This window comes from Canis lupus, chromosome 24 (genome assembly GCF_003254725.2).
Source record: "Canis lupus dingo isolate Sandy chromosome 24, ASM325472v2, whole genome shotgun sequence".
Classification (NCBI taxonomy): Eukaryota; Metazoa; Chordata; class Mammalia; order Carnivora; family Canidae; genus Canis; species Canis lupus.
In genome coordinates this window covers 47,071,911-47,130,154 of record NC_064266.1, presented here as the reverse complement: position 1 = coordinate 47,130,154, position 58,244 = coordinate 47,071,911, and the positions used below count along the sequence as shown (strand labels likewise).

The 58,244-nt window shown below is 69.1% G+C and overlaps 3 protein-coding genes across 13 annotated transcripts; 1 reads left to right on the top strand and 2 right to left on the bottom strand.

Annotated features, from left to right (window-relative positions):
• The first annotated feature begins 5,623 nt into the window (after positions 1-5,623).
• CHRNA4 (cholinergic receptor nicotinic alpha 4 subunit) lies at positions 5,624-17,167 on the top strand. 2 transcript variants are annotated; one of them, XM_035705614.2, is made up of 6 exons: positions 5,624-5,889; positions 7,154-7,305; positions 9,550-9,594; positions 9,690-9,799; positions 13,427-14,771; positions 16,798-17,167. In XM_035705614.2, exons 1-6 carry the CDS (start codon positions 5,811-5,813, stop codon positions 16,921-16,923), a joined length of 1,857 nt encoding a protein of 618 aa, XP_035561507.1. In that variant the 5' UTR covers positions 5,624-5,810; the 3' UTR covers positions 16,924-17,167. The 2 variants fall into 2 exon arrangements, with proteins under 2 accessions (XP_035561507.1, XP_035561515.1); XM_035705622.1 differs by lacking the exons at positions 5,624-5,889; positions 7,154-7,305; positions 9,550-9,594 and having other exon boundaries at positions 13,563-14,771.
• A 6,886-nt stretch (positions 17,168-24,053) lies between these two features.
• COL20A1 (collagen type XX alpha 1 chain) lies at positions 24,054-41,623 on the bottom strand. Its single transcript, XM_049100389.1, has 36 exons — positions 41,467-41,623; positions 41,164-41,295; positions 40,488-40,631; positions 40,231-40,395; positions 39,027-39,185; positions 38,674-38,793; positions 38,167-38,331; positions 37,364-37,522; positions 36,982-37,151; positions 36,616-36,745; positions 35,828-35,973; positions 35,617-35,740; positions 35,389-35,528; positions 34,848-34,977; positions 34,381-34,517; positions 34,166-34,298; positions 33,733-33,875; positions 33,410-33,539; positions 32,354-32,392; positions 31,857-31,995; positions 30,693-30,835; positions 30,486-30,595; positions 29,928-30,086; positions 29,772-29,849; positions 29,183-29,269; positions 28,757-28,810; positions 27,635-27,730; positions 27,512-27,565; positions 27,323-27,376; positions 27,044-27,097; positions 26,368-26,439; positions 25,913-25,948; positions 25,764-25,830; positions 25,435-25,554; positions 24,673-24,750; positions 24,054-24,204 (listed from the first exon to the last, which is right to left on the bottom strand). Exons 1-36 carry the CDS (start codon positions 41,621-41,623, stop codon positions 24,179-24,181), a joined length of 4,050 nt encoding a protein of 1,349 aa, XP_048956346.1. The 3' UTR covers positions 24,054-24,178.
• A 4,772-nt stretch (positions 41,624-46,395) lies between these two features.
• On the bottom strand, positions 46,396-58,041 carry ARFGAP1 (ADP ribosylation factor GTPase activating protein 1). 10 transcript variants are annotated; one of them, XM_025470666.3, is made up of 14 exons: positions 57,883-58,041; positions 55,057-55,120; positions 54,747-54,856; positions 54,336-54,507; positions 53,832-53,932; positions 52,932-53,018; positions 52,406-52,502; positions 51,867-51,923; positions 50,620-50,652; positions 49,745-49,774; positions 48,870-48,926; positions 48,336-48,395; positions 47,672-47,748; positions 46,396-47,054 (listed from the first exon to the last, which is right to left on the bottom strand). In XM_025470666.3, exons 2-14 carry the CDS (start codon positions 55,114-55,116, stop codon positions 46,712-46,714), a joined length of 1,284 nt encoding a protein of 427 aa, XP_025326451.1. In that variant the 5' UTR covers positions 55,117-55,120; positions 57,883-58,041; the 3' UTR covers positions 46,396-46,711. The 10 variants fall into 10 exon arrangements, with proteins under 10 accessions (XP_025326451.1, XP_035561505.1, XP_048956334.1 ...); XM_035705612.2 differs by lacking the exon at positions 54,747-54,856 and having other exon boundaries at positions 57,883-58,039; XM_049100377.1 differs by lacking the exons at positions 48,336-48,395; positions 57,883-58,041.
• Between the last annotated feature and the right edge of the window lie 203 nt (positions 58,042-58,244).

The window sequence follows — 58,244 nt, the reverse complement described above, 5'->3', positions numbered from 1 at the left end:
ATCAGGATGCAATTCTTCACACGGTGCTGGACTCGCTCCTTGTCCCAAAGTCTGCTCCGGGTCTGCAGCCAGAGGGCTCGGTGTGTCTGCCAGCACGAGGGGCGGGCGTGCGTCCAGGGGCCTGTTGTCTGGTGTCGTCTGGTCCTGGGTTAGGCCCCTGGACAGAGCCCTGGTGGGGTCCTCGGCCCCTGCGTTGGGCGCGAAGCTGCTGGGTGGCTCTGCAGCCCCTGGGGCTGGGGGCAGGGGGCAGGGCCCACAGGGCTAAGGTGCAGCTCTGGGTCGTGCTGCTCGCGGCCTGGCCCGAGAGCTCCGTGGTTGGGCTCTGAAGGCCCTTGGGGTGCGACCCCATGTGCTGCCCCTCGGCGGCCGACACAGAGATCCTCCTCCTGAGAAAGAAGAGCCATTTAGCGGCCATTCCGTGGTGGCCCAATTCAGCAGCTGCTGCACCCTAAGCCGGGTCCCAAGTGGCCAGCTGGCCCCGGTCTCCATCCTCGCACTGAGCCGCGGGGTTGGGGACTGTTCCTGTTCCCAGTGAGCAGCTGGGGAGACAGGCCCCGGGAGGCATCGGCTGCGGCCCGCCCGGGAGCCCAGGGTCACCGCCGGCCGCACAACCCCAGTCCCCTGGCTCTGCGCCTCTCGCTGGAGCTGGAGCCTCCTCGGGGTGTGTCATAGACAATCGGCGGCTTAGCAGAGCGGCAGGCGGCGCTGGGGCGGGGGTGGGGGGGGTGGGGGGGTGGGGGGGTGGGGGGGCGGGGCGGGGCGGCCACCCGGGAGGCCAGCCAGCCGCAGATCAATTCTCCGTCTAAGCAGACCCCGCAGAGGGGGGCGAGCCCGGGTGCAGGCGGCGGGCTCGGGCGCTCCTGAAGGTCGGGCGCGGGCTGGTCCGGGAGGGCCCGGCCCGCCTTCCTCTGGCACCGCCCCCTCCTCTCCCCGGGGAGCATCCGGGGGTCTTTCAACAGCGACCCCCTCCCCCTCCCCTCCCCTCCCCTCCCCCTCCGCCCGGCTGCGTGGCCTTCAGGGACCCGCGAGGAGCTCTCCGCAAGGGGTGGGGGGCGTGGCCGGGAGGGGGCGTGGCCGGGAGGGGGCGTGGCCGGAGGGGGCGTGGCCACGGGGCGGGGCGGGGCGGGGAGCTGTCCGCGGTGCTGAGAGCCGGGAGCACGCGGCCGGCGGGGAGGTGGGCGGGGGAGCCTCCCGGCCCAGAGGACTCGGCTCCGCGGGTGGTGGGCGTGGCGGGGGTGGACACGGCTCCCCTCAAGGCCTCGCTGGCGGTGTGCGCTGGGCCAGGGCTCCTGCTGAGGGGCTCCAGCTCAAGGCCCCAGGGGGAGGGCAGCCAGCGCCAGCCGGGGCCCTGGTGGGGCCGCTCCACGATGCATCACCGGGAGGGGCCGGCTGGGAGGAGAGCTTCAAGGGCAGCCAGGGGGCAGGCACGACCCCCGACCTGAGGGCGGGGGGCCTTGCCAGGCCCAGTGAGAGCCACTAAATCCTGATTCACTCCTGTCCCCCTCCTGATGGATGACAGGGAATCAATGAGGTGAAAGGGGTCCCCCATTCCCAGCGTCCTTGCTCCTGCCTGACCACTCCTCCCTCCAGGCAGATGTCACCTGCCCGTGAGCCCAGGACCAACCCCAAACACCTAAATCCTCTCAGCCTGAGTGTATAGGGGCCAGGCCACAGTGGGGTCGATGGGAGGCGCAACTGGGGCCCACTCTGGGCCTGGCTTTCCTTATGCCTTTTGATAGGTATCCATCCACCCATCCACCACCCATCCTCCACCCTCCACCCACCTACCATCCACCCCCCACCATCCACTCTCCACCCACCCTCCACCATCCACCCATCCATTCATCCTTGCATTTAACATGTTTACCCAGACTGTACTAAAAGCCAGACACTGTACAAAGCCTACAACCTTCCCTCTGAACTTACTTTATTGGCAGAGGTGCAGGGTCGGGGGAGACCCTGGTGGTGACCACCATCTGGTGGTGAGGAGTCCTAGGGAGAGAAACAAAGCCTAGCTTTGGGGTAGATTGTGGGGGAGCAAGGGAAAACACCTCCGAAATGTTCCTTCACAGTGGAGCACTGACTGTACTTTTTGTGTGCCCCCTTCCTCAGGGGTATTTGGGTTTTGAAGGATCTGCTGACCCTAGAAAGAACGGAGAGACATCAGGCACAGTGTCGCCTGGGGTGTGATGGAGGATGTGGTTCGTGAAAGGTTGGAGGTCTCCTAGGGTCGTGGGGGTACATGCTGGACCCCCACATTCAGGCTGAGCTTGCCAGCGCTGCCCCCTTCTCACTGGGGTCCCCTGGAGCCCCCTAGGTCCTGCTCCTGATGGACCCGTCCCAGCCCCCATCAAGGTGGGGCCTGGATGCCTCTTTCTCCGTGCTGCTGGGACTGGGCGCCCCGCTGAATCTCCCACCTTTAATTCAAATCCCTGTTTCTGCCACCAACTGGTTACCATGGAGATGTCCTTGGGACAGGGTGGAGAGTGGAGAGGGCCACGGGAAGGAGGGGGCCAGGCTGCTCCTGCAGAGATGACCTTCCACTTTTGCCGGTAGCAGTCCTTGGTGTTGGCCGACACTGGCTGGGGGTGAGTCTGGGGAGGGGTCTTGGAGGACCCAGCCCCACATCCTTCCTCCCCTTGGCCCCCACCGGGGATCACCCTCGAGGACACAGGGCTCCTGCCACAAAGGCTGTGTGACACAGGGCTGGTCTCATTTGTTTGTCAATTGGGGCTTTTCCTTTCCACTGAGACAGCAGTCTGAAGAGCAGCTGGAGGGCTGGGCCTGGAGTAAGTCTAATTCCGCTACGATGATGATTTCTAGGCTCCCGCAAGGAGGGCTTTCCAGCGGGTGCAGGTGGGGAGGGAGGGCCTGGCAAATTAATGAGTTAGACCCGATTAATCTTGCTGCATTAGCAAATCTGCAGGGAAAGCCAAATGAGGTTGGACAGATGTGCGTGAGCGTGCGCACGCCAGCCACGGGGCCCAGTCCGCCAGAGCCTGGCCCCGGGCACCAGGGAGACGGGCCTGCTGGCCTCCGCTGGGCCCCTGCCTGGATTCGCCCATAGGAATGGCCATCAAGAGCCACCCTCCTGGCCGCTGGAGCTGGTCGAGATGAAGGGAAAGGAGGTAGAGCTGACTTGGCCTGCGAACTGCTGCAGGCCCCTGCCCAGAGCCAAGGGATCTCTCCCTGCGCCCGCCCCGAAGCCATTCTGGCACCTGCTGCGGGCCAGGAGACAAGGCTGACTCCAAACCGTTGCCCGGGGCTGGGGGCCTGGCTGAAGCCTCCTCAGGAGTCTTTGAAACTACATTCCTGTGTGCTCCTTCTTCCAGGAAGCCTTCACAGATTGGCCCAGCCCCCTATGCCCAACCTTTCTCATCTGACCCCAGCCTGACAACTGCAAGAGCCCCAACTTTACCAAGTCCTGAGGAATAATTGCTTCTCATCCCCAGAGGTGTCATGTTTGCTACGGTGGGACAATGGGACAAAGCAAAGGTCACTTCATCAGCTGGTGACAAGCCCGTGTATGGCTCCCCTTCCTAGGTCGACAAACGAGTGTCATGTGACCTCTCCTTCACAGGGATGCTGAGATGGTTGGAAGAGGCTCCCGGAAGGACCCTGAGTACGGGCGACCTTGTTACTATCCAAGGAATATGGAATTGGCTCTAGGACGGCCAAGCAGGGCCATTCTGGGGCAGCACAGGGGACTTCGCTAGCCCGGACGTGAAAACGGGCTACGGCTACGTACGGCTTCTCCCAACTGCTGCACTTGTCCCCTCCCTGGTCCCCTCTCTGAGTGGGAGCCTCTGGCAGGTTCTGAGCCTCCTGTGGCCTGTCTCCTGGGGAGGAGGAGGAGGCCTTTGCCTGCTCCAGGTGAGGCATGGGCCCAGCTGTGCACCACCCCTGGGTCGATCCAACTCTGATCAGCTTCGGTGAACCTTCTCATGATGAGCGTGGAGCTGGCTTGTGGAGATTCTGGAGGAATCCAGGGTCTGGCACTGCTGGGGGGCTGCTGGGGGCTGCTGGCTGTGAAAAGGAAGAGGGAGGTGTGAGGGGTCCTACCTGCAGGAACAGGACACCAACCAGACCAGGCCCGGGGTCCGTGGGGGTCTCTGAGGGAGAGCCATGTGCTGGGCAAGGCAGTCCAGGCTTCCCTTGGCCCCAGGAAATGACAGACTGTGGGGTGCTACCAGGAGGACATCTCAGGAAGGGCCACAGGCCAGTCCTGGGACACGCTCTGCCCAAGGACTGAAGGTCCTGAAGCCAGGTGGGCTGGGTTGGAAACCCTGTACCTGTTGCGTGACCTTGGGCATGTGGCCTAACCTCTCTGTGCATCTACCTCCTCATCCCCATGCAGGGAGAATAGGAGCCCATGGAATAGGGTAACTGCCTATCACTGCTGAGGCCGGCCCTGGAGGTCTCAGAGCAGGTGTGTTAGGTGTGAAGAGCTCAACCTGGAGTGCAGGTGGGCTGGGGGGTTAGGGGGGCAGGAGAGATGGGGAGGGGAGGGGCAGGGGGTGATGGGGTGGGGCAGGAGAGTGGGGAGGGAAAAGGGGGGGAGGGGAAGGAGACATGGGGAGGCGAGGGGGTCGGGGAGGGGCAGGAGATTGGGGGAGGGAGGCCAGCTGGGAGGGGTCTGCGGAGATGGAGGGGGGAGGAGCCCCTGGGATTGCTGCCTGTGACCCCGAGCGCCCCCGCGTGTGCGCCGCGTGGGGAGGGAGGCAGGGGTTCCTGGCAGACATGGTGCCCCTTCAAGGGCGGGCGCGGACGTCTGCAGCCTCGGCTCTGCGCGCATCGCTGACCCGGGTGCCCGGGGTGTCCGAGTGGGGGCTCTGGGCCCCGGCGCAGCGGTGGCCGCGGGTGTTTCTGCCGATCGGCGCCCTCTCCTCGCCGCAGACCCGGGCTGCGCGCACAAAGCGGCCACTCCCCGCCGGCCTCGGGCACCTGGCGCGGCCGGCGGCCACCTGCACCCACCTGGGCAGAGCCCCCACCAGGGCAGCGCGGGCTCAGCGGGCGCCCCGCAGCCGCCGAGACCCTGCCCCTCCGCCTCTCAGCGTGTCCACAGCGCGGGGCCGGGCGGATCGGGGCTGCGGAGCCGCTTCGCCCTCCCCCCGGGGGTGCCCAGGACGCCTGGGCTCCCCACCGGCCGCTTTCCCGTCCGCGGGGGCCAGGCCGACCGCCGTGGTCCTCCCCGCCTCGCCGGGGACGCAGACGAGGGGCTTGTGGTTTCCAACCTGCGACGCGGGCGGGGGCGATGGGGTTAACCCGGCGCCTGTGGGGCGCCCGGGCCGGGGTGCGCGTGCCCACCCGGCGGGCGGCGGGGGGCGCGGGGCTGGGCGGGGCGCGGAGGTCGGAGTGCCGGGTCCGAGCCGGCGCGCCAGGACGGCCCCGGGCGCTCGCAGTGACAGCCGCCCGCCGCGGCCCGCTCCTCCCCGGCCCCGGACCCGGAAACTTTGCGGGCCGAGCGGCCTCCGCCCCCTCCAGGCGGGTGGTCTGCCCCGCCCTCGCCCCCGCGTCCCGCCCGCTTCCCCTCCCCCTCCCCGCTCCCCTCCTCCCTCCCCCTCCCCTCCCCCCTCCCCCTCCCCCTCCTCGGCGGCTGGAGGCGGGCAGGGCCGGGCGGGGCCGCGCGCTGAGCCCACAGCCCGGTGCTCCCGGCCGGGTCGCCGCCGCCGCGCCCCGCGGGAGGAGCGCGGACGGACGGACGGACGGAGCGGCCGGCGCGGGGGCATGAAGTTGGGCGCGCGCGGGGCTGGGAGCGGGGCCGCGGCGGAGCCGGGAGCCGCCCGCGTCTAGAGCCCGCTCGGTGCGCCATGGAGCTCGGGGGCCCCGGGGCGCCGCCGCCGCCGCTGCCGGCGCTGCTGCTGCTGCTGGGGGCCGGCTTCCTGCCCGGTGAGTTCCGGGGCGCCGGGCGGGCCCCGTTTCCCCGTCAGGGCGGCCTCGGACCTCGGCCCAAGTGGGGGAGGCCCGGGCTGCGGTCCCGAGCCGCGGGTGCGCGCAGCCGGTTGGCCGCGGAGCCCCCCGCCCCCAGACGCGGAGGCTGTCCTGCGGGGCAGCCGGGCCAGGAGGGAGTTAACGGGCCGGGCCGGAGCCGGAGCCGGGAGAGGGGCTGGTGGGGGCGGGGGCGGCCCTTTGGGGAGCTGGACCCGGCAGCTCCAAGTTGGGCGGAGAGAGGCGGGCCGTCGCTCCCGTCTTCATCCGTCAGGCAGATTTCCCTGCAGACACCCCAGCCGCCTCCCGGTTTGGGGGAGCAGAGGGGGCTTCCAACCCTGGCGGCACCCCCCGCCCCTGCTCTGTGCCCCCAGGCTCCCGGGACAGCTGCAGCCCCAGCTCCCCCAGCCCCCCACCCGCGCCCCCATCCCTGGGCTGGTCGTGGGCGATGGAGGGAATCTGGGCGCTCCGCCTCCCCAGGGAGGAGTGGTCCCCGACCGGAAGAATAAGGTTGGGGGCGGAGTGAAGGGTGGGGGGACTAACAATGACCTAGGGCACTTGTGCACCCCCCTTAGCACCCCGTGCGGGACTCACGGTGAGCAGGGCCGCTCCAGGGGCAGGCACCTGGACCCTGTTCTCCTCCCCAAATCCCTTCCTGATGTAGCAACCCGGGGACAGGGGTCCAGGGGGCTGGCCTGGACCAGAGCGGCCCCTCCCCAGGAAGCAGAGTGCGTGGGGTCACCCCTGACGCATGGCAGGCTGTCAGAGAACAGGGGGTCCTGGGTGATCAGTCAGGGCTGCTGCAGCCCCAGGAAGCAGGCTCTCACCCCCACCCAGTCTGGGCCCCCTCTCCCCGCCTCCCCCCCACCCGGGGCTGCCCCCACTCCGGGAGTCCTGCGGTTACCCTCACCTTGGGCGTCCAGGCAAGGTTTTCAGAAGTCAGCTAGTAGCTGCAGATTCAGCCCCTCCTTCCCGAAGGCCCGTCTGGTGAGAGTGAGCCGCGTCAGCACTCAGCAGCTCCGTTGTCTGTATCTGGGGTGCGGTGCGGGCGGCTGAGGGGTCTGGAAGGGCTTCCCTGAGGAGGTTACGCTTCCACCCAGAGGACAGGAGGGAAACGGAGGCCAGGGCTGGGGCAGGATGTGCAAATGTCCTGAAGTGGGTGGAACTGGAAGGAAGCCAGGGCTGGTCGTCCCGCCTGGACACCTGCCACCCTCTGTCCCCACAGTGAGCAGCCACGTGGAGACCCGGGCCCACGCGGAGGAACGGCTGCTGAAGACGCTTTTCTCTGGCTACAACAAGTGGTCCCGGCCCGTGGCCAACATCTCCGACGTGGTCCTTGTCCACTTCGGGCTGTCCATCGCGCAGCTCATTGACGTGGTAGGTGCGGGGGGCAGAGCGGGCTGCTCGGAGCCTCGGCGTCCCCGCAGCAGCAGAGGCTCGCCCTGGGGAGCACCCCCGCGTGAGGGGAGGCGGGCCTGGCGCCCAACCACCCAGGCGCCCCCGTGGAGGAGCCCGAGGAGGGGGCGGCCGGCAGGCCCTGATGGCACTCGGGCACCGCCGTGGTACCGGGTGTGCCCCGGGCTCCTCACCTGTGAGCTTCGCTGAACCGCATCTGGGGGGCCCCCGGGAGCAGGCTCACGGCCCCCTGCATGGACAGCAGGGCCGTATGTGGCCCTGTGAGGGGACACCGGTCGCTCTGTCCTCAGTGGTGTCCCGACTGGCACCTTCAGGCCTCCTGGACCTGGGCGTCGAGGGGGCCCTGCCCTGTGCTCCTGGCGCCTGGGGTGCAGCGCTCCGAACCCGCTGGGCTTTGCAGACGTGGCCGGAAGCGGCGGCGGGACTGTGCCCCCGGAGCTCTTGCGGCTGCAGCGACTGGCCTTCCCCTGGGCCCCTCGGGGCTGGTCCCCTTCCCGCGCCGCCTCATGCAGGCCGTGTGCATGGAGCGGGGGCAGGCCGTGCCCGGGCCGCGTGTGCCAGCTGCTGAGCGGCCTCCACACGTCCTGGGCGGTGGCCCGAGGCCCGTGGCACGTCTGTGGGTGGTCAGGGTGGTGCACGCCGTCCGTTTGCAGGGCCTGTGTCCAGGCGGGGCGAGCGCATGGCCTCAGGGAGCCGGGAATCCGGGTGCTTCTGGGCCTGGGAAGCGGGCCGGGCCCTGCCCCTCGGAGCTGGGCCCGCGGAGCTGGGGTGGGGCACGTGCTCAGGCCGCTGGGTGGCCCACCCTGGGTGCTCAGGGGAGGCAGGGTCAAGGGCAGGGCCTGGTGTGGCAAGAGGCCTCGTTCCCCCCTCCCTGAACTGGCCGACCGGGAGCTTGTCCTCGTCCCCTGGGGGAAGTGGGAGGGCAGGGCCCAGACCTGCGCCTTTGGGGCACAAGACCCCCCGGTCCCCCCGGCCCGTGTAGGCCCTGGACGCCGATCCCGTTCGATGGCCCCCTGGATTTCTTTGGCTTCGGTGGTCTTGCCCGGTGGCCTGCGTTCCTGGTCCTGGGCCGTGAAGGGGAAAGCTTGGGCCGTGATGGGCACGACCCCCACCCCTGTGCAGCCCCCTCCCCGTGGGGCAGAGCCGCGGGCAGCTGCTCTCTGGAGGAGGCCTCTGTGGGTGGCAGGCGCTCCTCTCCCCCAAGGGCCAGCCCCTCTCCAGTGGGTGCCCGGGGGGCTGGGGTGTGGCTGTGGCTCCCAGAGGCTGGCGTTCAGCCCCCACGGATGCCATGGAGGGGGTGTGAAGACCCCGAGGCTCCCGTCCCTTCAGGCCCCGTGTCCCTGCGTGGTCTCGTGTCCTCCCAAAGGCCTCAGCACGTGCTGGGCTCTCACCGCCTGGGGGACGGCCTGTCGTGCTCCCCCGCAGACACTGTCAGATGCCCCACTAACCAGCGGGAGTCGGGGGTCAGTGGGGACACTGGCTGGTCGGGACTTCCCAGCGCGTGTGGTCCACCTCCCCACATGGATGGGTGACCCCACGGTGGCTGAGATGGAGCCAGTGGGTCTCCTGCTTCCACCTCCCCGTTCCAGCCCCTTACTCATCCACCTCAGGGTCCCAAGGCCCTGGCCCCCCCCCCCCCCCGTCCTAAAGGCCCTAAAAGGGCCGCTGTCTCCGGCTGAGCGGGTGGGACCTTGTGCATCCCAAGGTCATGTTCCTGGCAGCAGGAGGGGCAGGTACTTGCTCCCCTAGGAGCCTGCAGACCAGCTGGGGGGGCGACCCAGGAGGGCAGGGGTCCAGGAGGGAGGCGCTCCCCCAGCGGCTTGGGGGCCATCTGTGCACCCCACTCATCTGACCGTAGCTGGGGGAGGGCCAGGCCCCGGGCCACCTGCGAAGTCAGACAAGCCGTGTCCCCACTGTCCTTCTGGAAAGTTTCAGGGTCCTTCTTCTTGCCTCTGCGTCCCCTCAGGCTGACCATCTGCGCTTGGTTGCCTCCAGGATGAGGGACTCACTCCTTCCTGGGGTCACCTGTTCCCCATGTTCAACTGAGGCCTGTCTTTGTGGGCGAAGAAACTCAGGGCTGGGAGAAAGAGAGAGAGAGAGAGAGAGATGGGGAAGGAGAGGAAGAGGGAGAGGGAGGGAGAAAGAGAAAGGGAGGGGGAGAGACACACCCGGGGGTCACAGCTGCCCTTGACCTTTGTGTCCTAGGATGAGAAGAACCAAATGATGACCACCAACGTGTGGGTGAAGCAGGTGAGTGAGCAGGGATGGGGGGCCTCCACCCCTGGTTCCTCCCCGCACCCCCCCCCGCCCTCCCCTCACCGCGGCCTCCCCCTGCCCTGGCCCAGGAGTGGCACGACTATAAGCTGCGCTGGGACCCTGCCGATTACGAGAACGTCACCTCCATCCGCATCCCCTCTGAGCTCATCTGGCGGCCGGACATCGTCCTCTACAACAAGTGAGCCCCGGGAGGTCAGCGGGGGGAGGTCAGCGGTTGGGGCAGCAGGCACCTGTGTCCACGTGCGGTGACGCAGGGGATCCAGGCGTGAGCAGGAGGCGGGGTTGTGTGGGCTCGCCCGCCCTCCTCCTCCCCTCCCCCTCCCCCTCCCCCTTCCACCCTCGGGAGCCAGTGCTGAAGCCTCTGGAAGGGAGAGGAGGGAGCAGGGAGGGGCGGAGGGGGCGGAGGGGGCGGAGGGTCTAGGGGGCGGCAGGGGCCGGGCCCTGGTGCAGCGTGGGCCGGGTCTTGGGGTCCGTCCCCGCCAGTGAGGGGGGGGCACCATCCTCCCCACAGGAAGCTCCCAGACTCACCCCCCCGCCCCCCCCACCGGCCTTGGGGACCTCTCCCCGGCCCAGGCCCCTCCCCGGCCCCTTCGGTCACGCTCGGCTCCGAGCGCGCAGCCTCCGGGGGCCGCGGCGGCTTCTGAATCCGCTCACGTCCGCGGCTTATTCTGTGCCGGGAAGCCCGCGTTTGGCGGGGCGGGGCCGAGGCCGAGGGGCTGCGGTTGTCCTTCCCCCGACCCCTGCTGGGGGCTCCCGGGCCCTCCTGTGTCCCCGCGTCCCACGAGTCCCTGCCCGGCCAGCAGCGCCCGGGGCTCAGAGATCAAGCAGATGGAAGCACTCAGGTCCCTGGCCCCCCCCCCCGCCCCCCAGGCCCCGGGCGCTGGGCCTGACCTATAAAGCGCTGCTATTTGATTAACAACCACTGGGCTCCTCTCCCAACGGAACTGATTCCAGGAATGGCCGCGGGGAGAGCTTGATGGTTTTCGGACCCGCGTGGGGGGGTCCGCTCCGTGAGCTGCTCTTCCCTCAGGGCAGGCTCCCTGCTCTCTGCAACCAGCCCCCCAAACGCCAGCCTGGGGGCCCCCGCTGCCCCAGCCTTCCTGGGCTCCACGGCCCCCGCCCCCCGCCCCAGCACCCGTTTCCCGGAGGGGCTGATTCAGAGACCCCGTAGTGGCGTCATGGTCCTGGGACGCCGGGAGCATCGTGCTGCGGCGCGAGCTCTTCCCCCCCTGGGCACACGGTGCCGGCTGAGAAGCAGCCTGGGACCCGGACGGACCCCGGGACCGCGGCCCAGAGAGCGGGGTAGCTGCCTCACAAGCCCCCGTGGGTCGGGGTCGGCATAGATGCTGTCTGGGGACGGTCCCGAGCGGGGGCCGACGCTGGCCGGGCCACAGCCACCAGCGGGCCCGTGTCCAGGGGCAGCAGGGAGCTGCTGACCAGGCCGCCGTGGGCTTGAGGGGGGTCAGGCGGTCAGCCCGGCTGCTGGCTTATCCAATGGCTGCGGGGACCCCGGTTGGAGGCTGTGCATGCGCGGCCCTGCTGTCCACTTGGGGCCGAGGGTCTCGCGAGGCCTCCCACAGCCCCGCGGACGGGGCTTCCCGGGGCCAGGAAGGCTCCTCTGCTCTGCTGGGGCCGCAGCTCCAGGGCCGAGGCCGGATGTGCTCGAGGTGCGCCCCTTCGTCCCAGCACCTTCTCCCCTGCCCCGCGCCTCAGCCCGCCCGGCTGGGGCCTCGAACCCAGGCCCCGGGTGAGATCGGCCGCTCAGCTGCCTTCCGAGAGCAAGTGGGAGGTGGACGCGAGATGCTGCGTCACGGGGAGCGTCTGCCCGCAGGTCCAGACCTCAAGTCCCGGGGCGGACGCCCTCCTGAGAGGCGTCTTGGGGATCTGGGCCAGGTCCAGGCTGGGGGCACGGGGCAGGGGCCACGGCCATGGGCCACGGCGGGCTGTGCACCAGGAGAAAACTCTCGTCCTGTCTGTGGCATTGAACCCCTGAGACCCAGGCACAGATTCCCAGTCCTGGGGCTGCTTTTAGTGAACTTCTGGAACATTCCCTGCCTTTCCTGGGGCATCTGGGCTACCTGGGCTCGCGCCGCTGACTGGAGCCTCTCATCTCCCTGCAGAATGTTTGCTGAGCCATGTTTGCTCGTCTGCTTTGTGCCTCAGAGGGCAAGGCTGTGGGTTTGGAGCGATGTTGCTAGGGGGACGGTCCTGCACCCCCCTGAGAGCCTCAGTCTCACGCTCAGTCCAGCTGTGGGTCCCGAGTGGACAGCCCCTGCCGCTCCTCCGTGGATGCATTTGCAGGTCTCCGCCTGCCGCCGACCTAGACGTCAGCGCAGAAGGGCTCGTGGAGGTCATAGGACCGGATAGGCACGGAAGCCATGGGGGGCCTCTGAGCTGGATGTCAGGCGTGGGGAGGTGGCCCCTGGGCTGGGGGCTTCTAGGCTGTGGTGGGTGTGGGAGGCAGGGGTGCGGGCAGCTCGGAAGGCCAGGTTCTGAGGCCGTGGTGGGGCACCTGACTCACATCCAGGGGAGCAGTTGGCAGCCAGGGTGGACTGGGGCCCGGCCGGGCAGCTTCCCTGGCTCAGCGGCGGTGCCCCTGGGTTGTGCCAAGGCGGCGTGGGGCACGTGGGTGCTGTCCTTGGGGCTCGTGAGGCCGTGGGGAGGTTCCCCAGCAGTGCTTTAGAGCCGAGCCATGGGACCAGCGACCACCTCCGCCGTGGGCCCCACCCATGGGCAACGGACAGCTCAGCTTACACCTGCTGGGGACCCCGACTGGCACCAGGGGCTTCTGGCTGCGCAGCAGGGCCGGGCCGACTCTCGGAGCCCTTGAGGGGTGAGGGGTGAGGGCTCGGGGTGGTGGCTGCTAGCAGGGGTCCCTGGGCTCCCATGTGCCGGCCGTGCGTGTCCTTGTGGGGGCACCGAGGGAAGCCCGGGGCCAGGGCCGGCAGCCCTGCAGCCTGCCACCCACCTGGCCCCGGACGGCACCAACACCCCAAGGCTGAGGGCGGGTGGCCGGAGGGGCCCTGTCCTTCCTGCTCAGGTGGCCTGGGGTCTCCCCCGAGCTCGAGCCGCACGCCGGGGGGATAATGCAGAGAGAGCACTGAAGGTGCTTGGAGGTGTTGGCACGCTAGGTCTGTGGCGGGACGCGGGGCTGCTCGGCCCCCAGGGTGGCCCGCAGGGCATTCGGCTCTGTCCCGGGGGACCTGGCAAAGTTCCGCGGCGTGCTGCCCGGCAGCCACTGTCATGCCCGTGTCCTCACGTCTGCATGGCATGAGCGTCCAGGCGGGCTGTGCTGGGTCCCAGGAGGGGCTGCTCGGCCCCCAGCCCACCGGGACAGGACATGGGGATGTGGTGGGCGCCGAGCCCCTCTGAGGAGCCATCCCCCTGCCTTCCGCCCTGGGCCGAGGGGCAGGAGAGCGTGGGGCTCCGTCTGCAGAGTCGCGCCGAGGACAGGAGCCCCTCGACCTCAGGCCCTTCCAGGCTGCCCGCTGGTTCCCAGCTCCCGGACAGGAAGGGACCAGGCGCCTCCTCCCTTGGTGCTGGTAGGTGCACGGCCCCGGTCCCTGCCCGACCCGCCGAGCAACCACCATGGTCACCAACAAGCGGCTGTGTCAGGGGCGGCGTGGGCCGTGAGGGCAGCGCGATGAGCGGGGGCGATGGGTGACGCGCCCGGGACCACCCGCCAGCCCCCGGGCCCCGTCTCTGGCCGGTGGCCTGCCTTTCTTTGCTCCCCTGTGAAGCGAGAATGTGCGAGAGAGCTGGGCGGCGGTGCGGGTGGGTCTCACGCCCCTCTCTTCCTGCGCAGCGCGGACGGGGACTTTGCGGTCACCCACCTGACCAAGGCCCACCTCTTCTACGACGGGCGGGTCCAGTGGACACCCCCCGCCATCTACAAGAGCTCGTGCAGCATCGACGTCACCTTCTTCCCGTTCGACCAGCAGAACTGCACCATGAAGTTCGGGTCCTGGACGTACGACAAGGCCAAGATAGACCTGGTGAGCATGCACAGCCGCGTGGACCAGCTGGACCTGTGGGAGAGCGGCGAGTGGGTCATCGTGGACGCCGTGGGCACCTACAACACCAGGAAGTACGAGTGCTGCGCCGAGGTCTACCCGGACATCACCTACGCCTTCGTCATCCGGCGCCTGCCGCTCTTCTACACCATCAACCTCATCATCCCCTGCCTGCTCATCTCCTGCCTCACCGTGCTCGTCTTCTACCTGCCGTCGGAGTGCGGCGAGAAGATCACGCTGTGCATCTCCGTGCTGCTCTCGCTCACCGTCTTCCTGCTGCTCATCACCGAGATCATCCCCTCCACCTCGCTGGTCATCCCGCTCATCGGCGAGTACCTGCTCTTCACCATGATCTTCGTCACGCTGTCCATCGTCATCACGGTCTTCGTGCTCAACGTGCACCACCGCTCGCCGCGCACGCACACCATGCCCGCCTGGGTCCGCCGGGTCTTCCTGGACGTCGTGCCCCGCCTGCTCTTCATGAAGCGGCCGTCCGTGGTCAAGGACAACTGCAGGCGGCTCATCGAATCCATGCACAAGATGGCCAGCGCCCCAGGCTTCTGGCCCGAGCCCGAGGGGGAGCCCGGCGTCCCGAGCGGAACCCAGAGCCGGGGCCCCTCGCGCACCCCGTCCTTCTGCGGCCCCGTGGACGAGCTGGCCAAGCCCCCGCCGGCCTGCAAGTCGCCCTCGGGCCAGGCCCCTGCTCTGCGGCCCTCAGAGGCGGAGGAAGCGAGCCCCCGCCCCTCGCCTGACTCCTGCCGCCCCCTCACCAAAGCCCGGTCCCTGAGTGTCCAGCACGTGTCCGGCCCTCCCGAAGGGGCGGAGGACGGCGTCCGCTGCCGGTCCCGGAGCATCCAGTACGGCGGTCCCCAGGACGCCGCCGCCTCTGAAGCTGGGGGCCCCGTGGCCGGCTCCCCGGCCTTGCTCAAGGCCAGCTCGGCCGAGCTCCCGGCCCCGGAGCAGCCCTCTCCCTGCAAATGCAGGTGCAAGAAGGAGCCGTCCCCGAGCGCCGTGCCCAAAGCCCGGGGCACCAAAGCGCCCCCCCGGCACCTGCCCCTGTCTCCGGCCCTGACGCGGGCGGTGGAGGGCGTCCAGTACATCGCGGACCACCTGAAGGCGGAGGACACAGACTTCTCGGTAAGTGTCCACCTGTGGCTCAGTCCGGAGGCGTCCCTGGCGCTGTCCCTGGGGGGACGCTGCTTCCTTTCCTCTCGGGAGGAGGGTGTGGCCCCCGACACCCAGCGCCAGGCCCCGGAGCCCCCCCACCCGTCCTTTCCCTCCTTCCTGAGCATCCAATACCTGCGGTGGCCCCTGGGGCCCCGTGTGACTGGTGCGGGCAGGGGCGTCCTGTGTCACCAGGGCGGGGAGCCGGCAGGCACAGGGAGGCCTGGCCTGGGAAGTCGCTGGCCACCGGAGTGCCTCTGGGGAGGCATGGGGGGGCTGCACCCCGGGGCAGGGGCGGGAGAGGGGGAGGGCAGGGGCTGTGTCTGGGGCACAGCCCGGCCTCGTGGGCCAGCACCCCGCATGTCAAGCTGGGGAGAAGGGGCGGTAATGCGGCCGAGCTGCAGGACCTGTGCCCCAGGGACCCCGGGCAGCAGGAGGGACATGGGGTGTCTGCAAAGGTCCAGGCTGGGGGGCAGCCCTCAGGTCAGGGGGTGGGCAGAGGGAGGGAGAGCAGGCTGCCCTGGGCCCAGCCCCTGCCCCGCGGCGTCCCCCGGGTCCTCGTCAGCCGTGTCCTGCCATGACGTGGACGCTGCTCCTCCTTGTCCCTGCGTCCACCGCGGTCAATGCCCTGGACCTCCCAGGGGGCCCTGCGAGTGGCTGAGCGGCTTCCCCAGACGCCCGGCCGGACCTCAGGAGGCAGGGGAGCCATTCTGGAGGTTTCTGGAAGGTCTGCCTGGGAGAAGCTGCTTCTCGACCTCATTTTGCTGCAGCTCTTGAGCAGCGGGCAGCGGCCCTGAGCCGCTCGGGGTGTGACCCGGACCCCGGGGAGCCCGGCGGGCGGGCGGTGCTCGGAGGTGGGGGCCCAGCCCCTCGTTTGTGTGCGGGGCACGTGCGGCCGCCGCGACCTGGTTCCAGCTTCGGGTGGCGGAGGCCCCGGGGAGCGAAGTGCGGCCGGGGACGGGCCGCGGAGGCTCGGGCGGCTTTGTCCTGAGGCTTTCATCCTCGGGGTGGGGGACGCACGCAGGGGACCAGAGACAAAGCGGAGGCCGCTGCAGCTTGGCCGCCCAGGAACGGACGGTCCTGCACGGACTTTTTATTTATAAGTGACCTTGCCTGCTCTCCGGTGTCGGCTTGGTTTTAAACCATCGGGGAGTCTCGGATTCCATGAAAAAACAGCAGAAGGTGGCAGCGGAGAGCGCTCTGCACCCTGCCACCCCTTCCGGAGCCCCGGGCTGTGTCCTTTCCCGTCCCCGGGGGCTCGGGGAGGCTGAGGCGGGGGCTCGGGAGCCAGGCCCGAGGAGCGGCCGGCCTGGTTGGGGCCTGGGGTGTGTGACCGCGGCCCGCCCCAGCCCCCCTGCGCCGCGGGGTCCCCAGGTGCACGTGGGCAGCACCACGGCCTTTCCCCAGGTGGGTGGCCCAGGGCCCCTGCTCAGTGGGCGGCATGTGACCTCCCCGCCTGCCCTCTGGCCTTGGCGTGCAGGACCCACCTCAGGCTGGGCCTCTCCCTCAGCTCCTGGCAGCTCTGCCCCACGCGGGGCCTGCCCGCTGTGCCTGCCCCCCCGCCTTCTGCTCGTGTCCCCCACCCTGGAGGGGCTTTAGGGCCAGAGCTAGGAGACCCGCCGACCCAGGAGGGCCAGGGTGTGTGGGCGTCCCCCGTCTGGGCCTCGCTGTGCTCAGCTGCTAACTGGGGGTCGCAGCGAGAGCGGATTCCACCGTGAGGCAGCCTGGACCCCGGGGCCCGGGCAGGTGAGGTCAGGTGGGCCCAGCTCCGACCCCCGGCCGGGGTGGCGGCGGACCCCGCGAGGGCGGGCCTCGGCTGGGCAGGCCACGTCCCTGAGCCCCTCCGCCGGCCACCTCAGGGCAGGGGGTCGCCGCGTGGGGTTGGCCCGTGTCAAGGAGGGGACACGGAACCCGCCTCAGGGTCGTCAGGCTCTAGGAGGCACCCGTGGCAGGAGGCCGGCGGCGGCGGGCGGGCGGTGACCCGTGTGTCTGTTTGCAGGTGAAGGAGGACTGGAAGTACGTGGCCATGGTCATCGACCGAATCTTCCTCTGGGTGTTCATCATCGTCTGCCTGCTGGGGACCGCGGGCCTCTTCCTGCCCCCCTGGCTGGCTGGCATGATCTAGCGGGGCGGGGCGGGCACCCGCAGGCCCGGCGGCGGCTTGGGGAGCTCGCCGGGGGTCTGGGCCCGGCCGTCCGGGGACTGCTGTGTTCTGTGGGGCCCCGCCATCTGCCAAATTGTCCCCCAGTTTCTGCGTCCTGCAGGGGGGCCTTGGCAAGGGCCACTGTCCCCGGGGGACCCTGCTGGCCTCTTGCCTGGACGGCCGAGTCCCGCCCACGTCTTATTAAAGTTCATCCGGAGCATGGTGACGGTGGCTTCCTGCCCAGGGTGCGCGTCTGCCCGGCGGTCCCGGGGTGCACTACTCCCAGCCCCCCAGCCCCGGATGCCCCTCGTCCCCGTGGGACCCTGGAGGCCCGGGCTCTGACCCTGGCCTGGCACCCTCCCTTGGACAACCCCAGGGCCTGGAGGCAGACCCTCACATCTCATCCCGGGGGCCCGGGGGGAGCAGGGATGTTTTGTGTTATTCTGGGTAAATTAGGAACCAGGTGAGTGTTGTGCTGAGGGTTGAGTCCTTGGGCCTGGGCCGGCCTGAGGGGTCGCGGGACGTCTGCCATCCTGGGTCCTGGGAAGTCCTGGGCCGGGGTTGGCGGCCAGAGTCCCAGGGGCTCCAGGGCGTGTGTCTGAGCCCCCCAGGCTCCCTCTGTGCACAGCCCCCCAGACGCCCGCCCTGAAGCACAGAGGTGGCAGTGTGGTGAGGGGTCGCTGGGGACGGCTGACCTGGCTGACCCTGGGACCCTCGGCAGTGTGGGCGCCTGAGAAATGTCATGGGGCTGGGGGGGCCCACGGCGGTCAGCACAGCCGAGGAAGCCCAGGGGCCCCCAGCCTGGGGCCCTGGTGCCGTCTCCCCACGACCCTGGGGCGATGTGGGGTGGGCTCTCCCGGGTTCTTCAGAGGCCTTAGGCCCGGAGTACCAGGGAGAGGGGTGAGGACGTTCACGGGGGACAAGGCCCAGGAGGCTGAGGAGTCTGGGCCCCCCGTTGATGCTCAAACCCCACCTCCCCAGACCCCCTTACTTCAGGGGTGCAGGTGGGAATTGGCCCCGCAGCCCTCTCCCTGCCCAGAGGTGCCCGGGTCAGGAGAGCGGAGCGGATACCGACGTTCAGAGCCCAGCGCAGACTGAGCATCCGATGGACCTGGCTGCTGCGGGACTGGGTGCAGGTCGGCTGGGGGCAGCCACACCCTCGCCCCCCCGGGCACCTGCGCAGCATGGACCCCAGCTGGGGCCCGGAAGGTCCTGGAGCCCAGGGGCGGGGCAGGGAGCCCAGGATCCTAATCCCGCGAGGTTGCCTCCCAGCCCCAGGGCATGTGGGTCCCGAGGGGGCCGTGACCTGCCCCTGCCCCTGCCCCTGGGCGGCTGGTCCCCCGGAAGCACCTCCCTCCGTCCACGCGTGCGGGGGCTGCAGGGAGGGGCCCGGGCGCTCGGCCGCCCATGTGCTTTCCTGGGCGGGAGGAGAGCACGGCGCTGCTGCAGGCGTCTCTCTCCTTGTTTTCGTTGTTTGGTTCTGATTTTTTGAGACTCAAAAATTGACGTCCGAGAATCCCCCCGAGAACTCCACGCAGGTTCCCATCGTGCCCGATGAGCCGCAGCCACTATCCTGCGTGTTTGCCTGCAGGGCTCTTCTCTCCATTGAGGCAGACTTCCCAGGTGGCCGAGCGCCTGCTCTCCAGCCCTCCCGTCAGTGAGTCTCCCACTCAGTGCGACACGGAGGCCTCCGGGCCCGGGACACAAGGGACGCTGACGCCGCCGTGGCCGGGAAGGCGCAGCCCTGCGGTGACCCAGCGTCCGTCCTGTCTGCCCTGAACTCGTACCAGAAGCTGCGGGGCGGCGTCCCCCATGTGCGTCCCCGTGTGCGTCCCCGTGTGCGTCCCCCGCTCCGGGTGTCGCGGCTCAGCGGCGTGAGCAGGTTCTCCTCTCCCTGCCTGTTAACCACGTGTGGATATGGGGATCGGGTGTCACAAGGACATCCGGGGCCTTAGGGGCCGGGAGAGGGACGGCCCGGGGTCGCGGTCCCCAGGAGCGGCACTGGCATGTTGGCGGTGGCCGGGCCCCACCCCTCCCCGAGCCACTGTCGCCTGCCCACCGCGCCGGGGCCGGGTCCAGGTGACGAGGGGCAGCCCGTGACCGAGGGCCCTGCGCTGCCCAAAGCAGCCGGTCCCAGCCGCCCCCCGGCCGCCCCGGCTGGGGCGCTGGGGCCGCCCTCACACAAGGCTGCACGCGGCTTCGCTTGGTCGCCCGCACGGCTGAGGGGGACACGCCCGTGGGCACAGCTGTTGCGCTGCTCGGTCACGGGTGCGGGTGACCGTGTGCCTCTGCTTTCCCGGCCCAAGTGTCTTCAGGTCCGCTTGTCCCCGCCCTGGACGGCTCCGGGGCCAGCAGGGCTCGCCGGCCTCGGCACGCGGAGCTCAGGGCGTCAGCGCCTCCGGGAGACCTCATGGTCCCCGCGGTGGAAGCTGCTCCCGCCAGAACCCTCAGGGTCGTGTCCCCGGGTGCGCCTCTGCAGCGCTCACCGCTGACCCTTCTACGGCCTGGGCTCTGGTCCTTTCGAGTCTAGAATTTTCCCTTCCTCTCTGAATAAAAACGGGAACTCGGGGGCGGGTTTCCTGACCTGCGCTCGGCAGCACCGCACGGCAGCGGCGTGGCGTGGCTCAGCAGGTGACGCTGGGTCGCCGCAGCCTGGGTCCCGGGCGCACCGCCCAACGCCGCAGCTTGACGGCTCTCCCTCACCGGCCGACCGGGCGCCCTCCCCGTCCTGCCTGCTGTTGACCTTCGCGCAGCCACGCTCAGTGGGTCCCCGGTCCCTCGGGCTCTGTGCAGCCACACCGCCCCCCCCCCCCCCCGCCCTGTGGCCCTGCCGAGAGCACGGGCTGCTGCGTCTGCATCGTGCTGGTCGCACCGCGGGTCGCGGGTGGCGGGTGGCCCCGCGCAGGGAAGGGCGTGCACCCGCCGAGCGGGCTGTGGTCGGTGGCTCGCCCGTCCGTCACTGTGTCCCGTTGCCTGCCCGCCCCCACCCCCCGCGGCTTCTGGCCTGGGGGACGCGGCTCGCCGCGCGGTCACCTGCATTCCTGCGGCTCCGCCGTGAGGCCGTGTGTCACCGGCTCTGCTACGTGTTCTTGAGCTGGGCCAGCTTCCCGGCGTCCCGTGCGGCCTTCTGCCGCAATCCCACTCTAGACCGTTCGCTTCTACATTCGTGACACTTGTTTGGGGCCCAGTGCGTGCTTGACAGGGGGGTGTGGCTTGCCGCAGGGAAGGTTCCAGAAATGCCAGCCAGGTGGGTCGGGGAGGGGTCTGCTGTGGGCTCTGCAGACCCGTCTCGGGTCTACTTTCCCTCCCGACTCCTGAGCGGGTGCCGGTGTTGCAGGGTCGCTCCGCGGTGGCCGCGTCCTCTCCGCCCATTGCTTGGTCACACGGAGGGGGGCTGTCCTCCCTGCGAACGTCCCCCTTCGAGTCTGGCGCTGCCTGTGTTCTGAGTCCACCTCTTCTGACGATGACGGCGCCGTTCGGCTTCCTCTGGGGTGAGTTTCCACGTGTCACGGCCAACCTGGCTCAGGTCCGTGGACCCGCGGACGCCGCGTGGCTACCACTCGAGCCGACAGACGGGCATCTCCGTCCCCAGGAAGCCCCGCCCCTCCCCGGGATTCCGCGGCCCGGCCGCCGTCACTCTAGAGGCTCGCATGTTCTAGAACCTGGTGGACGATCCTCCTTTGCGGGTGGCCCTTCGGCCCGGCGTGTTGGGGCCGGTCCCCCGCAGCTGTGTGTGCGATCGCTCGAGTCCCCGCACACGCCGCCATTTGTTCATCCGCTGGTGGACACGCGGCTGGTCTCGTGTGCGGCGCTGTGGTGGCTCATGCTGCCTCGCACACTCACACACGCGTCTTTGCGTGGACGTGTTTGTGTGTCTGGGCCGCACGCCTGGTAGAATTTCGGGGCCGTGGGAGCCTGGTGCTTCGGTCTTGGCGAGAAGCTGAGAACCCCGCGAGCGCCCCCGTGGCCACCCTGACCCCCACCCCTGGGCCAGTGTCGCGGCTGCGGCCCGGGGCACCGCGTGCTTCCCTCGCGCCTCCCTGGGGCCCGGAGCGTTGAGCGCCGAGCGCGGCTCGCTGGCCAGTGGGGTGTGCAGGGCGCCCTCTTCGTGGGTTGTGGATACTCCGTCCTCATCTGCGACTGCATTTTTCATTCTCTTCATGGCGTCTTGGAGAAAAGCTTTTAATTTCGATGAGGCGCATTTTAGGACTGTTCCCTGCTCTGGTTACCGCCTTCGTCTCCTAAGAAATCTGCTCATCCCGAGGCGGCGTGCCCTTGTGTGTTTCCTTCCAGAAAGTTCCGTTAGCTCTCGTGTGTCAGTTTACGGCGTGTTTGGAGTTAGTTTCCGTGCGTGGTGTGAGGTGAGCGGGGGTCGGTGCTGCTGACTCCGGGCCCAGTTGTCCCCGCAGTGCCTCCGAACGCCAACGGCCGCCCCGTCCAGCCCCTGGCCTTGGGGGCGGGCGTCCGTCCGGTCCTGGCCGCTCCGTCCTGCGAGACGCAGAAGCTGGCTCTTGCCTCTCGAGGCAGTTTGGAGAGCTCACGTCTTGATGAGTCGAACTCACTCATATTTATTGTGATTTCCGCGACGCTGGGACAGGTTGAAGCCGTTTCTGTTTTCTGTTCACACGTTCTATCCCGTCCCGTGAGAGAAAACTTGACCCCGTCGGCTAACCTCGAGGGCTGTCCGCTCTGTTTTTCCCTCCTGGTGGCTGCTCCCAAATGTCCTAAGAGTAACAGGTCGATCCCACACCGCCCATCGCCAGGGGAGCCAGCGCTTTGGTTGCTTTCGGGGTCCTGGCCGCCCACACCAGCCACGCGGAAGGACCTAGAACCGTGGTGACCTGTGCGTGTGGAGAGCTTCGTTGTTCACCTGGTAGCGAATCCCATCACGTGTTCCAGTGCCTGTGGGGTCTGCTACGTATTGGGTCTGATTCTTGGTTATTCGGCCCTTTTTGCAGAAGCCCCCCAAGCGGGCTGCCGAGGAGGATCTCGTTTCCCCTGGGGCTCCGTGCACTCACGCCATGTCCTCACAGTCTTTTCATTTCGGTGATGATTCCAGTGGATCTGAAATCGGAGTCTTGTTTCCTCACACTCTGGGTCATTATGCTCCCGGGACATCGAGCTGACTCATTCTTCTGCAGAAAGACGTCTAAGGAGTATTTCCATGATCTTTGTCGTGTTTTGCATTAGAGAATCCAAGGGTGGTTTTTTGGGGGGCGGGGGTCAGAGGGAGAGAATCTCATGCAAACGCCCTGCTGAGCGTGGAGCCCGACCCTGAGACCGGGACCTGCGCTGAAACCAAGAGTCAGATGCTTCACCGACTGAGCCACGAGACGCTCCTAAATATTTTAAGTCACGTCCTCGCTCAGCGTGGGACTTGAACTCGCGGCCCAAGTTCGGGTCCCAGGCTCCACCTACCTACTGCGCCAGCCGGGCTCTCTCTAAGGGTGGATTTTAGGAATTGACCCATTTGGCTCTCGGAGCCTTTGTGAAGTCTCCGATCTTCTCCAATCCTCCGGTTTTTAAAAATCACGTATTTCAACATTCCCAGTCCTCATTCACTCGCCGCCCCTTTCCTCTCGCCACATAGATGCTGACACATTCTCCCTTTTTCAACTTTTTTTGAACCTCGGGGAGACGTCTTCCAGCTGACTTGCCGCTCAGGTTCCCGGGCGGCCGTCACCGCCCCGCTGGCTCATTGCTGGTAACTCTGGCTTCGCGTCATTACCGCCCATCCTTCCCTCTTTGAAGGTGTGATGTCCAGGTCCGCGGGCGGAAGGGGACGTGTCCCTGCCACTTCGTCTCCTGGACCTGACAGTGGTGCTGCCTGTGAACACGTGTGGGGCAGTACATTCGGGCACACGTGTGCGTGCGTGTGCGTGTGTGCAGGGCTTGGGGTGCTGCAGCGGCCCACGTGACACGTGCAGTCAGCCCACGGGGGTGGAGGAGGGCGGGAGGGCAGGCGGCAGGGGTGCTGCGTCCCCAGCCCAGCAGCACGTCGGGGCGGGCAGGGCGGGGAGTCAGTTCCTGCTCGGGCTGGGCTCTCTGCTGGACGCCAGCTCCCGGAAGGGGCGCCTGACTCCGCTCCTCGGCCCCCCGACAGCGCCCTTCCCGGGGGCACCCACAGCCAGCCCGAGGATCCCATCCCTGTGAGATGGCGGCCCCCACGCTTCTGTCCCCACGAGCCCCGGACTCCCACCCCTTCTGCACGTGGCCCCCGGGGGGCACCCACAAGCTGCTCTCCCGCCCAGACGGCTCTAGGCCGCTCCCGCCCCCCAGGGCTCGGCCCCCTGCCGCCCTCCCCAGCCAAGCCAGCAGCCCACCCCCACCTCCATCTCAGGGGACGACGGACGAGGTCCCGGAGGTCTGACCCACGGGTCACGTAGAACACACACCAGGTGCCATCGGGTCCCTGCTGAGTCCAGGCCCCACCCCCCAGCGGCCCCCATCGGGAGCTGACCCTGCCCCTGGCCGTGGGCTCAACCTTCTCTGTCCCCGAGCCACCTGCCGTTTCTGGGCATGCTGTGGTCCAGGCCTCCCGGTGCCCCGCTCCCGTCCCCGCTCCCCTGTTTCTGCCTCTGCTCCACCGTCACCTCGGATGCCCACGTTGGCCTCCGCAGCTAACGGACGCCCCTCCCAAGTTCTTCCGTGTGTGTAGGGAAAGACGTGGTGGTAATAGGCCCACTGCAGGTGGGGGGGAGGTGTGGCCCTGGGTGCTTCGGCACCAGCTGTGATGTCCAGGCTGCGGGGTGGGGAGTGGGGGGGTGGGAGGGACGAGGCACGGGGCCAGCAGGCCGGGGTCCCCATGGGGCCAAGTCCTTGGGAGGTGAGCTGGACGTTGTGACGGCTGCTAGGGAGGTGGGGAGCCCCCGAGGCCTGGCTGGGCCCAGGAGGTGACGTCAGCAGGTGTTTGAGGGAGGGCTGGGTGCCGTGCTCGACGCCCCCACCCGGGGGGTCAAAGTGCAGATGAGAAACCGTGTCCGGGCTGGGCCTGGGGCCGCACCACCAGGACACGGGGGCTCAAGGGAGACTGGGGGGAGCCTTGGACTCCACTTGGCAGGGCCGAACTCTGGGCCCTGGGACACCCCTCCCTGCAGTGAGCAGCCCCGTGGTGACAAGCATGCGGCGGTTTATCTGAGTGCGGAAAGCGTACAGAGGAAGGGCTCCCCACCGCCCTCCTTTCGCTCCAGGTCGTCCCGGGACGTCTTGGTGCTGGAGGCTGGGGAGGGGTGCAGGCTCACTGTGGGGAGCACGGGGGCCGTCCTGGCAGGAGACAAGGGAGGGCAGGGCTGAGGGAGGTGCCAGGCAGCTGGCCCCCAGCCCACCCGGCGCCACAGATCCGAGCTCCCGGGTCTCCGTGGGTCCAGGTGGGCCAGGAGCCCACAGCATGAATCTGCTCCTCAGGGCGCTGCTCCCATGGGCCCCCGCCCCCGGGTCAGGGTCAGGTGTTCCGCGTGCCCCCCCGGGTCAGGTGCTCCCATGTGCCCCCCCTCCGGTCAGGCGCCCACTGTGGTGCACACCCAGTCTACCCTCCTGATGCGCTAACAACCACCATGGGCCCTCCTGGCTCCCCCACATCTGCCCACGGGCTTGCAAGTCTCCCCCAAGGTCCCTGAACCCCCCTGTGCCCAGCCAGCCAGAGGCCCTGCTTCTCGGCAGCTGCGTGTTTATCCGTGCTGCACCCCCACCCTGCAGCCCCCCCAGTCTCCCCTCCCCTGGGTGGGTGCTCACCCGTTCCTGTCAGGGGTCTTGGAGGCTCGCTCCCTTTCGGCCGAGGGCTGCCCATGGGACCGAGGGTTCTGGGCTCGCCTGAACAGAAGGGGGGTGCACTAGAGCCAGGCCTAGTTCTGGGGCGGTGCCTGAGCCCCAACAGACACCAGTGGTTGGCTCAGTGGCCCAGGCTGACTGTGGGGGGCCGGGTGGAGGGCCCGGTGGGGGTTCTCACCTAGCACTTGCCAGCCTCTGGGAACTATGAAGGGCCGTGGAGGGCAGGGGGTCCCCCAGCCCAATGGCTAGCCCGAGGGGGGGGCCCTCCTTGCCCGCAGCGCCCCAGCGGCCCCCTGCCCCTCTATCTTCAACCCTACCCGGGCCCACGAGCGGTGTCCCCCCAGGGACCCTACGTCCATCCTAGCACCTGGGCCGTGAGCAGTGCCGCAGCCCCAGTCAGATGGAGGGACGCCTGACAAGGTCACTGGACCGAGCCTCCTGCTGCATCAGAGCGAGGAAGGAGGCCTCGGAGGACACAGGCGGGAGGGGGCAGCAGGGCAGGAAAGGGCCCTACTCGGGGGCTTCCTGGGAGAACGGGGAAGGGGCCTCCTTGAGAAGCCAGGAAGCCCGGCAGCGTCCAGCCCCGCCCCGAGGGCCCTGTGTGTGGGCTCAGGGGCCCTGCGTCCACACCCCGGCCGTGGAAGGGAGGGGAGCAGCACACAGGACGAGCACCCTGTACGGGGGACGAGCTGCAGGGCCCTAGACCCTCCCCCAGGGGGTCGGTACCTCTGTCCTCGGGGCGGGGACTGTCCTGTCCTCCTCGTCCAGGGAGCTTGGGCGCCTCCAAGATGGGCCGGGGGGGCCTGGCGCTCTCGTGGAGGAAGGAGTGGAGCTTCAGCACGTGAGCTGGGGAGTGGGGTGCGGGCATCAGCACGGTGGGGCAGGGGCGGAGGGCTCCCCGCTTGCTCTCCCCTGACCCCGCGGTGCACGGCCTAGGAGAACGGCCACCCAGGAGCCTGCTGGTGACCCCTCCTGCCCAGCTGGTGTGTGCAGGGGCTGCGTGGTGGGGGTCACGGGAGGTTGTGGGGTCCTCCCGAGGGGGCTGCACCACTCACTCTGGATGGCAGACTCGCAGACCCGGCTCAGCAGCTGGGAGATGGTGGCCAGGGACTGTGGCTCGCCCTGCAAGGGAGGACGGGCCACGTGGCCAGCTGCCCCCCTGCTCCCCAGGAAGTGCCCGGACCCTAGACAGGGGCCGCCTCACCTTCTCTCCTCGCTCCCCTTTGGGTCCCGGCAGCCCCTGCGGTGGAGGAGAAGGAGAAAAGCCGGTCGGCGTGGTCAGCGTGGTCAGCACCGGGAAACAGCTGCAGCAGGACAGGCGCCTGGCTCCCCTCCGGGTGGGGGGCCTGGGGGCAGCTTCTCGCCCCTGCTCCCCGTGGGCGGCAGGAGGGCCAGGCGGCAGAGCCTACTCAAGCCCGGGGCGCAGGCCAAGGCCCACCAGGCCTGCGAGAGGAGCCCCCACCTAGCCCGCGGCCCCCGTCTGTGCCCCGACCTGTGCAGGGGCGGCCCCAGGGAAGCCCCAAACCCAGGCTCTTCCCAGGCCTTGCTTTACAAAGCGGCCTGAGTGGCCGGAGGGAGGCGTTTGCTCACATCTGCTCCCCGCGTCCTCCCCACTCCTGTCTTTGCTGGGGGGCTGCTGAGAGTGGGCAGGGGACTTACCGTGGGCCCCACGGCCCCCGGGGGGCCTCTCTCCCCTGCGGTGCCCCTGGCTCCCGCCATGCCCTGGAAGCCCTGCAGAGGTGCAGAGGTGGGGGTTCGGCCGCAGGCCCCGGAGGACGTGGCTCCTCCTCCCTCCGGCCCTGGCTCCCTGTGGTCTGGGGTCCCTGCGGCCCTGGACCAGGACCAGCCCCTGCAGGCCGCTCATCACCCGCCTCGGAGCTCGGCCGGGCCCCCTGCCCAGGGCACAGCCCCGCCCGCCCTGCCCCTCCAGCGATTCTTCACTACAACACCCCTGGCTTTGTTCCGGCTGTGCCCAGTGTCACAGCTGTCCTCTCGCCCTGGGGTGGCCCCAGCCAAGGCCGCCCGGGACCTCCCCACTCAGGGTAGCATGGACCCACTGGCTGGGGAGAACGAGGAGGGGCCCAGCTCACGTCCTGAAGCTCACGTCCTCACCCATGCACCCATGCACCCATGCCTCCCGGTAGGCCCGGGCACCTTCCCGCCGTATGGATCTAGTGCAGGGGGCCTGGGGCCTCCCACCCTGCCCCGTGGAGGCCAGAAAGACCCTCGCTGGGCTCCCCAGGGCTCCCGGGGTCACCTCCAGGGGTGCCTGCACCCTGGCTGTGGCCTTGCAGACTGCTGTGTTCACCCCGAGGAGGCTGGGGGAGGAGCCTACCCTCGGGCCGGGGGGTCCAGGCAGGCCAGCGCTCCCCTCCAGGCCTCTCATTCCCTGAGAGCAGAGGAAGGGGCAGGCTGGGGCAGGGAGCGCTGGGCACCCCCACACACCCCTCCCGCGGCATTGCCGGTGACCCCCACGAGTGACCGCACCAGAGCACCTGGACACCCGGACACCCGCCCCTTGAAGCCGCGGCACCCGCCTCCCGCCCGGCAGCGAGCACACGCGCCCCCTGCTGCCCAGGCCGCCGCCCCCACGGCTCTGTCCGAGCTCTCCCACCTTTGGTCCCTGGAGGCCGACCTTCCCGGGGGTGCCCTGGTGACCGGGGTGGCCCTGGAAGGGAACGGACACGCTGGCCAGGCTGGGGCCCCGGTCTGAACCAGAGGAGGAGGCCCTGTCCCCGAGACCCAGGACCCCGGCCCAGGCCCACCCGACCCACGTGCCCTGAGCGGGGTCTGGTGCCACTACCTGCAGGCCCGGGAGCCCATGGTCCCCCTTCTCTCCTTTGACCCCCGGCGGGCCCTGGAGAGGAGAGAGCCTCAGCGGCTGGTCCGTTGGGGAGGAAGGGGGTGGGGGAGGGGCAGCACCTACCACAGGTCCCTGCACAGTCCGGCCCTGGGTCCCTGGCGAGCCCTGCTGACCTCCAGGACCCTCTGGTCCCATCTGTCCGGGTGGCCCAGGCTCTCCCTGCAGACGCAGGTCGGGGAGGGGCTGAGGAGGCCCCGGGCCCCCCTCCCGGCCTCAGTGGCCCTCCTGACCCTCCAGCTGACCCCAGACCCAGACCTGGGCTCGTACAGAGACGTCGGCACCGTCACCGCCCACCCTGGGCTGCGCCACCCGCTCTACAGCCAGGAACTGAGTGAGGCCACTGGTCCGGGCCACAGAGCCAGGGAGCCTCCTCTCCCTTTGCGGCCGGGGGCCCGGGGGGGCGCCTGGACCCTCATGGAGCTCGGAGGCCCGAGCACTCCGCCCCCGTGCAGCGGGACGGGGCGCCCGCTAGCCCCACTGTGAGACCGCGGGGAAAGACAATGCTTCGAATCATTGCGGTGACTTAAGCACATCAAGGTCCCGACCTCCGTGAAGACTGCCCGGTTGTGCGTGACCACGGGCGAGAACACCAAGGCCACGGCCCTCGGCGCCCGGGGGCGCACGCGGTGTAGGCGAGGCCGGGCGGGGCCCGGGGGACACCAAGGCCATCCGCACCCGGCGGCTCCAGGAGAAAAACCATCTGGCCGTGTCCCAGCAGCCGCGGAAGCACCGAATCCTACTAAACATCCGCACTTGAGGTTTTAAGTCTCCCGATAAGACCAGAGCCCACGGACGAGCCAGGCACACTCCGCCCCGGCCGCCCCGGGCAGCTCCACACAGACGCCGCCCCGACTCCCGGCACACGGCGGCAACGGCCACGGAGGACGCGCGCCCGAGGGTTAGTAGGAACGGTGACCCGGGGCACAGGGCTCAAAGGACATTTGTCCCACAAGAAAATCCCAGCAACTTCCAAAGGGTGTTGGAGCTGCTTTAGGAGAAATGCCAATTAAAACGGCGTCAGCACATGTCACCTGTCAGAGTCCCAAGGTCAGAGACAGACGACTTGTGATTGCCGGGCGGGGGGGGCGCTGGCCCGTCCCGGGGAGGACACCCGGCTTCTAGCTGTGGGGCTCACTCCTGTATTCTCAGGAAGGTAGGGTCCCCGCAGGGCTCCCCACAACTCACCCTGGGCCCCGGGAAGCCCCGCTCTCCTGGGGCTCCGTTCCTTCCAGGGAGGCCCTGCAAGGGCAGGGCGGGGCTCAGTGCTGTCCACCCGCGGGCCCACGGCATCGCAGCCCCGTGGCCGGGTGGGACGGGAAGGGTCTTCCAGGGTGAGGGGGACCTGGCCCACCCTTCCTCCCACAGCCTCTGGGTACAGCAGCGTCCAGGCTCTGACACCCACCGGCCACACAGCACAGCCACAGACAGCTGGGCCTGGGTCCCCCCCGGGGAAACCGAGGGCACGCTGGATCCCACAGCAGAGAGGGATGAGAGGCGGCCGGGGGCCTGTGAGCACATCCCACGAGGGCGCGGCCGCGTCAACCACTCCGGGCTGTGGCGGGGGATGTTGCGGGAGCCCCTGGTCACCCCAGGGGAGGCTGGGTGACTCACCGGAGGTCCTTGGGGCCCCGGGAGCGCGGGGGTCTGCGAGGCGCAGGTGCAGGCAGACGCGAAGGCCGGGCAGGTCTCTCCGTCCTTCTGCAGGAAGGACACCCCACCCAGTAGTGGGCCCCTTGCCGGTCCCGTGTGGGCTACAGCTCGGGGTACCAGTGCCCGGGTCCAGGCCTGGGAGGTGGGGACGGGGGGCCCATCCTGGTGCCACCCCGCAGGCTGCCCGGCCACGCCCTCTCCCAGCCCTGGACGAGTCCCTCGCCTGCCCAGGCCCCGTGTGGGTACAGGGTGCGGAGGCCGCCGGAGCCTCTGGCTCCCCCCGGCCTTGCGGGCGAGCCCCTTGCTGGCCCGCTGTGTACACCCAGCTGTGCCCAGAGGAGGGGCAGCGGCCACCCCTGACTCCCCGACACTGCGGCCCGCCTTGCCCCCAGGGCCTCCAGGACACTTGCATCCAGCTGCCCGGGGCTCTGGCTCTGGCCCAGAGGCCACCTCCTCCAGGAAGCCTGCCCTGGCCTCTCCCAGCACCGTGACGACGGGCACCCTGTGGACCCCCAGGCTCCGTGACCCTCGGCGGCACCAGCCGACCTACCGACGCAGGGAGCTCGCAGCACACGTCTTCGTCTGCCCAGGAGTCATTGCACACGATCTGCAGCATCTGGAGCTGGAACTGCAGGGGAGTGGCCCCAGGTAAGGCCGGGCTTCCGCGGCATCCCCTGCCAGCCCGCAGCACAAGGCCCACGCTCACTGAGGCGGAGCTGCTCCGGGGCCCGCGCGCCTTGGCCAGCCTCCCCAGCATCATGAAGCCGGCGGCAGGCGGGCTGCCCGCCTCCCCGATGGGCCTCTCGGCCACCTTCCTGCAGTCCACGTACAGCCCGACCTTGGAGCGGCCCACGGCCACGTGCACCTGCCGAGACACGAGCTCCCCTGCAGCCCCCGCCAGGCGGCCCCCGTCTGTGCCCGCAAGGCCAGGCCTTGTGAGACACCTCCCCGGGCCTCACTTTCCCTTTTACCCCATGGACCAAATCACACCTGCTGCAGACCCCTCCCAGGGAGCCGTGGGACCCAGTACAGGGGACCGTGGGGGCCGCGGGGGCCGCAGCGTCAGGGGCAGGGGCTCCGCAGCCCAACAGGGCTTCCAGGGAAAATGGGAGGGGGCAGGGAGGGGGCGAGCCCTGGGTGACGGCGGCCCACGGTGGGAGGCAGGCATGGCTTGTGGGTCCCGGGGGGGCCTGCTCCAGAGCCTGGGGGCCGGGGGAGGGTCTTAGGGGACGTGCGCTGCCATCTTTCAGGAACCTTCCAGGACCTTGTGGAAGCTTCCGAAGAATATCCTCTTCACTTCGGGCAGGTCAAAGGTGACCTCTTGCAAGGCGGCCGTGCGGTCGTGGTGGAAGTAGGTCAGAGACCTCCTGCCCGCTGCAGGGGAGGGGCGACGAGCTCAGCGGCCCGGGGGGGCTGCACACAGACTGCCCGGGACCCGTGAGCCGCGCCACCGCCCTCGCCCCCGACTGACCGTCCAGCAGGACGCCCAGGACGGGCTGGAAGTCGTCGGCCGTCATCTGCCACAGCGCAAAGGTCTCCCGGGGGGTCTCGGGCAGCACACGCAGGAGGAAGACCACCGTGTGCTCGGGCGGGGGCGCAGCCAGGTGGGGGGCACTGTCGGAGCACGGGGGCATCTGCAGCGCGGGCTCTGGGGCCAAGCTGGCCGCTCCCGCCCCCGTCCCCAGGAGCAGCACAGGTGTGTGAGGGGCAGAGCTGGCGGGGTTCAGCAGGACCCCACGGTCCAGGGTCTCTGGGCCTGCGTCCTGGGGTCGGGAGCCCACGAGCGGCTTCCTCTGACCCGAGCTCGTCGGAGCGCTCAGACAGGCCAGGCGGGTTGTGCCCCTGCCCACTGGGGAGTGTGAGGGCTGCGAAGGGCAGGGAAGGTTAGGTCACCCAGTAGAATTGCCCCTAAAGGCCAAAGCCTCGCTCTTCGCCTTTCATTTGCTCTTAGGATAGCCAAGAACCCCAAGGACCCGGCCTGGCCCATTCCTGGGGTTCTTCAAGCAAACTGACCCCAGGGCCTTGGCACAGGCGGCTCCTTTTCTTCAGGGCCCTTCCCCTTCCCTGTCGTCTCCCCAGGGGCCCCTACTTGTTGCTGCTTCCTTGGGGCACCTTCCTGGCCCCCGGCCCAGGCTCCTGCTCTGGGGGCCCCTCCCACTCACGCTCTCTGTGTCTGTCTGCAGCCAGTCAATACAATGTTTACACAGGAAAGGCAACGCTGCGCCTATCACAGCTCCCGCCTTGACTCAAGACCTCTCCGCAAGCAGCTCGGGGCCGTGCGATGTCGGGAGCCACACAGCCTTGCTCAGGGCCTTGCTCGCTGGCCCCGCGAGCCAGCGGGACCCTCACTCGGACGACGAAGGGCCCCGGGGAGTGCAGGCCCTGGGGGGTCTCGGTGGGCAGTGGCTGCCCTCGTACTCCAGGCTTGCTGCGCACGCCGGCCGCCGGCAGAGACGCAGGGGCTCTCAGGGCACGAGGGTCGGGGCCTTCCACGGGGGAGTCGCCCGGGAAGAGGCCCCGCGCCAGCCACGCCCCCCTGTGGGCCCCTGGCCTCAGTGCCCAGGGAGGGACACGGGGGAGGCGGCCGCCCCCTGCAGCCGCCCCGTCGGACCCCCGCCCGTCCCCGCTGTCCCACCTGGCCCGGCGGCTCAGCTGGGCGTCCCTGAGGATGGTGAAGGTCCTGGCGCGGCCGAAAGCCGAGGGCTCCATGGCGACACCGCGGACGGAGGCGTACTCCTTCTCCACCAGCCCGAAGGCCCTCATGAGGTCGAAGCCTGGGAGGCCAGGCAGCACGACGTCACCGTCCCCGAGGAGCAGCCAGAGAGCGGGAGGCGCAGGGGCGGGAGGCACCGCACCGGGAAGCACAGGAGCGGGGTGGGGGTGGGGGTGGGGGCGGGGGGGGGGCGGGAGGGCATCTCGGCCGCGCAGACACGGGAAGAAGGTGACTGTGGAGACCGCAGACCGGTGCAAACTCGAGCCCTGGGCCTCCCGCCACGCTCCATGTGGACCCCATGCCTGGGGGACCCCGGGGCCCAGCACCAGCCACACCACCTGCCCCTGCTCAGCCGGCTCAGACCGCCCACACCTCCTCTGACTACAGTGGGGAAGGGCGGGGCGGGCAGGCGGGCCTACCTGGGAGGGGGCTGTCAGGGCTGAGCGCGGGGCAGGCTGCTGGGGGGCAATGGGGAAGGGTGAGTGCGAGGGGCCTGGCCTCCACCTGGAGCGACCCTGTGCCCAGGTGCCCGGCCCCGAAGCCCACGGGTGCGCTGGAGCTACTTGCAGGTCTTCAGGCCCGTGGTCCCCGCTCCCCAAGGAGGGGACAAGGAAGGGACAGGGATGGCGTCCTGCTCCCTGGGAGACAGTGCCCAGCCAGGACTGCTCCACGGGGTGCTGCACCCCAAGGGGGCATGGGCCAGCAGCACGCCCCAGGTGGCAGGGGCGTGACACGCCAGCCTGGGCCAAGTGCAGGCTTACTCCACCGCCGGGGACATGGGGGCGCTCAGAGCTTGTCCACCGGCCAGTAAGGGCTCGCCATCCCCAGAGGCATTCAAGCCAGAATGAGGTGCCCCACGGAGGCACACAGGGGCGCTGGGGTGGCCGGCTGAGTGGCCTCGGAGGGTCCCCTGCTCTGAGCATCTGTGATTGCCCAGGAGCCCAGCAGACAGCAGCCACGCACAAGCAGCGAGGTCCTCCCGCTGGGTCCCGGCTGTGGGCAGTCCTCCAGGGCCCACGGGTGCCATGTGTGTGGACTCAGTGGGCGCAGAGACGCCAGCCTGGGCCTCCCTAAGTAGCCTCCCGGGCCCCTTGCCCGTCCCGTCAGTGATCTGTGTTCGGCTTGCCTGGGACTCACCGGGCTGCACGTCTGACCCGCGCCTCCCGAGGCAGATGTGCAGTCCGGGGCCCATTCCCAGCGGTGGGCATCTGCCCGCGAGGTTCCAGCCAGGAGCCCCCCGCCGCCTCAGCCTGCACACTTTTTATTGGACTGATGTGGTCTTAACCCCTGGGTAGTGGTGGCCCCGCACGGGGGAAGGTTTCAGGGAAAACCCCAATCGGCCCTCTGCTAGCTCTGCAGGGCTGGGCTGTGTGCGGAGCATGACACATAGTGCAGGTTCTAGAGGCTTCTGGGGGCCGGGCTGGGGGTGCGGGTCGGGGGCCTGGCTGGGCCTGGTGGTCTTGGGGTCCGCTCACCGGTCCGGCCTGTGGCAGACACTGTCGGACTCTCCCCTGCTCCGTAGACGGCCGAGACCAGGACCCTGTATTTGGTGGCTGCCAGCAGGTCGGGCAGTGTCACGTGGCTCCTGGGTCCTGGGACAGAGATCTGGGTGGGGGTACACGGTCACCTAGGTCCCCCTCCCGCTGGAGCATCTTTGCTCATCTGGGCATCTGAGCTCTCACGGGTCTGTGTCCTGCCACAGAGGAGGCGCCACCCTCATCGGGGGGCTGTCTGCCCCCTGCACCCGGGACCCGGGGTCACGAGGGGCCACGGCCTCCCCTCCCCGCTCCACACCCACCGACTTCTCGGGTCCCGAGCCCGAGGCCAGCGCATAGGTGAGCCGGTAGTGGAGGACGGGGCCGCTCGGGGGCGTCCAGCTGACTCGCAGGCTGTTGGGCGACTCGGAAGCCAGGGTCAGGTCAGACGGCGGGCTGCGGCGCGCTGGGAGGCAGGCAGCGCCCAGGGCTCAGGGGGCGGCTGCGCCCTCCCCCAGGTCCTGCCGCCCCCTGGCCCCAGCTCCGCTCCGCGTACCAGGTGTGATACCAGGTGACGTGAAACCTCGGCCAGCCCGGGTCCCCTGCCTAGCGGGCTCAGGGGCGGCCTGTGGGCCCCGGGGTCAGGCCAGAGGGCCGGGCGCTCGGGGAGCTGCCCGCCGGCAGTCCTGGGAGGGTCTGGGTCCCCCTGGGCTGTCGCTGCTGCTCGGCAGCTGAGGCGGGGCAGGGGTCACCTACGGGGGCTGTAGCGCAGGGACACCGGGTCGCTGCGGGCCCCGTCCCTGTAGTAGGCCAGGATGGTGATGTCGTACTCAAGGTGGCTTCGCAGGCCAGGCAGGACTGCCATGGCCCGGCTCCCGGGGACAGAGACCTGTGCAGGGAGGGACAGGTGTGCACCCCACGGACAGGCCAGCTCAGGGGCTGGAGGGCGCCCTCCCCTCCCCACCCCGCACCTCGTGGGCCTTCCCGTCTCCCAGGGGTGTCCACTTGATCTGATAGACGAGCACTCCGGAAGCTGCCGCCCACTGCAGCCGAGCCTCGTCCCCGGGGAGCCTGGTCACCACGAGCTGGCTGGGGCTGGGGACCTTCCCTGGGCGACAGAGCAGGGACACGGGGCTCAGGGCGGCCCACCAGCAAAGGCTTCACAGCTGCGGGGCCACACCTGAGGGCTGCTGTGGCGCGGGCGGGGGACCCAGGCCCACACAGCACCCACGCCCACGTTGGCCCCCCCCAGGGCCAGTGGCTCAGCAGGCGGAGTCGAGTCGTGTCCTCAAGGCCCCGATGCCCCGCATCCCACCTGTGCCTGCCTGGGTCAGCAGCGCACACAGCAGGTGCCCACGTGGTAACCAGGTCATTTGAACCGTCCATCGGGGAAGGGACGCAGCCGTCCCGGGGACCCCCCCAACCTCAGCCCACTCACGTGTGGTCAGGTGGCCGGTCAACGTGGAGGAGCCGCCCCCAGGGTAGAGGCAGGTGACACGGACAGCATACGTGGTGGAGGAGGACAGAGGGCCCAGAGAGGCCGAGGTGGCATTCCCGGGAACCTCCACCTGCCAGGCAGCCAGGGTGGAGCATGGAGCCCCGTCCCCAGGCCACGGAGGGGTCGGCCCCGGGCAGGAGGGACACGTGCCTGGGACCTGCCAGCCCGACCACCCATGAGCACCCCCGGAGCGGGGACCTTGGACATGCGCTGGGGGGCCTCCTGGGGCCTGAACGACCTCACAGCACCCCCTGCCCCGTGCCCCTTCACGATGTTATTTGTGGGTTTCTGATGCCTTGCTCCATGCCTGTGTGTCCCCCAGCCCTGCAGACCGGCCCCCAAGGACCGGGATGGTCAGGGCCGCCCTCTGCGCCCCATGCCAGGCCAGACACCCACCAGCTGTGAATGCGGGGTGTGGGGCCTGGGCCGTCCCCGTGGGGCACCGGGCTCCCCAGTGGCCCCCAGGCAGGGCTGTGCTCACCTGCCCCGAGTGGCTGCCGTCGCTGGAGAAAAAGCTGACCCTGAACAGGCGGACGGGCCTCGGGAGGCCGTCCCAGAACACGCGTGCGGAGTCGTGACTCACATCCGAGAAGCCCAGGTGTCTGGGGGGCGCCAGGGTGGCTGCGGAACACATGGTGGCCTCAGGGACCAGCCAGCGCCCTCTCCCAGCTGGGGGGTGGGGGCCTGGGGGCAGCCGGGGGGCACTCACAGGTCCTGGCGCGGACGCCCCGGGCCTCGCTGGCCTCTGTGCCCTGCAAGCTCTGCACCCGGACATCGTAGTCCCTGCCAGGCTCCAGGCCGTCCAGCAGCACCTCGGGCTGCCCCACCCGCACCTGCAGGGAGGTGGCACCTGCTGGCCGCTGCCCGCGCCCCGCCGGCCCCGCTCTCCCTCCTCGCCTCCCCGTCAGCTGGCCGCGGACCTCTCTGCCCTCCTCCTGGCCCGCAGGGGAGGCTGGCAGGCATCGCACCAGGTACTGTGTGGCCCCGGCCGAGGGCCGCCAGGTGAGGCGGATGGTTCTGGGTGTCACCGCAGCCACGGTCAGCGCCTGGGGCGGGGGCAGAGGCGCTGGGGGAGGGCGGACACTTTAGGAAGGCGGCGTGCGGCACGGAGCACCCCCGCGAGCCAGCGGGACCCTCGCTTGGATGACGAAGGGCCCCGGGGAGTGCAGGCCGTGGGGGGGTCTCGGGGGGCAGACGTCGGCAGAGGAGCCCCTGGGAGCGTGGGGACGCCCTACAGACAATTCTGACTCTGCCCCCCCCCGACTTCACTTGGGGCCGAGTCTCCAGCTCACATTCCCGGGGAAACACGGCCACCTGTGGGGTTTCTGCTTAAAGCCCCTGCCCTGAGGGTGAGGGTGCCAGGCCCCCAGGGCTAGAAACCCCATGAAGAAGCCAGTCAGTGGTGCCGTCCACCAGAAACGGCAAGTCCACGGACACAGACGCCGACCGGGGATTGCCAGGGGCTGGGGGACGGGTGGGCCGCCGGGCGCAGGCCTTCCCTCAGGGGCGACGGTTCTACGGGCCGCTGTGAGGCGCTCGCGGGAGGTAACGGGCAGGCGGGGCCAGGGGGGTGAATATAAGGAGCGAGCTACTCAGAAGAGGATCCTGAGGGTCAGAGGGGCCCCGCGACTGGGTCTTGGCCACGCAGCGCCGGGCTGAGACGGCCTGCCTCTGCACCGGCCTCGTGGCCCGGCCCCACCCCACCCACCTGTGGTCACCAGGCCCCGCAGGCCCTCGCCGACCCCGGCCTTGCCGACGGGGATCACAGACACCGAGTACTCCGTGCCGGCGGCCAGGTCGTGCAGCTCCGCGGACGAGGTGGGCCCGTCCACCACCACCTGCCACGGGGGCCACAGTGGAGCCGCAGGGTGGGCGCCGGGGCTGCGGCCCTGGGGGCGCTGAGGTCGGGGCTCACTCCCCACAGTGCCACCGCGGGTGCCAGCTCCCACACGCGCCCCATCTCCTCCACTTGGCCATCGGGGCTCCCGCCGGGGGGCTGCCGCGGCTTTGGCAGGGCCGCCCTCACCCGGCTCGCCCCGACTTAGCTGGGGGCAGGCAGAGAGCCACCCCTCACCTCCCGGGGCGGGCCACCCCTCAAGGGCCGCCACACGATCAGATACTTGAGGGGCAGCTGGGCGGCTGGAGTCCAGGACAGGTGGGCGCTGGAGGAGGTCACCTGGGTCAACAGCAGGCTGCTGGGAGTGAAGAGGGTGTCCAGGGCGGGGGTGGCTGCTGCCGGCCGGGCTGGGTGTGGGGAGAGGACGGTCAAAGGCCCGAGGGCGGCCTGCGTCCGCGCTGCACCCGCTCTCCCGGCGGCCCCCGAAGGTTCCCCAGGCCGCAGGCCCCTCGGCCCCGAGAACCGAGGCGGGGGTGGGTGCGGGGCGCACCGTACAGGGGCCCCATCCCTTTGCCCAGAGCGGCCAGGCGGGGCCGCGGCCAGCGAGGGTGCTGCTCACCCGGGTCCCTGCTCCTGCCCTGGACCTTCTGGCAGATGAGGCGGCCGAGCAAGCCGGCCAAGGTGCCGAGCTGCGGGAAGTCCTGCACGTTGTGGACGGTGATGTCCAGTGGCTGGGACGCCAGGAGCTGCAGCTCAGCCTCGTCCGCGTTCTTCACACCTGCTCCCGGCGCGGCGGTGAGGACGAAGCTGACCCCGCCCACCCAGTGCTGTCGTCCCGTCTCACAGCCAAGACCGGGGCCCCTGCCCGAGTCAGCCGGTGGTCTGAGGGGGCCTCCCAAGCCTCGTGCCCGCGATCCCACAGGCCCCCGAGAGACGGCAGCTGAGTGCTGGCACAGGTGGGGCTGGACCCCCGAAGACCCCTCGCAGGCCGTGCCCTGCCTGCTGGGTCTCCACGGGGCTTGGGGCCCGGAGGGAGGCCAGTGTGCTTTCCTTGGAGGCCGACCCAGGAACCGAGGGCCTGAGCAGGGGACCAGGGGCACCAAGGAAGTCCCCTGCCCCCAGGAGCCTCCCAAATGTGCAGATCTCTTTCCAAGGAACAGATAGGAACTGACCAGTGACGTGAGCAGATCACCAGGGCACCAGGCGCTGTGGGGACGTCCACACGTGGCCCCTAACTCGGTGTGTTGCTGGGAGCCCCACACTATGTGTCCCCCTCCCTGCCCCCCGAGTGCCCGTTGGCCCTCAGCTCCGGGAGCAGAGACCGGTCCTCACTGTGGCACAGACGCCACGGGACCTCCAGCCCGGGGTGCAAACTGCCCCTGCAGCCAGGGGGACCCCAGGGAAGGGCCGGGGGCTGCTCACCCACAGCAAAGATGGCAACACCCAGGTCCTTGAGGATGCGGCCAGCGGCGCGGGCATCGTCCTGGGATTTGCCGTCTGTCACCAGGATCAGCACCTTGGTGGCCTCAGGCCGGGGCCCCGCTGCGGGCCGCAGGTTGTGCTCGAGCACGTGCGTCAGCGCCAGGCCTTGGGCACAGCCAGAACCGAGGGCATGCGGCCCGGGTCCCCTCCCGCCCCCGCCACCGACCCCAGTGCCCGGCCCACCGCGTCCTGACCCTGCCGGCTGGGGGCCGCTCCCCTCCCTCAAAGGCAGCCTGAGACCTAGGGGGTGCTCAGGCGCTTCCCGCAGGGCCCCCGCCCCGCCCACGGGCGCCCCCAAGCTCTGCCCCTGGAGGCCGCCCAGTCCCAGCCGGGGCCTGACAACAGAGGGGCTTTGCTCTTGGGGGAGGTGTTTACACCGCCCGCGGGACGGGCTCCAACAGCGCCCAGGGGTGTGTCCCTCTGAGGGGTCGCGGGGCCCGGGCGCACCGGTGAACGTGTTTCCCCCTTTGTAGCGCAGACGGCGGACAGCTGCCAGCACGTCCTCCTTGGTGCGGAGGGCGTTGAGGTCCCACTCGGTCTGGGGGTCTCCGCTGTACTGAGTCAAGCCTGGGAGGGGCGGGGCTGGGAGCTGAGCCGCGCTCCCCGGACACCCGGGAGGACGCAGGCCTGCACCGGGGAGGTCAGCCGAGCGTCCCCGGGCCGGCTGTCCCAGCAGCCCGTGGGGACGCCCCCGCCCGGGCTCCCCAGGAGCCCCGTCCTCAGAGTGGGCCCCCCGGGGCGCTGGGAGGGCTCGTGGGGACACCGGGGGCAGGGCCGCAGGGCAGGGCGCAGGTACCCACCGACTTGGACTTTACTTGGCCCGATTTCAAAGGGCTCGATGACGCTGGCCAGGAAATCTTTGACCTGCTGGAAGTGACTGTGGCCGATGCTCCAGGACCCGTCCACCAGGAAGATCATGTCCACGGGGCTGGGGGGTGTGCAGCGGAACTGGGGGCCGGCTGGGCGGGCAGGGAGGGTGGTGAGCAGCTGGGCCAGGCCCACGTCACTGGTCACCGCGCGACCTCCCTCCCAAAGCCCCTGGATCCCCTTCCCCGGGGTTGGTGGTGGCTGAGGGGCCGCGGGGCTCATGGCGGCGGGTGCTCAGGTCCGGGGGGCCCCCCTGGACTCAGAGAAGGCCACGCTACCCTTGATGCATCGTGTCAGCCCCCTGAGCGCCCCAGGGCGGGTTACTGAGACCCCCCGGGAGCTCAGGGCCTCTGCCCTCCAGTGGCCTGGGCCAAGGCAGTGCCGACCGGGGTGGGGGCAGCATGGCTGGTGGCTCTGGGCTGAGGCCTCGCTGGCTGGGTCGGTGGCTTGTCCTGACGACCCAGGAGCTCTTCGGAGACAAAGCCACCGCCCGGGTCTGGGGCTCCCTGAGAGTCTACACAGGCAGTGCCTCGAGGCCGAGCCCCAGGCCCGGGACAGGCCCCCCGTGAAGACTGCTGGGCAGGGCGCTCCAGCCTCGCCCTCAGAGCCCTGTGTTGTTGGGGGGGTCGTCCTGGAGACCCCAGGCCACGGGGGCGGGAGGGCGTGGGGGGACGCGTCCATCTGAGGAGACAGCGGTGGGCCCCCCGGGGTCTGGGGAGGGTCTGGGGAGGGGCCCGGCCGGCAGCGCCCGGGGCCGACAGAAACGCCACCCACCCGTCTGCCCGGCCTGGGTCGCCGCGCCCCCCGCCCAGAGCCTGCGGAGGCTGGCGCCCCGGGGGCTCTACCCAACGTCTCCCTCGCTCCCGCGGAGTCCGTGGCGTGGCCCTGCCTCTCGGGTCCGTGGTGCCTGAGAAGGGCCCTGCCCTCGGAGCCCCTGGGTGGGTGCTGCTCCCCGCCAGGCCGTCCTGGGAGGTCACCGGCGTGTCACCTCTCAGCTGCCACCCGCGGGCTGGGAGGCAAGGGGCACAGGCCGAGCACACCCCCAGCGGGTGACCTGCCCCCACGAGGCTGAGCGACTCAGGACAGTGAACCCGTGAAACCTTGAGACGCGGGGGTCACTCCGCCTGCCGGACTTACCCTTGCCCCAGTCTGAACCAGCGAGGGTGGGCGGGTCTTGGCTTGGGGACGAGGTGCCCAGGGGCTCAGGGTCCGGGCACCCCACGTCGGGGGGCGTGGGCTCCGGGGCGGCCCCCAGGGGCTTCTGGTCGCTCCTGCTCCCAGAGTGACTCTTCAAATCCTCGACTGCAGAGAGAGGCAGGGTGGGAGCAGGCCCAGGGGCTGCGTGGGGGCCCAGCTCCCCCAGAGCACAGCCAGGTGCAGGACCGTGGACTTACTCACAAACTCCCTCTGCGCCAGCAGGGCGTTCCCTGAGCCGGTGAGCTCGAAGATCTGCACGGTGTAGCCCTTGGAGGGGCTCAGGCCCCCCACCGTGGCCTTGGGGGTCTTGGTGGTCAGCATCACCTCCTGTTCCGCGTCCCCTGCGGTGAGGGAGGGGAGAGACGGAGGCCGCCAGGGGGGCAGGTGTGCGTGCGTGTGTGCCGGGCCCCCCCACCCCGCTCCTGCCCTTCGGCCGGGAGAGAAACCAGGGACAGGTCTTTGCAACTCTCCGGGGACCTGGTGGGAGGGACCTGGGCGCGTAATAAATTGAAAGACAACGCATCTCAGTGGCAAAATTAATCTGTCCTTTAGGAACCCTCCCCGGAGGGATTTACCCCCCTGAGAATCCACAGGCCCCGCAGGGGCCCCGCACGGCGTCCTCGTGGACACCGTGAAGACGTGAAGGTGGGGGCACGGGGGGAGCCGAGCACAGGGGCGGGACCCGTGGTGCCGGAAGCCCGGACCAGCCCGGGCTCCAGACTCCAGGAGCCTAAGTAACTTCCTCGTTGTCCTGCTGCCCCGGCCCCAGGGTGGCTCCCCGCAGGCACACGTAGGTGCTGGGGGGCAGGAGGGGGGCACAGAGCAGCACGCTGGCCGCCAGGCCTCACAGCAGCGGAGGGACTGGCCCCTCACCTGCCATGGGCTTCACCTGGACCAGGTAGCCAAGGCTGCTCCCATCCGACTCCCTCCACTTCATCTGTAGCCGGTCCTCAGGCAGCACAGCCAGCCTCAGGCGGCCGCTCGCTGGGGAGACAGGACGGGGTGCTCAGCCCTGAGCTCGGGACAGCTGCGGGGGCCCCGGGACGGGGGAACCTGAGGCCCCACCCAGGTCCCGGGGGCCAGGGCCACCTGCTGGCTCATGAGGAGGCTGCTCCCACCCAGGGAGGCCCACCTGGCCCTGCTAGGGGTACCCCCGCCCACGGGGCCCAGGCTTGCATCCAGGATCGGTAGGAACAGCCCCGTTGGCGACCGCGGCCTGGAGCCACTCGAGGGCCCTGCTGGGTGCTGTGGCCGTCCCGGGAGGAGGAGGGGCGTGGAGGACGGAGCCCGGGGACCCAGCCTGGCCTCCCGGGGAAGCGTCTGGGAGCTCCATGGCAGGGGTGGCTATTTTTGGAAAAGAGGGACAGAGATGGGCTTCTTCTGGCCTCCCCACCGGGAGCCAGGGCGTGCGGAGGAGGGCGGGCTGGGGCGCCCAGGACGGACACAATGAGCAGTGGTTCAGAGTGGGAGCAGCTGGCCGGGCCCCCGGATGCGCCCACTTCTCCCCGGGAGCACCAGGCCGAGCGGCAGGAATGTCGACGGGGCAACTATGAAAAGCCGTTTGTGAGCAGGGGCCCCCCCCTCCCGCCCATGAAGAGCCCTCTGTGTCTTCTGTGCCTCTGACGTGGGGGCGACACTTCCCTCTGCCTTCGGGGTTTTGCTGGCGCCCAGGACGGACGCGGGGGCCCGCCGGTGGAAAGGCCCCCGGGAGCACCCCCTCGCCAGGACCGTCCCCGGGGAAGGCAGCCCGGACATGTGGCCCCCACCCGCTCTGCCCTCCTAGGGACCGGGGGGCCCGGGGACTACCCAGAGGCTGCAGGGACCCTGCGGGCGAGGGCACCCCGGTGCTGAGTCCCGGGCTCAGAGGGCCCCTGGGCTCACTAGTGACACGGCCCCACCTGGTGACCCTGTCATGTCATGGGGACCCGGGGACATGCCCTGCTGGCCGTCGCCAGTGTGCACGCAGACCCAGACCCGAGGGGTGAGCAGGCCGGGTGGCCGCGCTTGGGGTCAACAGACCAGGAGTCGGCGGGCGAGGCCGCGGCAGGGCAGGAGGGGAGTGGCTGGGGGCTGACGCGGGGCAAAGGGGGTGCCCGCAGCCGCCCACCGGCCTTCCCAATCCGTGGGAGCTACAGTCTGCGGGGAGCTGGGCCAGGGTGCGCCATGGGCGGCTGTGTCCCTTTTGGGGCGTTACTCCAGGGTCCCTCCGAAGGGAAGCCCCGTGAACACCCGGGAGGGAGTGGTGAGAGCGAGGAGGCGCGGGCCGCGTGGTGGCCCGGAGGAAGCGAGGGGCGGGGGATGCTGCGCCCCAGGGACAGGGCCTCCCTCCCGGCTCCGGCTTCTGCTGCCCGGGAACACGCAGAGGGCTCGCAGCAGCGCCCCCCGGTTGGGCTGACGGGCAGAGGGCACGGGTGGCCTCGGGTGTGGGTCCCCCGGAGCAGATTCCCCGGGACAGCCGCTCCCGGGGCGTCCCCCCACCCTGCCCCGCCTTACCTGGTCCCTGGCCGAGTCCCAGGGCAGCACCAAGCCACAGGCAGAGGCGGAGCCCGAGCCGGGGGCCGGCGGGGGCAGTCATGGTCACTGCCTGCGGGAGGACAGGCCGTCGGGCGACTTCCTCGTGTCCAGCGGTCTGTCTGTCCAGCCAGTCCCGAGCTTCTCCACCCACACCGGGTGCCCCACAGTGACCGGGGACACCCCACAGCTGCTCCACGCCCCGTCCACAGAGGACCGGCGTCCTGCAGGGCCCGGGCAGGTGCTCCCTGGGGCGAGGGCTCGCTGCCCCTCCGCCGCCCACCCCCGGCGTCTGGCCCTGTCACAGCCTGTGGCCCCGCAGCACGCCCTCAGGACGCTCACAGGCCAGCACCAGGCCGACTGCGATGCGACCCGGGCACGCACTCACCACTGGACAGACTGGGACAGCCGCTGCCAGGGCCACGGGGCCTGGGTACGGGCGGGCCTGGCTGCGGCCCGAGGGCGTCAGAGCCGGGACCGGGACCCCAGTCTGAGCACAGCTGGCCCCTGCCAGCCCAGGAGGGTGTCCTGGGTGGGGACTGGCCCAGAACCAGCCTCTCAGCAGGGAGAGGAGGTCCGTGGGGGCGGGGCTGGGTCACCCTTCCATCCCCAGGCTGCACACGATGCCACACCCAGGGAGGTCGCAGAAGTGCTGAGCCCGTGGGCGTCCATGGGGCCTGTGGGGCTGGACGGCAGTGCCCGGGAGTCCCCTCCAGGCCCCCTGCTCGGTGGGACCCCTTCCCGGGGCACGGGGTCACAGCCTTGAACCAGGGTCCTCTGCGCACCACCTGCCCTCCTGGCCCCGGGCCTTGGCCAGAAGGCAAGGCCCCCTCACGTCACAGGCCTGGGCAGGCCCCTGGTGGCCCTCCTCGCCCACCCAGCCCCCCAGGACTCCAGGCCAGTCACCGACCTTCTCCTGGGTGAGGGTGGCATCCCTGGGTCCCCCCGTGGTCCTGCCGCAGCCACGAGAGCCCAGGGCTTCTGAGGGCCCCTTTCCCTCGGACGTCACCGGCTCAGCCCAGCCCCTGGCCCACCCCGGCCTCCTCCCTCCCCAGGCTCTCCACCCTTCCCAGCTGCAGCCCGGGAGCGGGGCGGGGGGGTGTGTGTCCCAGCGTGAAGGACCCATGCGGTGGGGGGGTGCCCCAAGGAGGGGCTCCCGGGGCAGGCGCCACCACGCATGGACAGACGATGTGCCTGGGAGCCTCAGCAGCAGCGCCCAGGCCCACACTGGCCCCCCGCAGCTACCCCCACAGCCCCAGCCGGGCCCCAGGCCTGACACTTGGGCGGGACACTGGCCAGACCACACCCTGTTCCAGTTCCTGCCCCGCACCCACCTGACCCGGGACCACCCCCCAGGCAGCTGAGGGCAGGGGGAGCCGACGACCAGGAGCCCGCGGCGGCCGCCCTGGGTCCAGCTTCTGGGGAAGAGGCAGGATGGGGGTGGGCACTGCGCAGGCTCCAGGGCTGGGACGGGCCACGGTCCAGCAGGGCTCACCGGGCCACGAGCACTTGGTGGGCAAAGGTGGGGGGCACAGGCTGCTGGGCAGGGGGCTTCCTCCCACGTGGGCTCATCCCCTCCCCAGACTCCGGGCCCCCGGGAGGAGCCAGCTCCAGGGCCTCACCCCTGCCAGCCCACAGCCCGAGCGTGGGGAACAGTGCTGGGGGTGGGCGCACAGGCCCGGGCCACGACACCGAGGGGGCTTTGTCCCTGGTGCCAAGTGCCCCTCTGGCTCCCCCCGCCCCCGTCCTGACTGCTTTGTGAGCCCCGCTTCCGGCCCGGACAGCAGCGCTCCTGTGGCGAGGGAGGGCCCCAGGCCCCGGGCCAGATGGAGCTCCCTGACCCACCGTAGCCCGGGAGCTGCCCGAGCCTGGGGACCCACGGCTGGACCCCAGGACACGATGACGCTGGTGGACGCAGAGCCCGGGGTGCCAGTCCCGGGACCCATACCTGAGGGGAGACCAGCAGAGGGCGCTGGGCCCAGCAGCCACGATCCTGCGCTGGACGCACCGTGTCCATCCGTGGCCGTGGGCGCTCGGGGCACACGTATGCACTCGCACGCACCCCGAGGCGCCACCCTCCACGCGTCCTTAGCTGGAGCCTGCCCACCCCTCAGCCACGTGCCTACCCTGGGGTCCTGCACAGAGCAGGAGCTCATCACCTGTGACCCCGCACACCACCCAGCTCACTGTCGCTTTGTGCCAGGGGCTTGTGTGGGGACGACCAGGGAGGTGGGACGGGGACATGCTCAGGCCCCTGCACTGCCTGGGCCCCACCCCGGGCAGCATCTACCAACACAGGACACCTGTCTCCTACCTGTGGGGCGGGGGCGTCTTGGGCCACCACGTGAGCGCTCCAGAAGGGGCCAGGAGGGCAGAGTGTCCCCCGCCAACATGTCAAAACACCCAACACCGTCCTAATTACACTGGCTCTGCGGGGGCTCCCAAAACAAAGGGCAGCTCAGTCCCTACGTAACGCAGACTTAGGACGAGCAATTACAGGAGATGGGCCCGGCAACCCCGAAGCCTCTAGAACCGTCGGCCAAGGGACAAGCTCCCACCCGGAGGGCGGCCCGGGCACACCTTGTGCTCCTCTGAGGACCGTCATCCTGGGATACCCGGTTGCGGGCTGGCAGGCTGACCATCGGCCCTGGGCTTCCCCGAACCCCCCACCCCAAGCTCCTGGCCTCGGGGGCAGCAGGCGGCTGGGTCAGTGACCGAGACCCTCACGCCACTGCCGCACACACGGGTGCTCCACACCGTGCGTCCTCAGGAGAGAGCCGTGGGCTAGGGGGCTGGCCCTGGGCGACCCCTCTGCGACCGCAGCCCAGACGCCCCCACACGCGACCCTGCTGCTGCAGCCTGGCTGGCGGCGCCCATGCTGGGAGGGCCCGTCCCAGGACGTGAAGGGCCAGCAGCAGCCAGGGCCTGGAGTGCACACATCCCACGCAAATCACACAGGACCCGGGGCCACACCCGCTGTCACGGCAGGGCCGACGGCAACGTGGTGGCCAGAGAAGGGGTGCACGGACGGAGGACCCACGATAGCCTCGGTCAGTTGTCAGACTGACGGGAGAAAGGCCCCTCGTCGGCAGTGGACGGCGACCCGGAGATGGGGCTCGGTGCCAGGTAGGCTCCGGTGGACAAGGAGACCCATGACACCGCGAGCCGAGCCAGGGGCACAGCTGGGACACCGCCATGGCACAGCACTGAGCCGGCAGGGACGGGGCGGCCACAACCCACCCGACAAACGCAGCCCTTCCCCGGACACCGCGCGGGTCGAGGAGCCCCCCCGCCGCCAGGGGCCCCCAGGCCAGGCTCAGAGGGCATGTGCTCCCCCCAACGCCTCACTTTCACGTCCCGGTCCTGCAGCCATCTGGGGCACCCTGGGGGCGCTGCCTCGGCTCTGACGAGCACCGCTCGGTGCAACCATGGACAAAGGGCCCAGGGGTAGGGGACAGCGCAGGACAGCGGTGCGGGCAGGGAAGCGGGGGAGGACCCTGCGCACGTCCCTCACGCGGGAAGGCCGGCCTGGAACAAGCCTGGACCCCTCGCCTCAGGACGCGTGCCTCACACAGGACACTGCACGGGCTGCGCTGCGGCCACTCGGGAGGGTTTATTAGAGGACGTACGGGAACGATGGTGCGGCCCGCCTCCCGCGGGGGCAGACCCTGCCCTCCGCGTCGCCCCGGCCAGATTTCTGCGGGCTGCCCGGGAGCCACGGGAGAGCCGGGACCCGGACCGTGGGCAGCACGTGGCCTTGCAGGGCGGGCGCCCACGCGAGCCAGCAGCACCACCCCCGCGCCCACCCGAGGTGCTGTCTTGGCGCCACGGCTGGTTTCTGGGGTCACACAAGGAGGCGTGAGGGCAGAGTGCACACACGGGCCGCTGCTGGCACCGGGGCGCGGTGCGCCTACCAGTCCTGGTTGTCCCAGCCCTCGTCAACCGGCACGGCCGGCGGCGCAGCCTTCTTGGCGGTCTTGGCTCTGCCCTCCCCGCCGCCCCCCCATGCCTCCCCGAGGTCGCTGTGGTCGCTGTTCTTATTGTTGGACGCGGAGCCCGAGCCCCACACATCCCAGCTGTCCGAGCTCCTCTTCTCGGCCGAGGCGTCTGCGCACGTCCAGCTGTCGCTGCTCGGGGACCTGTGGCCCTTGGCAGGGTCCGTGCTCCCGAAGCTCTCCCAGAAGCTCTGGTCCACGGTGCGGTTCTGGGGGTGGTCCCCACCGCTGTTCTGGTAGCTCTGGCCCTCCAGGGGCCTGGGGGAGACAGGAGGACGCTGAACGACAGCCCGAGCCACCAGGCCGTCCCTCGGGGTCCCGCCCCCAGGCCACGATGCCCACAGGAGCACGGAGCCCGCCGGAAGCTTCTGGGTGGGCCTCCTGCCAGCCAGGCCCGGCTCCATCAGTCCCACCCCAAAAGGAGCGTGTTGTGAAGGAAAATGTACAAGGCTGGTTTTCTGCAGCGACTAACGGAACAGCGCAGCCCTGAGCGCGCTGTCGAGCCTGACGGGCCCCGCTGAGCAGTGGCCCCCACCACGGCCAGCTCCCAGCCCCTACCCTGCAGCTGGAGTAGGGGAGCCCTAGCCAGATCGGGGTTCCAGCACACAGGTGTGGACAATGAGGGCAGGGACAGGGTTGCTGCGGGGCCCCTGCCGACCCCACCAGCCCAAGATGGGAGACAGTGGGATCAGCGCTGGCGCCTCTCGTCTCTAGGCCCGAGCGGCAGGTGTAGCCACAAGGTCAGTATCTCTAGGGTTCTGGGAGCCGCCCCTGGGGGTGACAGGCCTGTCCGCCAGCGGGGATGCCGAATGCCTCTCAGAGACCTTGTGGGAAGGAACCCAGGGCACGAGGGCATGGATGGGGGACCAGCATACCTGTCCAACGTGTCCTCCGCTCTCCCAGAAAAAAAGGTGGTGACGTCCCGCCATCCTCTACTGCCGACCCCCTGGACCTGGAAGGGGACGGGAGGTGGCTGCTCAGGGTGGGTCCTCACAACGCACACATGGTCCCGCTCAAGGTCCCGGCAAAGCTTAGAGACCCGAGCAGAACAGCCGGGCTCAGGCCCGAGGCCTTCGTATGCTCCTCCCGACAGGAACGGTCCAGGGGACGCCCGGTGTGCACACAGTGGTGGCGGCGGGAGGCCCTAGTGCTCAGCTCGAGGAAACAGCATGCAAGCAAAGCCCCTGCGGCAGGCTGGGGAGGGGGGCCATGCACACCCCAACCCGCCTAGAAGACGGCGGGGCCCCGGCCCGTCAGATGGCACTCACCGGGGCAGGGCAGCGGCGGCACAACGAAGGCAGAAGGAAAAGAAGCAAGTTAGCAGACCTGACAGGGCCCCCCACCAAGCTGTGTCCACATTCCTCGGGCAGCCGGCACCGGAGCGCTCAGCTGAGCCGCCTCACCGCCCAGCGGGCACCTGGCGGGCACCCAGGCTGCGGGAGCGTGTGGGGCGCGGAGGGCCCTCCTGCTCTTGGCCAAGGCGCCCTGGAATGTGGAGACTGGCTTCCAGCTGCGCCCAAGCTCCAGGGCTTGCCCTACCTTGGACGCCAACTGAGAGACCCCACTGGACACATCATCAAAAATCTTTCCCTCTTTCACCTGCGTGGGTTAAAACACTGCCATCAGCCCAGGGGCACAGAGCCCATCGTCGCCGTCTCTGACCAAGGACAGTGCACGCCGGAAAGAGCCGTGGCGGCAGCTGTGTGCGACGTCTCCCCCGGGCAGCCCCCTCCCCACGCGTGAAGGGGCCGGGGCCACCGACTGTGCCCAGGCTGCTGTAACGCGGCATCCTCCCGGGGGGCCTCTGGGTCAGCCACAATGTCCTGCGGACAGGTCGGCACCGCCCCCGGGCCCCAGCCTGCTTGGGGGGCTCCCTGGCCGTCAGCCACCTCCGCGCTGCCCACCCAGCCCACCCTGAGGAACGGAGCGCAAGGCTGGGCCTCACAGAGCCCAGGGATGGGGGCCCAATGGACGGAGTTGGAACTGCTGGACAAAGCCCCCCAGCACCCGCTGCTCCCCTGGAATGAGGGCCTCAGGGGGTGGACAAGGGACACCGGGCGTCGGGGGCGTTACCTTCTCCTGCGCAGGTTTGAGAACGTTCTCATTCAGGCTGTGGCCCAGCTCCGAAGCCTGTTTGATGAGAGGCAAGTCAGGTGAGCTCGGGCAGCGTGTCACCCAGGACACTGGTCGGCACAGTGGCCACGAGCCCAGCACCCAGGAGGCCCCCACCCCACTGTCATGGCAGCTGCGGCGCCCGAGGCAGCTGCACGGAAGTGGCCCGCAGGCACCGTGGCGGTGGGGCGGCCAGAGACCACTGCCCCAGCCCTCCGCGCTCTGGAGGGAAGAGGCCCAGAGTGGCAGCAAGGCCTCGGGAGTCCATCCCACACAGCGGCCACCTGTGGGTCTTCCCATCAGAGCCACGCAGTCCCATCCCCAGGACGGCCCACGTGCTGCAGCAGGTCACATGCTACCCCTCAGCTGGAATGCAGGCAGGTGCACCTCTGGTCACTGGATGAGGTTGAAGCCCACCTGCCCTCCAGCGGCCACCTGACCCAGAGGGAAGGGGACAGAGCCAGAGGATGAGCCAAGGTGGGTGGGGCGGCAGCGGGACGATGGGGCAGCTAAGAGGGAGAGCACCAAGTAACAGCAGCCTCGAGGCACAGGGCAAGCGCACAGCGTCAGCACCTCACCGCTGCAATGACACCCCCTCTGCGTACTTAGCAGGAAGTGATGAGGTCATGAAATGAAAATCCTGCCAAGCAGCTCCCGGCACCCCAACAGGAGCAGTGCCCCTGGCCCCGGCCCCAGCAGGTTGGTGAGAAGCTCCGAGGGCGAGCACACGTAAGCAAGGACACACACAGGCCACGGTCCAGGAACGCTCAGGGCAAAGCATGTGGGCAGCACAGAGAACGGGGGAGGCATGCACGAGAACGGACGTGGCGCCTTACCAGCTCGGGCTGCTGCTTGGTGCCCCAAAACTTTACCCAGATAGCAAGGGAGCGGGTTGGGGCGGGGAGGGGGGGAGAGGGAGAGAGTGAGAGGCAGAGTGCGCACGAGCAACAAGGAAGCACCTCCAGACACCTTAATCAGCCTCACGTTCTGGTTGCGTCACCCCAGCGGGCGTCCTCAAGAGTGCCCTCGGTGCCCACCTACTGCCACCGACCCTCGCTGCTTTCTACTCTGAGGTACAACTTCCAGAACCACGTGAGCAAGTCAGGAACCCCAAAGCGGGCGCACCACACACGGAGAGCGACTGCCCTCCCTCCTGGGACAGCCTGCAGGGCTGCTGCCTCCGGCCTGAGTCCTAACCCCCACACCGGGGGACAGGCAGTCCAGCGTCCTGGCACCACCTGGGGACTGCAGGGCCACCAACCAAGATTGGAAAAAAAAGACAAATACCAACCACCCCAAACCACCACTCACAGTGAGAAACTAACGGGGAACCAAGGTATTTCCGCAGAACCCAGACCCACCGCCCCAAGGAGGGGCTGCCCCATGGCCCACGGCCCTCGGCCCTACCAGGCTTCCCTCCCCACCGCGGGCAGGAACCACACAGGAGCCGTCCCTCCGGCCGGGTGCCCAGGCAAGGATGGACAGGGGACCCTGGCCTTGCCCCGCAGGCCCCGACAGACGCAGCCTCCCACCCCACCTGCTAAACCCGCAGGCGCCGGGGCACAAGTCCGAGAGCACAGGCCTGAGCTGCAGAAACGTCCCCTCTCCAAGCACAGGGCCCGATGACGGCAGCCTGGGCAGCGTCCAGACGCCAACCAGACATCACACTAGAAATTTTAGCAACACAAAACGCAGAAGCTTCCTTTGTTACCTTCTGACTTGCTTGAGATCCGAATTTGGTTGCCTGGAAAGAGACACAGGATTTCCAGCTCGCCTGTCCTGACGCCCGGCCCCAGGCTGCGCTTCCCACCCTCGACAAATGCCCGGTCCAGGCCTGTCCCGTCAGCCACACCCCCAGGGGCCCAGCAAAGCTGCCCACTAGGCCAGGCCCGGAGGGAGGGAGGCCGTCGGGAGGGGCAAGCCCGCAGCACACAGGCCGGGGGGAGCAGGCCCATGGCAGGGGCGGCCCCCCCAGCCCCGGCATCTATGGGTGTTCCTGAGGCCCAGACCGTGCACCTACTTGGCACCCAGTGCGGCCCCGTCCCACAGCTCCCCGCAGCACCCCCACCCCCAACCACGTTCACTACAAAGAAGGAAAAGGCCTGGCCAGGCGTTCCAGCTGGAAGGCACCTGGACCTCCCGGCTGTAGCCCTCCAGAGGCCACGAGCCAAAGCTGCGGTGCCACAGGGCCTGCTGCCCCTCGAGGCTCCTCCCGGGCCGGACAGGGGAGGATGCAGGGCACATGCACCCACGGGCAGCACAGTGTCCGTGGGGCCTTCGTCCCAGCCCAGGACCAGCCCTGTGGCTCCTGCGGGTCACGCGACGGCAGGCACCGTCTGGCCCACGGTCTCCTGGCTCTCGGAACATTCCTGTCCCGGTCCTGCGTGCCACGCAGCCCCTCGACCCTGCCCTGGGCTCTCCGTCCTCCAGGGCACCTTCCTTACCAAGGCCACACCTGCCAGACCCCCCAGTACCCCCCAGGGTGATGGCCCCAAAAGGTTTCTGGCCTGTTCCTTTCTAAGCCCAAGGCCACTGTCCACCTGCGTGTCCTGACAAAATCCCCAACCCTCCCGCGCTTGGGCGGAGGAGCAGGCAGGGCTGAGAGGAAAGTCAGACGAACCCTGCTCTGTGCCCAGCAACAGGCGCTGGAGGGCTGGCGGGACCCCTCTGCCCGCAGGGCTCACGACATGCGGTGCCTTGGCATGGCACCCCTTCCAGAGCCGGCTGGCCTCTGCACACAGCTCACCCTGATGGGCGGGCGGGTGGGTGCCTGCTGCTAAAGCAGCCAACGGCGGGCCCTGAGACTGGCCGTGGCCTCGGGGACCCGAGAGCACGCCTGGGGGCCGGGAACGCCCCCCACTCCTCGTGGAGCGCCCTGCAGACCCTTCTCTGCCCCCAGACCCCAGACAGCACCGCCTGTGAGGGGCCGGCGGGAGGAGCGCTGGGGCGGGTACTCACACCCTCCTTAGCAGCTGAAGCAAACTTGCTCGCTCCAGTGGTAAAACTGCTCCAGCCCTGCAAGGAAGCAAGAGGGGCCACGTCGAGGTTCCACAGCGGCGGCCCAGCAGGCTGTCGGCCACGCCACCCACTGCTCAGCACAGAGCCGATGGACTCTGCACCCAGCTCCGCAGGGAGGCCACCTCCGGGAGGCCCTGCGCACGGCCGCAGCCCCGCTTCCCAGGTGGAGCGGGCATTCCTGCCACAGCACCACGCACCCCACCCTGGCCCCCCTGTGCCAGGCTGGTGGGCAGAGCGCTGGGATCCATGTGCCCGGTGCGCTCGCGGGAGAGCAGGGCCCGGCAGGTGCCCCAGCAGAAGCTGCGCTTTGGATGACGCGCCAGCGGACTGGAAACGCTTCCCCTAACAGCAGCTACACCCGCTGGGACCAGAAGGAAGGCGGCGAGCCGGTCGCACAGACAACCTCACTGAGGGAGGGGAGGCGTGCGTGGATGGTGGGGCTGCGGGGCACAGGGTGCAGGGCAGGGGACGGTCCTCACCGAGCACAGGGACGACACGGCGCTGCTGAGGAAGTCCTCTTCCCTCTTCGGGGGCGGCACCGTGTTCCCGAACCCCACGTAGCGGTTCTCCTGGGCCCTGACAGGAACACGAAAGGCAGCACCCTGCTGCCCAAGGGGCTCGAGGCAGGAGGCGCCCAGACCCGGGAAGGATGAGGTCCGCAGCGAGGCGGGCACACAGGGCAGGCTCTCCTCTGCTCCCCGGAGAAGACCCTCCTGCTGCATTTGGGCAGGGAGCCCGGCGTGACCCGGCAGCCCGCTAGTGCAAGAAGCGTCAAATGACTTCCTCAGACAGCCCCGGGGACAAACACGCATCCACAGGTCAGCTTGCTTCCAAGAAGGAAAAGCATTCTTTTTCCCTTAACTGAGGTTTTCCCTCCACTCACACTCTTCAGACCCGGGCTGGCCCTGGGATGCCAGTCAGCAGCGCACGGCCTGCACGCAGGACCCCAGCCCCGAGGGACCCAGAGTCCCCGAGCCACCAAGCCCCCTGCTGCCCACGCCTCACCCCTGATAGGAGCCAAGGTCGTCGTTAAGCCAGTCTTCAAAAGCCTTGTCTGAGGACGAGGTCGAGTTCTGCGGGTGGCCAGAAGCTCTGAGAGGGAGGATCAAAGGGCAGTGAGGTCAACGGAGGACAGGCACGCGCAGGGACCGTGCGGAGCTCCAGGACGTGCTGTCACGTCCCCCAGCACGGAGCACCTAAGGCCAGCTGGCCTCCACCTCCGAAAGGCGGCTCACTGGCCGTGGCGGGCAACAGCAAGCGGACACGCTCCGGCCCAGAGAGGACCCCACGGGCCCCTGGCCGCTGCTCCAGGCCTGCCCACGCTGGCGGGGGGCAGCACAGAGGCCGGAGAGCCGGGTGCTGAAGCGGGCATGTCAGCAGCGGCCCACCGAGCTCCCACGAGATGCATGGTGCGGGCATGGGGTGGGGGTCCCGGGGCGCCCATGGTGCAAACACGGAGCCTTCCCTGACCGGTCACTGCAGATCACCAGCCTCTGACACTTGAGAGGACGCAGGACGTCTGCCGTGGGGATCGACCTGTCCACACCACACCTGCGCTCCGGGGGCTGGGTAGTGCTCGGGAGGACAAAGGATGGAACCACCACCCAGCAGGGACGTTTCCTACAGAAACTTGCGGTCATGGGTTCGAATCTGAAAGCACTGTCCCAACGGGCTATGGAAAAGTGCGGAGCTGCCCCCTTGGCCCTAGACACAGCTTACCGGGGTGCTTTTACTGAAAACCCCTATCGCTAAGACAACCTATGAAGCTGTTTTCCCACTGACTCCTGGGAGTAGCTCACAACGGGAGCCGTTCCCACAACAGCACAGGGGCCCCAAGCTACGGCTAAGATCGGGGCTGGGCCCAGAACAGCCGGGACCCAGACGAGAGGCCAGAGGAGTAGCTACCGGTGAGCAGCGGACAGCAGTGTCTTGGGCTGGGGTGGGGTCCAGTTCTGGGCAGGCGAGGACTCCAGACACCATTCTCTGCCCTCAGCCAGGGTGGCTACCTGCCAGGGGACACAGGGATTCGAAAGCCGGGACCGTCAGGACTGATCGGCGAGGTCACCCACTCTAGCCCATCCTGCTCGCTGTCCTTCCAGGCTCAGCGGGCACGGGCCAGGGTCTCTGTCACATGTCAACACGGGGATGGGGTCTCGGTACGGAGGGGCCAGCACACGATGCTCCCCCGGAGGGCAGGGAGAAAGGCCCATCCTCTCCCCGGCTAACTACACACCGCCTGCCTCCCCCGGGGTGGGACAAGACAGCCCACACGTCCTGTCCGTGCCCAGCAGTCCCAGACTGTGCGCGGCCCCCGCAGGCGTGGCAGAGCCCACAGGAGGACGCCAGCTCCCAGAGCCACCCAAACCGCCAATGGGCGGAGCCTCAGCACCACTGGCTGGCGGGTCCTACCTTGTCCCTGAAGAGGGCCGCGGCCTTGCTGTTGTACTTGTCCTGCAGGGACCAGCAGGGGTCATAGTCCTCCTGAGACTCCAGGAACTCCCGGAATTTCGCATTCCCTCCAGCTTTCATCTTCTCAAGCTCCACGTCCTTCCACTTGTCCATGGTCACCGAGCGCACGAAGCTAGAAACCAGAGCACCAACCTACTTATCAGCACTGGGTGTCCAGGAGCCCCCACCCCAGCCAGGTCGTGAACCCGACGCATGAGCTTCCCGTGACAGAAGCACCTGGCCGTGACACCTCTGAGGGCAGAGCTGGCAAGGCAGCACGTGCTACCCCGTCACCCTGCAGCCCACAGCAGGCCCTGACCGCGGCTCAGGATCCCTGCGGAGCCCAAAAGGCACGAGGGGCAGGGCACTGACCTGAGGTGCACGCCAAGCCCGCGGTGCTTCCCCGAGCACTCCAGGCAGATCCAGATGCCGTAGGTCACACTCACCCACTGAGGGTTGAATGCACCACACTCAAAACACACCTGCAGGAAGAGCCACATGCAACTCACCCAGGCATTTGGGGCAGGGCCCAGAGCCCCAGAGACCCGACAGGTGGCCCCAAGAAGGAGCAGAGGAGAGGCTGGCCCAAGCCTAACAGCAGCAGGGAGAGCTCTGAGGCTACAAGCAACTTCCGGGAGGTTTGCTAAACCTCAAAGCATCAAAGCAAAGCAGAGACGCTTACGTTGTTTTCATCTTGCACCCTGACTTCTTTCAGGACTTTCCTGGTTCTTGGGCTGGCCATGATGCTGCAGAGAAGAAAAACAAAATTTTGGAACTTACAAGTAGGTTACTTTACAAGAAAACCCATTGGTGCAAAAACACGACAACACATAGATAGCTTCAGAGAAATCCCACTAAGCTGCTGGAAGCTATGAGGTAGCGTCACTGCTTACTACAGGCAGCATCAGGGAACTACTCATGGGACGAATCTGTCCTCTACACACTGGAGAAAAACCCAGAGCAGTCTGGATGTTTCCAGGCCAAACACAATGCAATTACCAAGAATAACGTAATTATCGGTGTCCACTTTGCCTAACCGACACGAACCGCCAACACTACAGATTTACAAAATGTCCCTCCCACCTTGTGATGCAGCCCACAGCAAGGGCCGACCTCTACATAACGTACAGACTGGCTGCTAAACCGGGCGCCCACCTGAAGGGCCAACGTATCAGACTCGGGCCAGCAACCTTCGAGGACAGGGAACCGCAGGTTCTCTGCGCGCGGCACCTTCCTTCCCCTCCCCAGCCTGTGGCGTGGGGCCGAAGTGCTCCCCGTGACCAGGAGGTGTGCAGAGGTTGGCCTGCGGGTCTACAGGTGGGTCCTCCATGGGGCCCCCGTGGAGGGTGGAAGTGACCGACAGCATGACCACAGCAGGGCACACCTGCCACCATGCCTCACAAGGACACGCTGGGGCCCAAGAGCCACGTAACTCAGGCTGAAGACAAAAACCGTTTCTCTTTATAAATCTCCCAGCTCCGGCAAAACCCAAGTTCAAGCAACAGCGCACTGGACTCATGACCAGGAAGACCGACGTAGATTCAAGCTGGAGAACGCGCACGGGAGCCCGCAGGGTGCTGGATGCAGAGCGACCCCACGGTCCTGCACGCACCACCTGGCCCTGGGCCTCAGGCCACCTCTCCCACCACCAACACACAACTGTGCGGGGGCCTCTCTGAAGCTCGCCCTTCTCTCACTTGTGAATGGCGCCTGTGAGCTGTTGCCCTAATTCACGGCAGCACGCACCCGCCGGGGACCCCGCCAGCACCCTGGAAGTGGCACGGATCCGACACCCACACGGCTGCTGGACATTTCAGGCAGCCGCTCTGCTGCCCTGCTGCACAGCCAGCCTCCCCGCCGACGGCGGAGCTGGAGCTTTCCACGGACACGCAGCCTCAACAAGCCAGGAGATCCTGCGCCGTCCCTCACCCGTCATCTCAGTCCGCGGGAACAAGTCACGGGTGGCAGCCCTGACTCTGCACAGCCACACTTTCTAAACCTAGACGGTTGGGACTCCCGTGGTTGTCAGCGCCCACCTAGAAGCCAGCTGAAGACGACAGACGCGGTTATCTTCCCATAACTGACAAACGAGACCCGAGGTGCAGCTCCGACTCCTCTGCACTCCGCAGTTTTCCGTGCTACGCAGACCGCCTACCGACGCCGAGGGCACAATCCCGAGTACGGGCGCCTGGCCGGACTCCTTTAAGTGAACGACTTTTGTCGCCGCCGCACAGGAGCTGCACGGGGGGCGTCCCCAGGTACACCCACACTTGGGGCCATCCTGCCGGATCTGAACTCACAAAGCCCTCTGCACACGTCCGTCTCATGGTGACCACCGGAGAGCCCTCTGCGGGCTGCTGCACGGGGCTGACACGCGAACCTGCCCCATCGGGTCTCCATGCCCAGCCCCTGGTCCGTCCAGAGAACTGTGCCTTTCCTCAGAGGTTCACATCCTGGTCGAAAGGGGCACCAAGCAAAGGAGAGCCAGAACTGGGTTGAATGTGCCCTGAATTTCTAATTGTGTAAAATAAAATCAGGCAGAGCCAAAGTCTGCAGAACTAGCGGCAGGTGACCTGTGAACAGGAAATGACCTGGATTGAAAATGAACTCTCCTCGGTGACCAGTTTTGATGGGCGTGACCTTCAACTCCCTGAAACGCTAACTTGGATCCGTGAAATGCGTCCTAATTTTCAAAACCGCAAACACGGTTTATCTCAAGAAACCATCCAAGGATTCTTTAGTGCCTGAAACCAAGGTGGTAAAAGGTGGCTCCCTGCAAGTGGCCGTAACTTCAGGGAACGCTGACCAAGTGAGGTCACTTCCTCGGGTCCGCCCTGTAAGAGCTGCAGAACCCGGTCCTGGGGTTGGGACTCTGTCCGCATCCGAGATTCAAAGGGATGACCGGGGGGCACCGCTGGGTCCCCGGGATGACTGGCGGGCTGGGTCCCAGGATGACTTGGGGGCACCGCTGGGTCCCCAGGGATGTCTGGCGGGCTGGGTCCCAGGATGACCGTGGGGGGAGGGGGCACTGCTGGGTCCCAGGATGACGGGGGGGGGCGGGGGCACCGCCGGGTCCCGCGATCATCGGGGGCACCGCTCCGTCCCCGGGATGACCCGCGGGCTGGGTCCCAGGATGACCGGGGGCACCGCTGGGTCCCGGGGCTCCTCCCAGAGACCGGCCGAAGCACTCAGCACAGCCGCTGTCGGAGCAGCGAGCACCAGGCGGAGGCCCCGCGGCCCGGGCACGGCGCGCAGGAGCGTGGGGCCGGCCCTCCGCGGGCGCCGCAGCCTCCGCAGCCTCCGGCGGGGCGCGCACCCCACGGGGCCCGGGGAGGACCGTCCACGCGCGGGGCGAGCAGCGCGGGTCCCCGGGCCGCCTCCCCGCACCCGCCGGGCGGAGGAGCCTGGGCTCCGGCCCCGGGGCCGTCCGTGCGGGAGCGGGGCCGGGCGGGCTGCGGGGGCGCTCCCGAGGCGGGGCCCGGGCGGGGGCGAAGGGCCGCGCGCCTACCGGGGGGTCCGGGCTCGATCCCGCGCGCCGGGGTCCGCCGGGGTCCGCCGGGGTCCGCCGGGTCCGTCGGGTCCGCGGTCGGGCGCGCCGCAGGCTGCTCCGGGGACGCGCGCCCGCCGCCCGCCCCGCCGCCACCCGCTTCCGGCTACGTTGCGCCTCGCGGGGCATCACGGGAAGCCGGGGAGGGGCGGGGCGGGGCGGGACTTCCGCCTCCGTCCCCGAGCGGCAGCGCGGCCCCGCCCCCGTCGCCATGGGAACGCGGGGCGGCGTCGCGGACCGCGGGGCTGGAGCGGGGCGGGGGCCGGGCTCAGGGTCCCGCCGGGGCCGCGGGAGGCCCGCCCACAGCGGCGGACACGGAAGCG

Coding starts and splice junctions, on each gene's coding strand:
- CHRNA4 (XM_035705614.2), top strand. CDS start 5,811: ATGGAGCTCGGGGGCCCCGGGGCGCCGCCGCCGCCGCTGCCGGCGCTG. Junction 5,890..7,153: donor GGGGGCCGGCTTCCTGCCCG/GTGAGTTCCGGG, acceptor CTGTCCCCACAG/TGAGCAGCCACGTGGAGACC. Junction 14,772..16,797: donor CGGAGGACACAGACTTCTCG/GTAAGTGTCCAC, acceptor GTCTGTTTGCAG/GTGAAGGAGGACTGGAAGTA.
- COL20A1 (XM_049100389.1), bottom strand. CDS start 41,623: ATGGAGCTCCCAGACGCTTCCCCGGGAGGCCAGGCTGGGTCCCCGGGC. Junction 33,876..34,165: donor GTCCCTGCGCTACAGCCCCC/GTAGGTGACCCC, acceptor CCTGCCTCCCAG/CGCGCCGCAGCCCGCCGTCT. Junction 31,996..32,353: donor CCCTGACAGCCCCCTCCCAG/GTAGGCCCGCCT, acceptor CTGGCCTCCCAG/GCTTCGACCTCATGAGGGCC.
- ARFGAP1 (XM_025470666.3), bottom strand. CDS start 55,116: ATGGCCAGCCCAAGAACCAGGAAAGTCCTGAAAGAAGTCAGGGTGCAA. Junction 53,933..54,335: donor CGGCCCTCTTCAGGGACAAG/GTAGGACCCGCC, acceptor GTCCCCTGGCAG/GTAGCCACCCTGGCTGAGGG. Junction 47,055..47,671: donor GCGGAGGACACGTTGGACAG/GTATGCTGGTCC, acceptor TGTCTCCCCCAG/GCCCCTGGAGGGCCAGAGCT.